The sequence below is a fragment of the Podarcis erhardii genome (genome assembly GCF_964252035.2).
Source record: "Podarcis erhardii genome assembly, chromosome: 4".
NCBI classification, from domain to species: domain Eukaryota; kingdom Metazoa; phylum Chordata; class Lepidosauria; order Squamata; family Lacertidae; genus Podarcis; species Podarcis erhardii.
This window is the reverse complement of record NC_138508.1, coordinates 91,319,616-91,391,704: the sequence shown is the minus strand read 5'-3', so window position 1 is coordinate 91,391,704 and position 72,089 is coordinate 91,319,616.

Here is a 72,089-nt window from a genome sequence, read left to right as displayed (position 1 = left end):
GGTCCACACATTCATATTTCCTTGATGGGTATTAAGCAGAGATTATTGACATGACTGAATCATCATCAGTTTTCCATTTCACCACAAACATCACTTTAAATGTACTGCTTTTCAGCTGCATATTTCTTTGATTGTCCATAAGTTCATGTATGCTACAAATCTCTTGCAGCAAACAGTACAATTATTAAATTGAATTCTTACCTGGGAGTAAGCTCAGTTGAACTTACTTGGACTTCTAAATGGATATGCATAGGGTTGTGATGTAAAACACCTAGTCATAAAGTTTGGTGAGAAGATCAGGGTTAACATCTTACTTAGGCATCGAGACACCTTTGCTCAGTTCATCATTAAACTATTCCAATTGCCCAGTTAAAAATCTGATGCTACTTACTTTTTGCATTGCAAAGTATAGTTAAGAACACACTTGGTGTCTTCTTAATAGTAGCTTAACGGAATAACATTGGCATTTGTGTCTTAAACACTGCAAAGAAGCACTGAATGTTCCCATCAAAGAACTAAAGGCATAAAGCTTGATGAATAGGCGATATTTCTAAAATAAATGATCAATTTAGAGAAGCAAGTGGATTAAAAAGTACATGATTTTTCACTGCATCATTTTCAAAATAAAGCCTTCGATCATGTCTAAGCTGACAGTGCTATTAGGATGCTAAGGGAGATAATGGTTGGGACTGAATCGGGAAGGTGCAGCCTATCTATTTATAGCCTTGTTTTTGTCATTTACTGAGCCCAGTGTATTTTCTTTCAGATGTTGTCCAATCCTGACAAAAGGTCAAATCCTGGTAAAGTGCTGTGGTTTTACCCACTCTCTGATGGACATTTCATATATACATGCATATCATTTGATTTCTCATCCCTTTGATTAGAATCATAGAATCATAGAATCATAGAGTTGGAAGAGACCACAAGGGCCATCGAGTCCAACCCCCTGCCAAGCAGGAAACACCATCAGAGCACTCCTGACATATGGTTGTCAAGCCTCTGCTTAAAGACCTCCAAAGAAGGAGACTCCACCACACTCCTTGGCAGCAAATTCCACTGTCGGACAGCTCTTACTGTCAGGAAGTTCTTCCTAATGTTTAGGTGGAATCTTTTTTCTTGTAGTTTGGAACCATTGCTCCGTGTCCACTTCTCTGGAGCAGCAGAAAACAACCTTTCTCCCTCCTCTATGTGACATCCTTTTATATATTTGAACATGGCTATCATATCACCCCTTAACCTCCTCTTCTCCAGGCTAAACATGCCCAGCTCTCTTAGCCGTTCCTCATAAGGCATATCATGGTTTGATGTTCTGCCATGAATTGACTATACATAGCTCTGTGTTTGAAGCACTGTGAGCTGGTATCAAAAATCTGCCCATGACATTTGCTTTTTAATGGGTCACTGATGCAAGAAAACCACCACTAGAGGTTACGCAGTTTAAGGTTGTCAAGCAAACATGTTTTAGAGCTGGGCTGAAATTTCTTATAAAGAACTGTTTTGAAGTTGTTTGAAGTGAGAGGGAGATTTCCAGCAAACAACAGGAAAATTCCAGCTCGTTCCCCCGTATATTTGTCCCCTCCCCAACATTTCTACCTACGAATAGGTTGGTGGATTTTGTGTGCAAATGTGGATCCAAGCCAATATATTATAATATTATAGAACGAAGTGGTGGTCTTGGCTTCTTCTTCTTCCAGTCCTCCTCTCATGTCCCATTGCCTTCTTGATCCACTGGCATGAACTAACAACATAGTTTCATTCAATATTAAGCAAGCTGAAATATCTCTGTAGAAAATTGCTAGTCTTCCTTTCGGACTGTTGGAGAATTCAGCCCCTGAAATTATCTGGCAAAATGGAGTGGAGCATTTAGTGGAATTATTTTCATTCAGCCCTAGTTGTAACTCCCACAAGACCATATATAGTTGCCAAAATTGCTTCGAAAGTTTAACAAGGCTGGAGAGTTTGAAGAAATGGATGCACTACTACAAAAACAGTGCAATTGTGGGACAACTGAAAATAACCAAAAACACATGTTTGAAGAGTCAAATAAACCTGTCTAATACCAGCTCAACTGAATATTTTTTGAGGACAGCCTAGAGTCCATGTTAGCCACAAGACTGGAATTGTCTCGCATTGATAGTGTCACCATATGGCATATATTCAACAATGAAATCAAAGGCTCTAGAAATTAGCTTTAATGGAAAAACTCATGAAACAAATTCATGTTTCCACTGGTCAAGTACATACTAACAGCCTTTTTGATTATGCTGTCAATGTGCTTCTATGTGCTTGAGCAGTGGAGACATGCGCAATTTTGGGGCGAGTGTTGATCAAGGAAGCGATCCAGAAGAAAGCTCTCTGGCTCGTGCCTCAGTTTAAATAGCCCCCTCCCCAGCCAGCGGATTGGCTTGCTGGAGCTTTGACGTGGCCGGGACCTCTGGTGCTGCTTGCTGCCATGGCACCTGCCATGTTGCTTCGTCGGAAGTCCCCAGGCATAAATCCGGGGACATTAATTAAAATCCGGGGACATTCCAGGGACAGATTTTGTCCGGGGACAGACTGGTGAATCCAGGGACTGTCCCCGGGAACCAGGGATGTCTGGTAACCCTATACTATTCTGGAAGCATCTCCCATCCTCAAGAAGGAACTTTTTAGGGTTGTGGGGAATAGCCACTTGAAGAGAAAGGTGGGTGATAAAAGTCTTCATACATGTGATCCAGCCCCTGTTGTGGAACCTAGTCTTTCCTCAATGCTTCATATACATAATTTTGGCATTAAAAAAAAATCAACCACCCAAACTATATCAGGATTATGCCCATACTACTGATGGAGAGGAGGCACTGAGACCATAGTGGCTTCCAAAGAGATATCAAGAGCAAGCAGTTTCTGGCTCAGGGCCAATGTTAATAACCACTGCACTGTATCAGTTCTAATATTAAGCTCCATTGGTAGTGTTTGAGATTGGTGATGCCTCTCTCCCCCATCCTATTACTTAGCAATGAAAACGTAGATATGAAACCTAGCCTTGCAGCACAGGAGTCGTCAATAGGACTCGTCAGTAACCTGGTGATTTATTACATAAATAGCAAGACATTAAGTATCTCCACGTTTGGCTCTTCAAGTTGGATATGTGCACACATATTTTTGTTGGTAAATACTGTTAGGAAGACTCAGCGCACAGGATGTGAAGGACAAAGCTGTTAGAAGACAATAGTGCAGGGAAGGCGTATTCTGAAATAGATGTATGTGACCTCGTAGTCATTTGTCTCAGCAGGAGCTATTACTGAAGGAACCCAAAAGAAGCACGGCAGGTCGCTGGCTTCTAAACCATTACTGTTATATAAAATACACACTTCCAGAGAGAAAAGTTTCAGATGCTATCAAGAGGAAGCAACAACTGGTGCAGCTAGCATAAGAGTTGTTAACACACTTTTTTAAAAAGAAAAGATAAGCTCTGCTTGAACACTTGGCAGGATGGTAAAGACCAAGGAGTATCTAGCAGAGGATTCCTCTAAGGCGGCAAAGGCAAAACTATCAAATAAAATGTCACACATTTACAATGAACAGCAGGTGATTTTTTTTTAAAAAAGGATCAAAAACTTGAGATGGAAAAAAACAGATTTCTAAAGAAAGGTGTGTGACCTGTCATTACAATTGAACTGACAGGCAGTTGTGTGTCCAGCACAGAGCATTTCTGAATTTATTTCTGTCCAAATTCACCCCCCCCCCACCCTGTGTCTTCCCTACAGTGAATTATTAACACCCATGCACACAGAAACCATGGAAGCAAGACGTGGGTGAAGCTAGCTGAATATGGTCCAGATCAGAAAAAATAATTATACAACCTACTGCATTCCAGAAGGGAGAACTGTACTACCAGCAGAAATAATTTTATCTTATCAGTCATAATAATTTTATTTACCAATTCCTGGCATTTTATAATATATAAGTATATAAGGATGGTAACTTTGACTCTATATGAATCACACAAATCTCTCAAACCTGCCAAAAGAGAGAGCAAACAAAGTAGAAATCTTGAAGGTTTTCCTCCAATTTTTGTGCATGCAGTTGAAATAACGCTTCAGATATTTTGACCATTCTGCTTTTACAGCCAATATTGATCACAGATAAGCCAGAGATCATCCAGATCTCTCAGAAAGATAAAGTTCAATATATTTTTAGACAAATTAATCAGTGCTTAGTCTTTGCTGTATAAAAGTGAGAACATGGTCTAAAAACTGGCAGAGGATTAGTAAGATGTGCTTCTTAACTAAACTGTGAAAAGATCCCAGCTATTTTCATGCATTCGTATTTCTCTTGCTGTCACACTGCAAAATGGGATATGTAGTCTTAAAAATGTGTGCGTACACACACCCAGTCATTCCATCAATGTTTGTTTCATTTCTTTGCAAATTGACACAAAATATGTCAAGGTTACAGTACAGATGGTTCGGTGCAGAAAAGTTAAAAATGAGAAGGTAGAAGGTTATAAAAGCAAGAATTTTGTTATTGCAGAAACAAGCTGTGCTTCTTCACTTCAGGTGAAGAACAATTCACTGAAAAAGTGTATGGTGTTGGTTTCTATTTCCCTCACTGAGCAGCAACTGCAGTCACAAGGCATTGTTTTGCATTCCACAGTCAGAGTTACTGTTGGGTTCCCATGGGAATGGGAGACTGGATGTGACGTTCACTGGTTTTCCTGTTTTTCATTGTTCTCTCGGTGTTCTTTGTTTCCGTGAGGAGTTGCTTCTCTGCTCTCACAGAGGCAAGATGCATGTTTGTATTCTCTCAGCATAGAGTGTAAATAAAATTAAGAATGTAGCACATACTGCTTATCCTTCTGCTGTGTGACGACGCTCTGCTTGGGCTCAAGATAAGACGAGCCTGTATCAGCTTCAGTTTCAGATGGGCTGAAGCTGGTCAAAATCTCACAGCTACCAATATGTTCATGTCAAGGTTTGAAAGTGCTGGCATTACAATGCCAACTTTATTTTTTCATTTAATTAAATTTAGGAATGCTTCTAAAATTTCAGCTCCATCAAATTTCTACCACCTACCTAGCAAAGAAATGCTTTCCATGCACTAATTATTCTCAAAGAATTAACTGTTTCTCTCTCTCTCTCTCTCTCTCTCTGACAATCCATATAATATTTCTAGTTTTCTCTAACACAGAATGTGTATATGTGTGTGTCCAGTTCCTTCAGAAACTGCATATTCTCTCTCTCTTCCTCTCTTTCCCTCTCTCACACACATTGCAAGAGCAATGTACAGGCCTTCATCCGTGATGTGCAAGTCTCACTGCTCTGAGCTCCTTCAGGATGAAGGGTAGCGTATAAACGGAATAAATAAATAACCAATAAATAATCATATGAGCAAACAAGCACATCAAACTCCCATAGTCCCTCTTATTAATTCAACTAGCTACCTTTAGCTGAATGTGTCCCTGAGCCCTGCAGTACATTTTCCCCCTTGAGCTATTAAATTAGCAACTCAGTATTGCTACAGGAAATGCTGAATGAGCTTATCCAATCTCTGGGTAGAAACTCAAGCAGACTTTTGGAGGTCGCACAATCATGCACATCATATCGGTAGTACAAGGAAGATGTCCCACCTCTCACATTCTCTCTCACACACTTGCAAACAAAATGAAGCAGGTTGATTATTAAAGTCAGGGCCGTCTTTACCTGGGGGTGCAAAGGGTGCGGTACACCCAGATACCAAATTCTGGGGGGCCTCAGCCGCTGAAGCCGCCTAAGCTCTTAACCATGATCTCTGGGTGATTGCGGTCAATGGGTCATTTCTGATCTCTTTTGCAGAAGAGCTGCAGAATCAACGTATCTGGCGGTGCCCCCTAGTGGTGTCTTTCATTATCGTATGATCTCAAAAACGGAAAGACAGAGATATCGCTGCCTAAACAACTTTGACCTCCCCCCCCCCAAGAAACAAACATTAGGGGTGCTGGGCGGATCTTTGCACCCCTGTGCTGCATATGCTAAAGATAGCCCTGATTAAAGTGTAAAGGAGACTGAAACTTCATATTTTTAACCAAAGTTGTCCTGATTACTCTTTCATTTGGATATGGCTGGGCATTCATCATTCTGAATCTTTTAAAATTATGTGGATGACCAGAGCCTAGTTCTAGCAACCACAGCTGTATGGGGAAAGCTTTAGCCTCTGTGGTGCAAACAATTGTGTGTGCCCCTCCCCATAGCAATGAAGATGGTGATTTGTGAATAGCAAATCTGGAAGAGTCACACACCACAAATTCAGTTTGAAGTTCCTTTCCCACCAGCTCTAAGTCTGAAAAACAGCACACAAGACTGAGTGCCAGGAATTTTTGTTCAATAGCTCTGCTTTCATGCTGGTACACAAGATCAATTCCGGCATACATGCCACGCATTTGATTTCCTATCACTTCATTACATTGTATTTGAGTTGATGATATGAATGCTCCAACTAGTAATGTTAACCTGTGATGGATGAACACACATTTGCTGTACGCTATAGTCATATGGGACGCGGGTGGCACTGTGGGTAAAACCTCAGTGCCTAGGGCTTGCCGATCGCATGATCGGCAGTTTGAATCCCCGCGGCGGGGTGAGCTCCCGTCTTTCGGTCCCAGCTCCTGCCCACCTAGCAGTTCGAAAGCACCCTTAAGTGCAAGTAGATAAATAGGTACCGCTTTATAGCGGGAAGGTAAACGGCGTTTCCGTGTGCTGCGCTGGTTCAGGCTCGCCAGAGCAGCTTCGTCACGCTGGCCACGTGACCCGGAAGTGTCTCCGGACAGCGCTGGCCCCCGGCCTCTTAAGTGAGATGGGCGCACAACCCTAGAGTTGGACACGACTGGCCCGTACGGGCAGGGGTACCTTTACCTTTACTATAGTCAATAAGTGAAGAACTGCATTTGTAATCAAATCTGTAGATGCAACTCTATGAACTGATGTGAAGAATACTTTCAATCCTCTGCTAGAATTCCAATGAAGGACAAAGACTGTCCAGATTTCAAGGCAAAACAGCAATCAGGTGACAGTGAGAGGATCTCAGCCATCCTATCATTCTGTCCAAGAATCAAAGATTGTTGGATTCCTATATCTGGAGTCTGCTATAACCTGAGGACGAGCTTACATCATTATGGAAATCCCCAAATGGAAAGTTCACCTTTTTGGTATTTCAATGGGCTTTGAAGACATAGATGTTTACACCTACAGTGGTACCTCAGGTTCAGAACTGTTCCAGAGGTCCGTTCTTAACCTGAAACGATTCTTAACCTGAAGCACCACTTTAGCTAATGGGGCCTCCCGCTGCCGCTGCGCTGCCACTATGCAATTTCTGTTCTCATCCTGAAGAAAAGTTCCTAACCCGAGGTACTATTTCTGGGTTAGCGGAGACTTCAACCTGAAGCGTCTGTAACCTGAAGCATCTGTAACACGAGGTACCACTGTACTTTTAACTGAATAATATGAAGTTGGCTCAGGCTTTCAAGTCATAATTAAGTTGCTATTTTACTACTTTACTGTCCAGGGCAGCTGTTTATCAGCTCCATCTGGTATGCAGGCTGAGACCCTATCTGCCCGCGGACTGTCTCGCCAGAGTGGTGCATGCTCTAGTTATCTCTCACTTGGATTACTGCAATGCGCTCTATGTGGGGCTACCTTTGAAGGTGACCCGGAAACTACAACTAATCTAGAATGCGGCAGCTAGACTGGTGACTGGGAGCAGCCGCCAAGACCACATAACACTGGTCTTGAAAAACCTACATTGGCTCCCAGTACATTTCCAAGCACAATTCAAAGTGTTGGTGCTGACCTTTAAAGCCCTAAACGGTCTCGGTCCAGTATAGCTGAAGGAGCGCATCCACCCCCATCGTTCTGCCTGGACACTGAGGTCCAGCGCCAAGGGCCTTCTGGCGGTTCCCTCGCTGCGAGAAGCCAAGTTACAGGGAACTAGGTAGAAGGCCTTTTCGGTAGTGGCGCCCGTCCTGTGGAACGCCCTCCCACCAGATGTCAAAGAGAAAAACAACTACCAGACTTTTAGAAAGAATCTGAAGGCAGCCCTGTTTTGGGAAGCTTTTAATGTTTAATAAACTATTGTATTTTAATATTTTGTTGTAAGCCGCCCAGAGTGGCTGGGGAAACCCAGCCAGATGGGCGGGGCTTAAATAAATTGTTGTTGTTGTTGTTGTTGTTGCTTTTTATTGGATTATTTGATGCTGCTGCAATTGTGGACTTCTATGTTATCTTCTTTAAAATCTGGGTTACTCTCTTCCTCTGAGGATGAACCACTTTGCCAGAGAGGTATAGTCCTGAAAGCTGATGTACAAATAATTAACTAATTAAGAGTACATGGCCCTGAAAGTCAGCTGAAATCTGGAAAGTGTGGTTTCCCCTACACCCAGAAAGAAACGCAAGACACCTTTTTAAGTGGTAATATTTATTGAGTAATGTTTATATTTATTGAAATATGACAAACTAGTGGATCAGCTAGATTAGCCTAAGTGTGGACAAGAAAAAACAACAACAGTTTTTATATAAGAGGGAAACATTCCTCACCCCTGGGCATGTTGCTTCACAGGTTAAGTCCTCCTCAGTCAAGGGGTCATTTCATTCTAAAGATAAGATCTTCACAGTGCATTGCCAGCACAGAGCTTGCATGTGAACTTCAGTTGGCACGAGTGGTCCTTATGTTTGAATTCAAGGTTTCATAAATGCACGCAAACACATATACATGTACACACGTAAGTCCCAAAGTTATCACTTTCCCCCCAAAATGTCTCTTTTACTATTCTCCCAGTTAAAAAACAAATATACACAAATACAAGTCCTTAGTTTGGGGCTGGATAATGCCCCCAAAACTTTTTTTTCTGCTGATAATTCCCATCCCACGTAACTGTGACCCTAATAACTCTCTCTGTGACTCTCTCTCTCTCCCTCTCTCTCTCTCTCTCTGTGTGTGTGTGTTTTAAAAATAATATTGTTATAGTTTTTGAATGTTACAAATAATCAAAGAAAAGTAAAACAGACAAAACTACCCCTCTGCCCTCTCCAGGAGATGATATTATGGATTAGTGTGAGGCCAGCCACAATAATAATAATAATAATAATAATAATAATAATAATAATAGTAATAGTAATAATAATAATAATGTTGTTGTTGTTGTTGTTGTTATTATTATTATTATTATTATTATTATTATTATTATTATTATTATTATCACCTTGCCCATCTGGCTGGGTTTCCCCAGCCACTCTGGACGGCTCCCAACATAATATTAAAAACACGATAACGCATCAAACATTAAAAACTTCCCTAAACAGGGCTGCCTTCAGATGTCTTCTAAAAGTCAGTTGTTTATTTCCTTGATATCTGATAGGAGGGAGTTCCACAGGGCTGGCGCCACTACCAAGAAGGGACAATTCCAGTCATGTATAAGCTACAATTTTGTTATTCATTTGGATTATTATACTAGCCAGAAAATGTTGTAGTACGAGGTGACTTTGTTAAGGTTGTGTAGGAGATGAGGAAATAAAATATTTTATGCTGGTGTCTAAAATGTCTGCCCAGTGTGCTAAGTATAAGGCCTTTATCCATTCCTGCAACACACACACACCCTGTTGGAATTATGGAGACATTTATTTCAGCTACAGGACAGGGAAAGAAAGGAGGAATGAATGGCTGACCTTTAAAAGGTTATACATCCTTTTAAATACCAATTTTGCTGCCAGCTTTCCTTTGAATGAACATGCCTCACTATCCTTGGCATGCTACATACTTCATAAAACCTTGTTAAGTTCTCCAGTCCTTCCTGGTACTAAAGGTATTGATTCTCAATTGCCTAAGCATCACTCAGAAGTTATATGTCACAGAATAAAATGGTGACTTGAGGTATTACACAATGCATCTAAGCAGATCCAGTATCTCTCTGAATAAGAGCCAGATTTCCATTGCAGCCCCAATCTCATGACTGCCCTGCCCCAGACCAGACCAGTCTAGGTAAGCTGAAGCTACATCAGTGTCAGGAGAGCAGCTCCACTCCAACCCATTGGTGGCTGCTACTGATTAACACCATCTAAAGGCCAGGCTACTGGTGACATGGCCTGATCAGGCTACATATGATCTTATTGAAACATCATTGTCTTCCTATTGAACAAAATGCAAATTGGAGCCTTGGAGTTCCCTAACCTATTGGTATTGGGGGACTTCAACATCCATGCTGATGCCACTCCCTCCTCACAGGCTCTGGACCTGGTGTCTTCCATGGCGACACTAGGGCTCTCCCAGTTTGTTTCGGGCCCCACACATCAAGCAGGCCACACGCTGGATTTGATCTTTGGCATCGGTATAGATGTGATCATGTTTCCTTCAATGAAGGTGCCATGGTCTGATCACTATGCTCTGAAAGCCAGGATTGACGTTCCACCCCCACCCTGCTTGGGTGGCGAGCCAATTTGGGCTCGCCCGCAGAGGCTGATGGACCCTGATAGATTCCGTCAAGCCTTGCGGGACCTTTCTCCCCCTGGCGACTCATTGACTGAGCTTGTTGAGGCCTGGAATACCCAGCTCCTGGCAGCCATCGATGAGATCGCACCTAAGCGCCCTCTGCGACCCCGCAGAAACCGGGCTCCCTGGTTTACCGAGGAGCTCCGGAAAATGAAGCGGGACCTCAGACGGCTAGAGCGAGTATGGCGGGGTGCCCGTGACGGAGCTTCAAGAACATCTTATAGGGTTTTTATGAAAACCTATGAGATGGCAGTGAAGGCCGCTAAGAAGTCCTACTTCTCGGCCTCCATTGCATCCGCTAGCTCTCGCCCGGCGCAATTATTTAGTATAATTCGGTCTTTAACGTCCCTTGAAGGACAGCCAAATTTAAATAACAATTCGACACACAGCTGTGAGGCATTCGCGAGCTTTTTTGCGGAGAAGGTCTTGTTGCTCCGCCATGACCTCCCTGCCAATTTGGATACAATAAAGGAACTGGAGGCCCCTCGACTGTCCTCGGGTTCAGTATTAGACCACTTTGACTGGATATCCCCAGCTGATGTGGACAGACTCCTCCGAGCTGGAAAGCCCACCACCTGTCCTCTCGACCCGTGCCCGTCCTGGCTGATTAGAGCGTGTCCAGACGAGGTGCGGGGCCCCCTGGGGGATATCATCAATCTGTCTCTTGGCGCTGGGACATTCCCAGGGGAACTGAAGGAGGCAGTGGTGCGCCCGCTCTTAAAGAAAACATCATTAGATCCTTTAGATCTATCCAATTACCGCCCGGTTTCGAATCTTCCATTCCTGGGTAAGGTGATTGAGAGAGCGGTTGCTGAACAGCTTGGTAGGTTTCTGGATGAAACATCAGCTCTGGATCCATTCCAGTCCGGCTTCCGCGCTGGTCATGGGACCGAGACGGCTCTGGTCGCCCTAACAGATGATCTCCGCAGGCAGCTGGATCGAGGCGGGTCGGGGCTGCTGATTCTTCTAGACCTGTCAGCAGCCTTCGACATGGTCGATCACGAACTCCTAGACCACCGCCTTGCCGACGTGGGGATCCAGGGCACAGTCCTTCAATGGCTGCGCTCGTTTCTCTCTGGTCGGGGACAGAGGGTGGCGCTTGGGGGGGAATTGTCATCCCGCCACTCCTTGGTGTGTGGTGTGCCCCAGGGTGCAATACTCTCCCCGATGCTTTTTAACATCTTTATGCGCCCCCTCGCCCAGCTTGTCCGGAGTTTTGGGCTGGGCTGCCATCAGTATGCTGATGACACCCAACTCTATCTGTTGATGGACGGCCACCCGGACTCGGCCCCAGACACACTGATCAGATGCTTGGAGGCTGTGGCTGGATGGTTTCGTGGGAGCCGGTTGAAGTTAAATCCTTCGAAGACAGAGGTCCTCTGGCTGGGACGGGACGACTTGGGACTGAGGGGGCAACTCCCATCTCTTGCGGGGGTGCAATTAGTGCCAGCACCATCCGTTAAGAGTTTGGGTGTAATCTTCGATACCTCCCTCTCTATGGAGGCGCAGATTGCAGCTATAACAAAGGCGGCATTTTTTCATCTCCGCCAAGCTAAGCAGTTGGCTCCTTACCTCTCTCGCCCTGACCTAGCCACTGTGATCCACGCGACGGTCACCTCCAGACTGGATTATTGTAACTCGCTCTACGTGGGGCTGCCCTTGAGACTGACCCAGAAACTCCAACGGGTGCAGAATGCCGCAGCGAGACTCCTTACGGGGTCTTCGCTTAGAGATCACATTCATCCGGTGCTATACAAGCTGCACTGGCTCCCGGTGGAGTACAGGATCAGGTTTAAGGTGCTGGTTTTAACCTTCAAAGCCCTATACGGCCTAGGGCCCTCGTACCTACGGGACCGCCTCTCCTGGTATGCCCCACAGAGGAACTTACGGTCTTCAAATAAAAACACCTTGAAGGTCCCAAGCCACAGAGAGGTTAGGCTGGCCTCAACCAGAGCCAGGGCTTTTTCGGCTGCGGCTCCAACCTGGTGGAACGCTCTGTCACAAGAGACAAGGGCCCTGCAGGACTTGACATCTTTCCGCAGGGCCTGCAAGACAGAGCTGTTCCACCTGGCCTTTTGTTAGGGCGCAGCCTGACTCCCTCCTTTGGCAATCTTTTCAAGACTTTAGCTTATGGTTGCCATTAATTTTGTTTTTAACTCATTTTTATAATGTTTTATAATGTTGTATTGTTTTAGTGTTGTTAGCCGCCCTGAGCCCGGCTTCGGCTGGGGAGGGCGGGATATAAATAAAATTTATTATTATTATTATTATTAAATGTGTGAGGTCCTGATTTGAACCGGTTCAGTAGCATGAGTGGAGGATGGGGTTATAAAATTAGAGCGGCATATAAAATTAGAGCGGCATGAAGGCCATCTAACCAACTTCCTGTTCAGTGTAGGAAATTCTGAGATGGAGCATGTCCAAAAGATGGCTGTGCAGGGTCTGCATTAAGATCTCAAGTGAAGGAGAACCCACAACACCTCTAGGTTAAAAGGTAAAGGTAAAGGTACCCCTGCCCGTACAGGCCAGTCTTGCCAGACTCTAGGGTTGTGCGCTCATCTCACTCTATAGGCCGGGAGCCAGCGCTGTCCGCAGACACTTCCAGGTCACGTGGCCAGCATGACAAGCTGCATCTGGCGAGCCAGTGCAGCACACGGAACGCGGTTTACCTTCCCGCTAGTAAGTGGTCCCTATTTATCTACTTGCACCCAGGGGTGCTTTCGAACTGCTAGGTTGGCAGGCGCTGGGACTGAACGACGGGAGCACACCCCGACGCGGGGATTCAAACCACCGACCTTGCGATCAGCAAGTCCTAGGCGCAGAGGCTTTTACCCACAGTGCCACCCGCGTCCCTACCTCTAAGTTAAGCATCTATAAATATATAGATGTATAATTTGAAGCCCCACAATGGGGTGAGCTCCCGTTGCTCAGTCCCAGCTCCTGTCAACCTAGCAGTTCAAAAGCATGTCAAGGTGTGAGTAGATAAATAAGTACCACTCCAGTTGGAACGTAAATGGCATTTCCGTGTGCTGCTCTGGTTTCACCAGAAGTGGCTTGGTCATGCTGGCCACATGACCTGGAAAAACTGCCTGCGGACAAATGTCGGCTCCCTCGGCCAGTAAAGTGAGATGAGTGCCAGAACCCCAGACTGGACTTAACTGTCAGGGGTCCTTTACCTTTACCTTTATATATTTCAATAACAAAGTAGTTTACATCTCAAAAAAAGTCAATATATATTACCTAAAAAAACAATCTACATTCAATGCAGCTGCTACTAACAGTAATAAAGGTAAAGGATGTGGGTGGCGCTGTGGTCTAAATCTCTGAGTGTAATGGTTGTAAGTGGGTTACTTGTGCGTAAATTGCCTTCGGTTTAGTTAGATTGCTATCCCAACCATGCTTAGGCTCAGAGCTCGCCCTCTGTGACCTGTTAGTCACTTGCAGAATCCGTCAGTGGGCGTTTCTTGAACCTCTTCCAGCATAAAAGCTGTTTGACGCCAAGTCTCCTCCTATGTTCCCTGCGCGGAACTCATCTGCGCAAGTAAGGGGAAGGCAGGGGCGTGCCAGCGCTCTCTCCACTAGTCTCTGTTGAAGGGTCTTGGAGCCCTGTCCCCAATTCCTCCATCTCCCTCTCTCCTCCACTGGTGCTATGCTGAATTCCTTCCCCCCTGCTGGTCCCCTCTCCTGCATCGCTCTGGAGCCCTGCCTCCACCTCGCTCTGATGTCAGTTCCCTGACACTGAGCTTCTTGGGCTTGCTGATCAGAAGGTTGGAGGTTCAAATCCCCATGACGGGGTGAGCTCCCATTGCTCTGTCCAAGCTCCTGCCAACCTAGGTGCTCGAAAGCACACTGGTCCAAGCAGATAAATATGTACCGCTGCAGTGGGAAGGTAAATGGCATTTCCGTGCACTCTGGTTTCCGTCACGGTGTTCCGTTGCACCAGCAGTGGTTTAGTCATGCTGTCCACATGACCTAGAAAGCGGTCTGTGGATAAACGCTGGCTCCCTCAGCCTGAAAGTGAGATTAGCGCCGCAACCTTTTTTTTACCTTACTACTACTACTACTACTATTAAACCCCACATTTTAAGTAACATAATTAAGCAATAAAACTTTAAACAATGTACATAAATGTGTGTGTGTGTATCTCCAATAATACATCAACATAATGCAACATAACAATAATATCTATGCATATAATAAAAATGTAAGGTTGTGTTCATGCAGAAATTTAATTGATCACTCACAGGTGGCACTGTGAACTACAGAATGATGAGAATCAACTTCCTCCTCTGTGGCCGGCCTCAGAATGTGCTGCCACCACTGCAAATTACCATGATCAGCTGTAGGAGGAGCGATGGCAGTGGGGAAGAAGATGATGATGAGGAGGAGGAGTTTGGATTTGATATCCCACTTTATCACTACCCTAAGGAGTCTCAAAGTGGCTAACAATCTCCTTTCCCTTCCTCCCCCACAACAAACACTCTGTGAAGTGAGTGGGGCTGAGAGACTTCAGAGAAGTGTGACTAGCCCAAGGTCACTCAGCAGCTGCATGTGGAGGAGCGGAGGCGCGAACCCAGTTCACCAGATTACTAGTCCACCGCTCTTAACCACTACACCACACTGGCTTCCCAGTTTGAGTATTAGGTGGTAAAGAAGTCGTCAGTCTTGGGCTCTGCAGCAGTGGCAGCATGAAGTGGAAAGAGACAAGCAATGAGCCCAGAAATGGTGGCAGGCCAGCTTCCAAATCTACCCACTGCTGGAGTAAGAGTGGAGAAAGCCCCTCATATTGCAGGCATGAGAGAGGGGAAAGCCAAAATGATTGCCAAAGTGGCTGTCAACTGAAGAAATGAGATATAATGAAACAGTTAAAACCAGAAGCAATAGCTTCTGCTATGTGAATTAATAATTTGTTCACTCTTCAATATTTATAGTACTTTTGAAGTAGAGAATTAACTACCAGACTATGTTAGGATTTGCATGATGATCAGATAGTACCACACCTTGGGTGAATTGTAAAGCATCAACTCTTCTGAATTATCCATCCTGACTTCAAAAGAGACATAAAGTTACTTCATCTGCATGGCATCCAGGTTCATTAACATAGAGAGATAACTGTCTCCATCATGGCTCAGTTTTAAACGATGGTATAGAATAAAGTATGAGTGGCATAATATAGAAAATTAGGTTTAAACTATTGTGTTTATTTAATGGTGCTACCGCATAATAGGAATCCTGTATTGTAATAATTGCAGGCCTATTCAGTTTGTAGCTTGGAGCTGTGGGCAATTATTCTTTTAACATGCAAAAGTTCAGTGTGCTATTACGTTTCTTAGCTTTTTGATGTTCAAATTTGGAAAATAATCTCCGGGCTAAAAGTGTCAGTGTCATTAATTTAGTGAAACAGCTCTAGGTAATAACTTATGAGGACTTGAAAGAATTGCTGCGCACTGCTACCTCAGTGTCCATAAAATTTATTTCAATCTCCATCCTCCTTGTTTGTGCCAGTTGTGCTACTGGAGAGATGGCAGTCTGAGATGCATTTCTGAAGATACTTTTTAAAAAGAGGATTTATTGAACCACATTGCTATTTCACTTTGCATCTGCTTTGAATGCTGCTATTTGGAAATGATTAGATAGAAGAATAAATGAAGATAATACAGCAGATGCAATATCAAGTTTTAAGTGAAATAATCACTTCCCTGCTCATAGAATACACTTGCAAAAAAGGAAGAAAATTTCTAAGAGAGCTCAAAATATGGATGAGCAGATCGTCCTATTTCCATTGTGTGCTAGTTTTTCATGAATTCAGTCATAAATTTTTTCTTCCCTGTTTTCTGTGGAATCCTAAAAAATGCTCAGAAATTGCATATGAATTGCTCATAATTATCTCTTTTTCTTTTCTCTCCTTTTCTCTCAAACTTGACCAGTTCTGGAAGTTTCCCAAGGAACTCTAAATAGGATAAATCATTTATAGAAAGCTTATACTGAGTTGGTCTTTAAGGTGCTACTGGAACATCTTTCAATATTTTTTTAAAACTTTCATCACTGTTATTTATTGGGATAAATCATATTATTTCAGTTGATTTTTCCCAACTTATTTATTTCACAATCTAGCCTATTCTACAAGAAACTCTTGTATTGTTACAATTTAATTAGTGCTAAGCCAAAGCCTGTTTTTCAGTTTCTCATACGTTTTCTCCCCTTATGAAAAAGCCAACTCATCACCTGTACTTGATCAACATTTTAGCCAATCTCTCAACTAAATGGCATCTTCCAGGCTAAGATTAACTCTTTTAGTGATCTCTTTTCTTACAGCTATAAAATCACAGGATTGGAAGGCCCTCCCAAACTCGATTCAGTCTAATTACGATAATTAATACCAAAGACTAAGATAACTTATGTGACAATTGTAAATAACAAAAAGCCGCTCTGATAATTCCCACTACAGTACAGAGGAGGAGACTATTAACAAGAATATAAAAAGGAGTATTTAAAAAGTTAAGGAAATGAAGAGAAAACAAAAGTGTGAAAACATATTATGAAAGAGAGAACAGTATTAAGCTGGATAAGAACTGGTGCTTTCCTTTGAACAGAAAGAAGTGGTTAATTAAACAATTTCTGTTGAATGATGGGCTAAAACCAACTAGTAAAGAAAAAAATGATAAAGCAAACATCATTTTTAATCAAGATTAAATACCACACCCATGAAATTTAGAAACAAATGGTGGGGGAAGAGAAGGAGACAATTACCACCACCCCGCCGTCAAAATGAAGAGCATTGCTTTGGTTTAAATAGAGACATACAAGCTGATTTAAAGTTGAATGGAGAAGAAAGATGCAAACGTAGAAAAGATGAGAGAACTGTATAAATCTGTTCTTAAAAGAAACACAAAATGAGTTCATGAGCACAAGTCATAGTTTTGGATGACGGCAGATATACAAAAAGCTTTCAAAAAAAAAGCAGGAAAAGAAACAAGAAGAAAAGCAAGTAATATAAATGTAGGAATAAAAAAACGTTGGTAAATAAAAATGACATCAAGGTGAAGGGGTCTGCAAAAGGAGGGATAGATAAGCAAAGTGCAGCTGATTTATCATGCTAAATCTTAGAAAAACTCTTAGAATTAAAGAACTGAGGGAAGAGAATGAGAAAAATGGTGAAGGGTAAAGCAAAAAATTAACAGCTGGGAAAGGATGATGGGCAGAAGAAAAATGTGGAAGAGATCATTGCCCAAAATGAGATGGTTTATCAGAGAAAAGAGTTAAACGGGAAAGATTGTTACAAGATGAAAGAAATATCAATTTCCTGAAATAACAAAATGTCTCCTCTCTCCCTCTCTCTTTCATTTTCGTAACTTGTTTCACTTTAAGATTATTCACTAAAACCTATCAAAGTGCATGATAAAAATAGATGTTTTAATTCAAAGTAGGGCATAACTGTGATTTTTCATTCTGCTCTAAAGTTAAGGTATTACGTGTAGTATAAAGGTGACTTAGGAAAGTCCTTCGAAAAGTAGAAACCCGTGTACAGATGAAAACCAATCCATCGTCATCTCTACAGGACTACATAAGCACAGCAGTGACCTTCCTGGAGTTCTCACGCTAACAATTTTAGGTGCAATCAACTAAGTATTTCTCCTGTGCAATCCATACACAACTGAAATCAGCAGTACATCACAAAGCACAAGAGAAGCTGTTATAAGCACTTTGGCTGTAAGCTGATCTGCTGTGGAAGTGGCTCATAGTGCCCTCAGGAATTAATTGGGGGTGGCCATGTTCCAAATTTACTTACATTAGTGGCTAAATTATTGGACTTGGGTTTGGAAAACAAATTCAAATTCCTACTCAGCCATTATTTTCAGTGGGCTGTCCAGGGCTGGACACTATTGCCTCAGGCCAGTGAAATGTGTAATACCCCCTCCTCTCTCACACACAATTTTTATTTGATTTTAAATAATATAAACTACAAACTAAAAAAACAACAATTCAAAGTCCAAATATCAGCATTGCTCTGAATCTCCAGACTTCCTCCCATCCCTTCCATGGGTCCTAATGATAATATTTACAACTGCATATCAAGATTTATCCAATTTTTTTCCTTCTAAATTATCCATTCTTTCTGTTACTTTACAAGTGTGGTTAAAATCCTGCCAATGTTTTAACTTGCTTGCAGTGGTCTCGTAAGTAAATCATAAACTTTTCCCCATTCTTTTTTTTAAAGTTCTTGTCTTCTTGATTTCTGAGCTTTCCAGTTAATTTTGCCATTTCGGCATAATCCATCAACTTGGTTTGCCATCCTTCTCAATTTGGGGTTGTTCCTTCCTTCCATCTCTGGGCTAATAGCATCCGAGCAGCTGTTGTTCCAAACATAAAAATTCATTTCTGATCCTTTGAGATGTCTGTACCTATATTTCTAAATAAAAAAGCTGCTTCTTTTTTAACGAAAGTTATTTTAAACATTTCCCCCCCAATTCATTATATATCATCTCCCAATTTTTTTTTTTTTTATTACTTTACACGTCCACCACATATGATAAAAGGTACCGTCTTTTTCTTTACATTTCCAGCAGGTATTTCAACTCATTCTATACATTTTTGCTAACTTAACTGGAGACAAATACCACCGGTACATCATTTTCATGTAATTTTCTTTCAGTGTACAACATGCCATAAATTTCAAATATGCTTTCCATAACTTCTCCCAGTCTATCATTTGTATATTATGTCCCAAGTCTTTTACCCAGTGTATCATCACTGATTTGACCTGTTCGTCTTTTGTATGTGAAATGTGTAACCTGAATCCAACACATGTCTTGCTACTGAATTCAATGGGACTAACAATGAAGTGACTTAAGCACACTTCGGTCACAGTGAAATTAAAATGATTTAAGATAATCATTACTAACTTGCTCTTTTGATTCCAATGAGGCTGAAATGTTCCTATGCATGGTAGTCATCCCCACTGAATAAGAGGGGCTTACTTCCAAGTATAGTGATGTATGGAAGTGAGAGCTGGAACATAAAGAAGGCTGATCGCTGAAGAATTGATGCTTTTGAATTATGGTGCTGGAGGAGACTCTTGAGAGTCCCATGGACTGCAAGAAGATCAAACCTCTCCATTCTGAAGGAAATCAGCCCTGAGTGCTCACTGGAAGAACAGATCCTGAAGCTGAGGCTCCAATATTTTGGCCACCTCATGAGAAGAGAAGACTCCCTGGAAAAGACCCTGATGTTGGGAAAGATGGAGGGCACAAGGAGAAGGGGAAGACAGAGGACAAGATGGTTGGACAGTGTTCTCAAAGCTATTAACATGAGTTTGACCAAACTGTGGGAGGCAGTGGAAGACAGGAGTGCCTGGCATGCTCTGGTCCATGGGGTCATGGCTAAACGACTAAACAATAACAACAACTTCCAAGTAAACATGTTTAAGATCAGTCTACAACTTTATTGGATTGGGTGCTATATCTCAGACTAATCTGTGTTTACAAAACTGCTGTGAGAGGAAGATAGCATTCTGAAGGCCAAACGAGATGATACATTAAAACCGTGCAGACATTTAATGTCTCTCTGATTTTTACTTTAAATGAACAGCTACAGGGTTATGCATAGGGAATTGATTAAGCCCTTAGCTCATGAAAACCCCTCCACTGAAAACTTCAATGGACCCTTCCCTCCAAGGAAAAATAGTTTCATGGGCTCAATTTTCAGTGCAACTAGGTTATAGTCAGAAATGATTACCGTAACTTCCCATGCTTTTGTGTCATGGTTCCCATCCTTATTAGAGCTATCCAGCTATCCTATACAGTGGTACCTCGGGTTACCTACGCTTCAGGTTACAGATGCTTCAGATTACAGACCCCGGCAATAGTTTACAACCCCAGAAATAGTGCTTCAGGTAAAGAACATTGCTTCAGGATGAGAACAGAAATTGTGCTCCGGTGGCACGGTGGCAGCGGGAGGCCCCATTAGCTAAAGTGGTGCTTCAGGTTAAGAACAGTTTCAGGTTAAGAACAGACCTCTGGAATGAATTAAGTACTTAACCCGAGGTACCACTGTATTAGAAGTAAAACCCAGACACGTTAATTGCATACAAAAAATTAGCATAACTTCCAATTTGACACTGATCTTATACTGAACAGGATCTGGGAAACACAGAAACTTTTCCTATTACAATGTTGAGACAGGAAGAACAAAATGTGGTGGAATTTTAAAAAACAGGGATCTCTCCATTGTAGTCTCTGCTCACTAGAGAAAATAAACCCGCCTTTCTGAATATTAATTTCTTTAAAAACTCCTGCACATTTTCTGGTCTGAACAGGACCCTCCAAATTCTGTGAAAACTGCTACTAATAAGCCCTATCATATTGCAATCTTCATGAATATTGCCAATTCCTTTTTAAAATCTAACAAGGTTTCTTGCTTCCACAACTCCTGAAGGCAGACATCCCTAGAATGTCATTATCTGATCATTAGGATGCAGCTTAACTTCCAAGCACCTTCCTACTTTCACTTTAATTTCTGTTTTATTCTTCAGTGTGACAAGACAGATCTAAATATCCATATTCATATATGCTACCTCCTTCCAGTAGGCAGATTTCAGCCTTTTTATTTTGCTAAAAGCAAGCCAAAGTGTTGCAGTTATCTCCATGGACGCCTGAATAAATTCCATAGTATGAAAGACTAGTCCAATACGTTTTGCTGACTGCAGTAAAGGACACCACATTTCATTTAAATGAACTGGCAGCTGATTCTTACAACACTGGTGGTGGCAGGTTGTTCAGAAGCCACAGGCTAGTTTAGGAGATGCAAGGTGGGCCATGTGTAGCATGCAAAGCTCTGTCCTCCAACAGAGAGCAACAGCTGGGGCAAGGGGTTAGAAAGAACAGCCAACGTCTTTTGCCGGTGTCCTCTGGCATCTACTGCATTTGGCACTCATCATCTCATTCTGCCTAATGATAGAGCTGGCCCTGAATGTGTGACATGTTCATTTAACCATTACATGGCCTTGCAATAAAAACCCAATGTCCTCATCTAATGGGTCAACTGTCAGGCTTCAGGGAATTGGCTTCCTCCCCCGTGGCAGTAGATACTGTAAGCAGAATAAAGGAAAAGGAGTCTTCTTGCCAGTTAGAAACTTTAATAATCACAGTGAGAGAACAAAGAACACATCTCCTAGAATGGCAGCGCTCCAATTAAGGGTCCCATAGCCTTCTGTCCCAATTAATCTATGTCACTTCTACATTTTGTAATCTGAGCTTGTACCCTCTGTGCTTTCTGTTCTGTCACTTTTGGAGCTCTCTGTGACTTTGGAGAAGGGGTGTGTGTGAATGCTGTCTAGAGACTGTGGATCTGTGAACCCTCTCTCTTCCAGTGTTCCTTCTCCTAGCTGTTCCCCATCCAGTATTTCCCAGCTGCTGTCTTCTGAACTATGTCCCTCTGCAAACCACTGTTCCAAATCTATACTGCCCTCCTGCTCCTGGGAAGATTCAGGATCCGGAGCAGGGGGAGTGGGAAGCTCCCACCATTCCTCAGCCCTCCTCAGCACGGTCCCTGACATCAACATTCTCCAACCTGGTCCCTCCACAATCATCAGTCTCCACCATCCCTGACTAGTTGTAGTCCAAAACATCAGGAATGCTCCAAGTTGAAGAAGGCCATAACAGACAAATGTGATTTGGTGGGAAAGGGTATTCAGAGTAGAGAAGTTGAAAATGATGCTTTTCTGCTAGTTGTATCTTACAGCCACACTCTTTTCTCTCTTCATCAGCCAGCAGTTTTTACTCTATAAATATAATTTACCCCAATTTTTTTTTAAAAAAGACTTCATATAACATATTCGTTTTGTGGCTTAGGTCCCATTATTCCAAGTAACAATCTGGTTAAGCTAGAAACAAGGCTAGTTACTTCCAAAATATAAGCAAATAAGAAACTGGATTTCATGCCATTACTCACAAGGGGAATTTATTGACAAGCAGACTCAGGTCTGATTTGCATTAATAAAAGTATGGGAACAGGACAAGGTAAAAACAAAACAGTAAATGGTGAAAACAAGCGATTTTTATTGTTAATCTATAGACCTTTAAAATACTATAAATTACCCTGCTTTTCAATGGTTGTTGCTTAAAATCTTCCTTACTCAGCAACAGAGAGTTTAATTATTTTAATATGCATATATTATGTATACCATCATATGTTATTTGGTTCATTAATCATAGTCTATATTATATTATGCTTGTGATGAAACCTCTGATATGGATTGGCTGATCTGGTGGGGGAAAAAACACTAAACAGTTTAGAAATCAGCTTCTGTGAGGGAAGGGGGAATTGTTATTTTGAGTGGGCTTTCACAGCAGCACACTCTCACATTGCTGACTGAGTTAATCTCTGCCTCCCTGAATTCTCCTCAGAAACATGCACAGAGCTATGCAAGTCCCCCAAACCAGCTGAGCACTTCACAAGTCCCAATATTCAGCCAAACAGCTGTGTGGACAAAACCAGATCACCAGGCATCATTGTGACATCAGGTGAATGATCCTTGTGAAATTTGCCCTGTGGGGGAAGATAAGGATCCACGCCACCCACTGGAGACTGCAAAATGGTAATGGCAGATGTCAAATATATGCATTTATTGATATATTTATATGCTGCTCATGAAATAAGTCCTCTGGTTGTCTTCCAGTAAATTTAATACAAATGATAGTAATACCACAAAAATAATGCAGCATGAAGGCAAATGGGGAACATGCAGCTCAAGAAGAAGAGGAGGAAGAAGAAGAGTTTGGATTTGATATCCCGCTTTATCACTACCCGAAGGAGTCTCAAAGTGGCTAACAATCTCCTTTCCCTTCCTCTCCCACAACAAACACTCTGTGAGGTGAGTGGGGCTGAGAGACTTCAAAGAAGTGTGACTAGCCCAAGGTCACCCAGCAGCTGCATGTGGAGGAGCAGGGAATCGAACCCAGTTCACCAGATTATGAGTCTACCGCTCTTAACCACTACACCACACTGGCTCAAAGCAAACAGAAGAAAAATAAATAAATACAACAAAGTACAAAAGAGCACAAAAATGTCATAGATCTGAAAATGCCAATAAATGAACATATCTTTAAAAATGCTAACTTAATATCTTTACAAATATTAGTTCACCTTGCACTGAAATAATACTATATAGGCAGTAGGCAAGTCTCTCTAGAGAGTACATCTCATATCTACCATATCATCACTGAAAAGTCCCTCTCCAAACTGCATCCCATTTGGTTAGAGTAATCAGAGAAGGACTTCAGGAGATAATTTCAAGGTTTCAAATAGATATATGGGAGGAGGTAATCCTTAACCTAGTCCCAAGCCAGTTTAGGTTTCTTCCAGTGTGGTCTCATCAAGTAGTGGCTGCTGTGGTTGGGCAGAGACATCGTCTCCACACAAGCATTTCTCCCAGTTACCTTGACATAGTGGGAACAGGACCTGTGTAGTCACTCTGCTGGGAGTGCTAGATTGGCTTTGCTGGTGAATCTGCACAATCCCGACTTCGCAACTGCCTAGCCCCATCCAGTTTTGCCACAGCAATGCAGCCTTTGAGAGAGCATTTATATGGCTTCTCCCGTCTGCTATTGGTCTAATCTATTCAATAATATTAAATACAGTGGTGCCTCGCAAGACGAAATTAATTCGTTCCGCGAGTTGCTTCGCCTTGCGATTTTTTCGTCTTGCGGAGCGTGGATTCCCCAGGTATTAACGGCTTTAAGAAAAAGGAAGCAAACCCACAAGACGTTTTCGTCTTGCGAAGCAAGCCCATAGGGAAATTCGTCTTGCGAAACAACTCAAGAAACGAAAAACCCTTTCGTCTTGTGCGTTTTTCGTCTAGCGAGGCATTCATCTTGCGGGGCACCACTGTATAAATAATATAATATTAAATAATATTTGCCGTTCTGTCAGCAAGTGATCTGATCTGCATCTCTGAAACTAATGTGCAATCAGAATTTAGTAGGGAGGTCATTGGGTTGTTGTTTTTATTTTGATTATGTATTTGTGGTTGTATATCTTGATTTTATTCTGTGAAATGCCCTGAAACCTCTGGGTATAGGGCAGTATATTAATCATCATCATCATCATCATCATCATCATCATCATCTATGCCTCTTTTAAAGAGACTAGATCTCTCAAAGGCTGCATTCCCACAGCATTCCATTCAATTTTCCTGACATCCCTCTGTTGATTTCTCCATTATAGTTGAACTTTTGCATGATGCAAAAACCACTTCAGGAAACATAGCACAAGTTTAGTACTCATTTCCATGTTATTTGCAAACTCGCCCCCACCCCCGCCCCAGAAGCAAACAACACAGAAATGAGTGCTAAACTTCTGCTACATTCTGCTATATTTCTGGAAGTGCCTTTTACATTGTATGGAAGCTCAAATATAATGTGGAAATTAATGGTTAGGGGAATGCAACATAATAAACTGCTGTGTGACAACAGCTGAAGAGGCATCTTCAACCCCCTGGGTCCAGGTGAACATCTCCTTTCTGTTAGATGTAACCAAGAGAAGGTAAACACTTCAGGCTCCCTATTAACATTGAGTAAAGGAAACAAAAAGAGAACTTTTATGGTGGGGAATATATTCTGATAGTTGCAAGATACTTGTCCGTTAGCTGATGGATTTGTGGTTGTCTACCATTTCAACTTCAACATATTTTTAGATAGCATGCTATCTTTATTGTCATTTTCTGTTGAGCGTCGGAGGAAACAATGCACTGACAGGTGAACGGGCCAACAGTGGACATTTAATGTAGCTCAAACATCTGGAAATGTTTGTTAACCACATGCAAATATTATGTGCATCACTCTTTGACTACAATCAGGAATGGAGAAACCTGGGTCCACTAGATGTGTCCCATCAGCCACAGCCAGCATAACCAATGGCCAGGGGTCATGGAAGTTGTAGTCCAACAACACCAGTGGGCCATAGCTCCTCAGGTCCCTGCCTCTGATTGGCTAAGTGGGCCCTGTCCGCCCTTACCTGAAGGCCTGATGTGGCTAGAAGTGTGTAGAGCCAGGTGACTATCACTTCCGTGCCGGAAGATGGCAGCCTCCCTGGTCCCGCCATGCAGAAACAGTTGTCGACCTGGAATCCCAGGTGGGCAGATATTTCTGACTTCAATGGAAAAGCTCCCTTTTCGTAGTAGAATTCCCTTCCCACTAACTAAAGAGCTATTTCTGACCCAGCAGAAGATCATTCCATGAAAAAAGTGAGCCCAGATCCATAAAAGCACTTCCACTTACTTGGGTGCGTGTGTGAGAAATTTGCAGGTGCTCTTTCTCAAAACTCCTTTTCAAAAAGCCGTATCATATACTGTATATGCTACATCCTGAAACCTCTGTGTTTGTCATATGTGAACATAACCCCTTTACATTGTGGCAGTGCATTCTGAATAAGTAAATAGATCTGTTTTACTTATATGTTTTTTAAAAGTCCAGCTATTTCATATACTTTAAATTAGGTCTGAAATATGACACCACAAACGCAGTCTGAGCCCTGTCCCAATCAGGATGGGAACTGTGAAAAAATATATTAGTATTTTCCTGATAAAAACATTTAATAGTAAACACTAGGAAATATAAAATATCAACATTAATTTTGAATAAGACATGAAACCAAAACCAAAATGACACATTCATTTGGTTGTATTTTAAAAAACCCTTTTTAATTAGTTAACAAAACAAACCTTAAACAATTGAATTATATATTTGTGTTTCATGCAAGAATATACCGCAGCTGGAGTCATATGTAGGCAGTTAATGGAATTCCTCTTAAAGATGAAGGGGTTTAGTTATTATAATTATGGTAAATGCCAGCCTCAGATGACAATTTTATGAGCCATTAAAACATGGTAACAACAAGCACATATTTTTCTCCTTTGATAATATTCAGTGCTTCTGTTTCACATTATTGGTTGGTGACTTACTTGCAAAATTTATTTAAAGGTTGTGCCCTTTCATCATTTTGAAATGATCAGTGTCAGGACCTCAGATGGGAGCTGTGCATCACATCACCACTAGCAATTTATGCAACATATCCTCATAGACAGAGGCATGGACTTGGCCTTACCAGCTGAATCACAAGTGGCTATCATTCTAGAAGAAGCATGAAAAGTCAAAGAGATGTATGAGTTCCCCTTTCCCCTTGGAATTGCAGAAAGCAACTTTCACAACAACCTCACTGAAGAGCGCCCAGTTGCTCTGAGACTGCAGGACATCATAACTCTGCCTTCTACCATGAGCCAGAATAACAGGCATTACTTTGAGAGCTTCTCCCCTCACCTCAGGGACGCGGGTGGTGCTGTGGGTTAAACCACAGAGCCTAGGACTTGCCAATCAGAAGGTCGGCAGCTCGAATCCCTGCGATGGGATGAGCTCCCGTTGTTTGGTCCCTGCTCCTGCCAACTTAGCAGTTCGAAAGCACATCAAAGTGCAAGTAGATAAATAGGTACCGCTCCGGCGGGAAGGTAAATGGCGTTTCCGTGCGCTGCTCTGGTTCACCAGAAGCGGCTTAGTCATGCTGGCCACATGACCCGGAAGCTGTACACCGGCTCCCTTGGCCAATAAAGCGAGATGAGCGCTGCAACCCCAGAGTCGGTCACGACTGGACCTAATGGTCAGGGGTCCCTTTACCCCTTTACCTTTACCTTACCCCTCACCTCACAGAAAGGGAGAGACGAAACTAGCCCTGTTCTTCAGGTGAAGAAGGAAACTTGCTTCCCTCCTCCCTATTAGATAGAACATTTACAAAAATATTTGTAATTAAAAACCAGGGTCTGAGAGCTTTTTGTATCTCAATCCCCATCCCTTTGCCTTCTCTGTTCTGCCTTTTAGATTGAAATCTTGGGGCAAATGCTATATTATTACTCATCCCTGAAAGCCTCTTTTTGAGGTTGAAGAATGGAACAAAGATGTTATAGATCAGTTTGCATTCAAGCTGCTGCGCACTCTCAGTGGTCAGACTACTTTCTTTTTTTGGGGGGGGGGCTCCAGACTGTTATTATTTTCAGGTGGGATTCAGTCACATACTGGCAAATTCAGGATGTACAATAGTTGATCAGAAGGTCCTGTGCCAAAACCCGCCCACCCCCAATTTGTTGGCTTTTTGCAATAAGGAAAGTGATGGTCAAATATGTTAGAAAGTGTGGGATAACACTTGCTTTGATGCAATGTCATCGAATCTCCCCACTGACAAATCAGAACGAATGCTCAATAAGTAGGTCTATTTTCCTCCCATAGACCTCTCCATTTTTCTTCCCTTAGTCTCTGCCCAAGGCTCTATAAAGAGAAGGCCACATGAACGTAATAAAGCATATCAAAGTTTGGATTTCAATAGAGAAGACTGGATACCGTAAATAAACAGAAATGAGATCCAGTCAGCAAAAAGAAGTTTTATTTGCACACAAAGAAAATCGCAATGGCAGGAACATACTATAATAGACATGGTCCACCGAGACTTGTTCAATTAACCTTGGGGTATTTCTCTTGTCTTCATTACATAAACCTAACATAATTCACGCTCGTGATCCTGCCGGTACATTTTCCTTAACATTTTACCCTCCTCTGAGAATGGGAACAGCTTGTCTTCGGAGGTGTTTTAATACCACATGTTTTAGTTGATTGCCTTTGTTTCCAGTATTGTGGGATTTCAGCAGTGGGTGGCAGCGGGGTGAGGAGGCGAGGGGAAAAGCCGAACGGGAACGTTTACAAGCCAGAGTACACTGCTTACATTCAAGCCATGATCCCTTGTTAGCAAAAGGTGAACCTGCAGCCTCTTGCAGTTAGAGAAATGTCTGCAAAGGTGGTATGGAAATAAGGCAATGATGAGGGAGATGGTGTAAGCGTAACATTATGTCTGTGTTTCTCGGTGGTTGGTAGAGGTTAATGAGGAAAGAAGAGAAGATAAATGTGTTTTGCAAGCAGGGCAGGAAAAGGGGGATTAATAAGAATGGCTGGCATTGAACTAATGAGGGAAACACACCTCGGCGCATGGCTAAAACCTTTGATATTGCTGTTAAGAGCATATAGAGCAAACCCCGTATTTTCCAAGGAAGCAGAAAACACTTTTTATGTATGTGACAACTGTTGCGCGGATGTTCTTAGCTCAGAGGTGGAAAGAAGATAAAGTCCCTACCAGAGAAAAATGGCAAATGAAGCTGTTGGACTATGCCAAAATGGCAAGTCTGACCGGAAAGCTCAGGAACCAGGCAGACCAAAACTTTAATAAAGCTGCCCAGCCAGGAAGAAAACCTAGCCAAATGGGCGGGGTAGAAATAATAATATTAACGGGATTGCAATAACACTTTAATGTAACAAGAACTATGGATACAATGGAGTTACAAAAAACAAAACAAAAAAAAACTTATTTTTTGCTCTATAAGACTCACTTTTTCCCTCCTAAAAAGTAAGGGGAAATGTGTGTGCGTCTTATGGAGCGAATGCAGGCTGCGCAGCTATCCCAGAAGCCAGAACACCAAGAGGGATTGCTGCTTTCACTGCGCAGTGATCCCTCTTGCTGTTCTGGCTTCTGAGATTCAGAATATATATTTTTTCTTGTTTTCCTCCTCCAAAAACTAGGTGCATCTTGTGGTCTGGTGTATCTTATAGAGTGAAAAATACGGTAGTTTGTTTTAAAAAGACGCAGTAGAAAAGTTTTAGATAGAACTCATCGAGGGGAAGGTGGGAAGTCCAGAGGTTTGGGAGAATTTTGTAACTTTGGGTGTGTGGTGGTATGATTATAAATATATAATATGCAAAACCAAATAAAACATATTATTAAAAAAAACCCCCATATTTTCCATTAAATAGATCTTACATCATTTGGCTATAGACTGCCCACTACAGAGGCATATGTTGTAAATCCAATGACACCAGCTCAGTTACTACTGCTTCTTCTCCTTCCAACATACTTTTAGATTGTTTTATCTACAGGAGAAAGTTTCCTCACATAGGATTGAACTTGAGCCCTAGTGAATTAAGTTCATCTGAAAACAGAAGTGCATTACACTTACATGCACAATGGGTGCACAGCAGACACTGTTCCAATTGTATCTGGTAAGACACATAGTCTTTTCTAAAATGTGCATCTATAATCTAAACACTAGATTCAGCAGAGGGAAGTAATTTAATTAGATCTATGGGGAGCACATTGACTGTGAACAAAAGTAGCAGCTAACTTGCGGCCATGTGGTGAAAGAGTTAGGTTTACAGGTATATGCAGAAAAAGAGCATTATAAGTTAAGCAACAGGGTGGTCAAAACTTGAAACTTTCCATTGAGAGATGCCGGTAATATGCATGCCAAGTATAAAGGAGTCAGCAGGCCATATTTTCGTCTCTCAGAGGTGTAAATCCAGTGTGAATATTGCAGACGGTGCTTGGCTGAAGTCAATCAATTTACACAGGAGTAAAACCAGTACAAGAGTGAGCTTTAGCCAAGCTGGCTTTATGCATGGTGAATGATCAACTACAGAAATCACACATTTGCTTATGTATTTCATTGTCCTTTCTTAGCCCAGGTTTCTAAAAGGGGTTTTGCAGGGAAATTGATCACTTCTATTAGTCTGGTTTCCCAATTAAGATCAACAGCATGCTTTCTTTTAAAATGCAACTTTCTACCTTTAACAGGAGATGGATTTTAGTTCTTTGTTTGTATAAGATGCTGTAAAGAGGGGAGAACCTTTAAAGCTTTTCTCTTTTTTAACTCCCCTCCTCCCCCCAACCCCCCCCCCCAAAAAAAAATTACAATGGTGCAAGTGATGCTGAATGGAGATTATTATTATATGTGTAGCACTGAAATTGATGGCAAGAATAAAGGTGGATTCCCCCCCCCCCCTTTAGCCACATGCTGTTCATGGAGGTATGTGTAAATTCTAAAAAGAAAAACAGAAATAACTAAACGTTGTTATATCATTATTTATTTCTTACATTTATATTCCATGTTTCCTCCAAAAAGCTCAAGGTGCCAAATGTGAGTCTCTCCCCCCCCCATCCCCATTTTATCCTAACAGGAACCCAGTGAGGTAGTTTTGGCTGAGAGACTGTGAGTGGCCAAAGAACATCTAATGGGCTTCATGACAGGATCTGTCAATCTCAGTCCTCCCAGTTCCTCATTTTTAAATCTTAAATTTAGTTCTCCACATTTTGCATCGGGGGACATTAACCCTCATTCGAAGCACCTCCAAAGAATTCTGGGTACTATTGCTTTTAAGGTTTGCTGGGAATTGTATCTGGTGAGGGGGGAAAACAGCACCCATAATTCTTTGAGGAAAAGAAGGGGTTTCAAATGTGCTTTAAAAAGTATGGTGTGTATACAGCCCTAGTTCAACTGTATAACAACTGCATCAGGCTGGCTTTCTGGCTTAGAAAAATCATTTAGGCCACAGACTTCTAAAGTTTCCTGCTTACTGTGCTTCCATATCTTGTATTGCGAACTGCCCAGATATCTGCAGATGAAGGGTGGAATACAAATAAAATAAACTAATTAATAAGAAAAGTATATTATTTCCCTGACTTCCTGTTTCCTCCACTATGTTATTGGACCTCCTGCATCCCTAACATTGTAATGTCCTTTCGTGTGCATGCACACTTCTTCAGATACCTCGAAAGCTCATACCAAGAACTGACTTAGTTAGTCTTTAAGGTGCTACTGGAAGGAATTTGTTTTGTTTTGACTATGGCAGACCAACACGGCTACCTATCTGTAATTGTGATGTCCTGCAAAGCCTCTCACTTCTCACCCTCCCATCTATCAGAATAAGACCCGCCCCTAATTCTTAAGAGCATATTTTATGAGCTGCTTTCCATCAGCCTATCCACCCCCTCCTAGGATTCAGTGACATCACAACAGCTCCACCAATGGCTGGAGAAGGCTCACAAACATCGAGGAAACATCAGTTTTGCTAGTTTTCAAATTCCTCGGGCAAATTAAAACAAAAACAAAAACCTATCATTTTTCAGCAAATCTACAGGGTGTTTTTTTTTTTAAATGGCACCTCGATCATTGTTCAGGTTTACTGATGTCATCTGCACAGCACCTCTATATTTTGCTTTGTATTTTGAGGTAAATATTTCTGGATATGACTTTGGCTGTGGCTTAAACTTCTCAAACTGCTACCTTACATAGTGACCAGATTTCTAAGTGGGGAAAAGTAACATTGTGAATTATGCACCCTTATATAAGTATGCTCCAAAATTTGATGGATGCCAATATTCACATCTGGATGCTGCCAATCGCAGATTAATATTGTGACAACCAAACCCATATCATTTCTCTCTCTCTCTCTCTCTCCAGGTACTGACAATCACATTTTAAAGTGACTCTTGGGCTCATGTGTTCATCTACCTAAGGTAATCTGCACCTATTTTAGTCAACAAAACTGTATTCACTGTTTGCAGCTAGACTTGAATGAGATTAGTTTATAAATGAAGTCAGACACCCAACTCCCATTGACTCTAAAGGGGCTGGGGTTAGGAGGCAGATCTTTTGTGTGCCACTGAAGACATTTTATGAATCGTTGATGTTAATAGGAGTTAAGGGCATTCAGTCAAAGTTGCAAGCACTTATCTCTTCCCATGGATTTGGCTTTAAATGACTAAACATCTTGAGTAATTGGATTACAGTGATGCAAGCTTAAAGTAATTGTGCTTAATTGCATTCAATTCTCTGTGATTCCCAAACAAGGGTGCTAAGGATGTGAAATGCTGGCTGAGGAGGTTACTAATTAAATGAGACTAATAGTAATAGTGTAAGTAGTGTATTACCCTAGGATGAAAAGATGCAATCTGAGCACTTGGATTTGTGCCAAGTGACAAAATGTTTTCCAGTTGTTCATTACTACTTTGAATTGCACCATTATTTCTACAGGAGCTACTCTCCTTTACAACTGTGTCTCAACTGCCTTTCAGCAGTGGAAAGAACTAGCAAGACAACGGGGAGAAAGAAAAAGGGAACAGGATCCCAGAGAGGGGTGTAGCCAGGACTGGGACACACCAGGGCAAGTGGGGGATATGGAAGGAGAGGTTGGTGTAGGAAGTACTCATGGGGTGATGGAAGATGATGACAGGGTGGGGGTCAGTGCACAGGAACCAGAGCAGCAGGACCCAGAGTCAGAGGGGCCCCTGTCTCCACAAACACGGTGGGCTGGGTATAAATAATAAATTATTATTGTAGTGGGCAAGGCACTCCAGGAGGCAGAGGCAGGCAACGGCCCAAACCCCAGCTCCCTAGCTGGTCAGGTGGGGCTCGCTAGCTCTGGGAGGAGATGTGTGATTCCTCAGCTGGAGTAGGCTTGGAACAGGTGAGGGTCACCTGCCTCCTCAAGCCCAGATTCTGCAATCAGCATGCCAAGTACCATATGTAAGGGCAGCAGAGGTGAGGTGCTATGTCAGCTCAACTGTCCATGTTGATGGACCTCAGCTTGAAGGCTCCTGAAGCTCTGTGGGACTGTGTTTCGGTTTAGACTTTGGACACTTGGATTGACCTTGGGCTAGGGACTTGACTTTCTGCAAGGTAGGCCAGGGGTTCAGGACACACCATCATCTTTAAATGAGGATCACACAACGTGCATGCTGGTGTCTGAACATGGGTTAGAACAGCCTTATGGTGACCTCCATATTTTGTGAACTCCAACTACCATCATCTCCCATGGTCAGAGATCATGGGAACTGTAGTCTAAAACATCTGGAAGGCACCACTTTGGGAGATGCACCAAGCTCCAGAAACCAACAGTTAGAGCCAATTCAGTTCTACTCAGTGCAGACGCATTGCAATTAATTAAGTTAATCATGTCTATTAACTTCAATATGTCTACTCTGAGTAGGACTGGCACTGGAGTAGACTCCAAGGTCTTTCTGTGTCAGGCACTTTCTGACTCAGGATCTGGTTTTGGGAACTGAAGGGTCAGATTAACACGTGAACTCAACAAGTCTCCTGGTTTCCCCCCTAAACCCCGGGCTGCATATGCAATGTGTGTGAGAGGGCAGAAAGGAGAGAAGGGGGTATCTTTAGGCAACAGCAACTATGACAAATGTGCAGTGGACCCCATTTGACTTTGTCGGTTATGGGCTGTACAACCATGTGTTAGAATGTTTGGATATGTATACTCAGGTTTAAATCCTGTTCAACCATGAAACGCATGGTTTCATGCAGGGGGTTGGACTAGATGATCCCTGTGGTCCCTTCCAGCTCTGATTCTAGCTTTCTATGGAGCCTGTTGGGTTAACCTAGCTCTGTCTGTGACCTTGGGTTTCCTAGCTTGCTCTGATTCTTCTGTGTTGAAAAGGCGAAGATGTACAGTTGCATTCACTGGTTTCAAGGTTTATTCAGTGGCATCATACAAAACTCCATACAAGCAAATGTACCCTAATAATTATTTTCCTAGCTAAAGTACACATAATTTGCCACATGCGCAAAAATGCTCTGTGCGTAACAGCTTTCCCTTTAAAATTAGAAATGGAAATAATAAACATCCCACAATGCTTCTAACTCTTGAATGACAGGCATGTTTGTTACACAGCAGGGATCATTAGTGGATTGAAAAGGTGGAAACATAATTTGATAACGGCCTTTTCCCAGGCAAGCAAAGCACTTCCTTGTGTACTTTGCAAAGGCAAATGAAATGTCATTACAAGAATGATCAAATTAGTATCACAAGCCTTTGATTTGGAATCCTTCACCAAAGAAATAACTGTGCAAAGTATGATGAATAGAACTGAAGGAGCGGCAGATGACCAGCTGTCAATGGACCCTGCAATTCCGAGTAGATGTTCCAGATGTACAATTATTCCATGAATCGGTTAAGCTGGAGTACTTGGGAGCGAGCCAGTTTCATATTGGATGCTTCATTTGCTTCAAATATATGAAAGCAAAGCTGGCTTTGCATGTTGCAACACGGGGTGGGGGTGGGGTGTGCAGAAGGAAGTGGTCGTGACTCACACTTCCGATTTCTGAGCATCTGCTCTTATGTACCAAGTGAGAGATTGCATACCTCTTCCATAGGAGATATGAGTACTCTCTTCAGAGATTCAGGATTGTCTGCCTGTTTGTGACTTGGGTAGCTTAAAAGAGGGTCCTCTATATGGAGGACAAATTCTATTTGTTTTGCATTTTTATACGAACCTTCCTCATTTGCACTTTCTGAACCTAAAAGACAAACTGGGTGAAGAGGTCTGGGCAGGCCCTCTATTTATTCCCTGGGTGCATCTGCTGATGTGGTTGCCCCCTCCTCTGGGAAGGTCCTGCACAGTAGCCTGCCTGTGATTGGCCAATTTTCAGGCAGGCTATGATATGAGCAGGCCCCACACCCAGCACCCCCATGGGGTTGCACAGGGGGGACAGTGCCAGTCCACATTGCTTCTGCAACATGGGCAAGTGGACTTTCTGTACCAAAATCCATTCTCCAATTAAAATAATTTGTACCAAAATGAGTATAAGGGGAAAGTAGGAATAAAAATGCATGTGTTTATGAAAACAAGCTATAGAAATGCATTATATTTGGGGGAATTGCTTAAATAAATGTGTATATACACAAGGGGAAATCAAATATGTGTATATTAGGAGGAATGCACCCCAAAATGATGAATTTTCATGAGAACTTTGTGTGGAGAAACACTCTCAAACTGATACAGAGATTGTATCCACCAAATTTAAGGTGATAACATTGAGAAACGGGGAAATCAGAACTGGCAGATTTGTGCCTCTCCAGTTATTAAAGGTCAATTGATTCCACAACTTACCAAGACAAATAACCCTTTATTCATTATAGCTCTGTGACTGTCAGTCTCTGCTTCCAAGCCCCACTTCCTTGCCCCTTGAACCAAGATGTTCTCCCACAGATGTGCCAATGGACTTGCCTAAGGGACTTCTTAGTTCACAGTTAGCCACCACTAGCTACATTAGTTCTCAACACCTAGTTGACATTGATACAGAGGATGAACCACATCATTGATCTCAACCATTGCCAACCCCTAACCATGGTTTAGGTCATTAATGGGAAAGCTGTGGCCCTCTGGTTGTTGAGGGACTACAACCTTAATCACCCGTATCTGGGGATGGGGACGGGGTTAATAGGAAATGTAGTTCAAAAGCATTTGGAGCACTGCAGGTTCCCTAGTTCTGGTTTAGATTTTGAGATGTAATGCTAACCATGGTTAAGGAAGACAAATCATGGTTATGCATTACATTTGCATAGGGTCAACATCTTCTATGAAAGCAGAAGCAATTGAGTGCCACATATGAATAAATACGCATGTTGAAAAACCAACCATCTCTAGCACAATTTCAATCAGGCTAATTGTTCATTAGCATCTCCTCCCATCCTCCCCTTTCACTTCTGTCAACAAACAAATTATACTTCGTTTAGCAGAAATTTGTACAAAGAGAATTTTTTGCACAGATTTATTCACTTTCATTCTCCTTCTGCTAAGTGCTATAAATTAAAGATGATCCCTGTCTCTTTTGCACTGAGTGAAAGCGTTTCAAGCAGTGACAGAAAGCCATGTGAATAGGATGATAAAGGCGGTGGTTTTCAAGTCACCAAGAAACCCCCCTCTCTTTAAACCTTCCTTTATTGCTTGATTCCTCAAATGCCAGTTCAGGTGGCTATTGAAAATTCTTCCTTCTCCTCTTTTATGGTCAGGATTGTCAATGTCACTCAAACTGAACAAACACTGGACCACTAAAGAACTGTAGACCTCCCACTTCTGCTATCCATCTCTCATGCCCTCGGGCAATCTTTTTGTAAGTTCTTGGAACAGCCCTAAGCTAGTTTAGTCTGCTACAGTACACTTTTTATGACTTTGAGTGATTTTCCAGTTGGCAAAATGAAGAGCAAAAATATTGCTACCTTTTAAAAAAAAAGAAAAATAGTGCTGTGCCATGCACAGAACAGATTCTATCTTAATTCTGATTCAGTAACAGCAGCTTGTGATTTTTATAAACAAAACAAAACAAAAATATCCCCTAGGTTCTCTTCTTGTAGTGGATGTGATAGATCCCTAGAGAACAGTTTTCCAGAGTACAGTGGTACCTCGGGTTACATACGCTTCAGGTTACAGATTCCGCTAACCCAAGGTCGGAGCCAAACAATATAAACTGAAAGCTTTTGCAGATGATTTGGTTTTGACATTACAGGAGCCAGAGTCTAGTACAAAAAGGGTATTAGAATTGATTCAAGAGTTTGGTCATGTGGCAGGATTTAAATTGAACAAGTCAAAAACTAAGGTATTAGAGAAAAACTTAACACTGACTGAAAAAGAAAGGTTTCAGAATGAGACAGGGTTGACCGTGGTCAAGAAAGTGAAATATCTGGGGATTAACATGGCAGCAAAAAATTTGAACCTATTTAAAGATAATTATGAGAAATGCTGGTCAGAAGTTTAAAAAGATTTAGAAATATGGTCAAAATTGAAGCTTTCCTTGTTGGGTCGAATTGCAGCTATAAAGATGAATGTGTTGCCAAAAATGTTATTTTTGTTCCAAACATTGCAGATTGTGGATAAGATGGATTGTTTCAAGAAGTGGCAGAGAGATGTTTCTAGATTTGTCTGGCAGGGCAAAAAAACCAGAATAAAATTTAAAATATTAACTGACGCAAAGGAAAGAGGTGGGTTTGCCCTGCCAGACTTCAAACTTTACTACGAATCAGCAGCATTCTGCTGGTTGAAAGACTGGCTGCTTCTTGAGAACACTGACATTTTAGACTTAAAAGGTTTTAACAATGTTTTTGGGTGGCATGCATATCTGTGGTACGACAAGGTTAAAGCGCATAAAGCATTTAAAAACCATATTGTCAGGAAAGCATTGTTTAATGTCTGGATAAGATACAAAGATCTACTGGAAAATAAGACCCCAAGGTGGTTGTCACCCATGGAAGCAAAGGCTTTGAAAAGACTCAATATGGAGGCCAAATGGCCGAAATACTGGGAGATATTAGAACAAGAAGGAGACAAATTGAAATTGCAGAGTTTTGAGAAACTAAAAGATAAAGTGCGAGACTGGTTGCATTATTATCAAATAAGAGAGGCCTATAATTTGGACAAAAAAATGGGCTTCCAGGTGGAGAAATCAAAATTGGAAACAGAACCTAAAACTAAGATATTATCAAGAATGTATAACTTGCTGTTAAAATGGAATACACAGGATGAAACGGTTAAATCAGCTATGATTAAATGGGCACAATACATTGGTCATAATATTATGTTTGCTGACTGGGAACAGTTGTGGACCACCGGTATGAAATTCACGGCATGTAATGCCTTAAGAGAGAATGTTATGAAAATGATTTACAGGTGGTACATGACCCCAGTCAAGCTTGCAAAAATTTATCACTTGCCTGATAACAAATGTTGGAAATGTAAAGAAACTGAGGGTACATTCTTTCACCTTTGGTGGACGTGCCCAAAGATTAAGGCTTTCTGGGAAATGATCTATAATGAACTGAAAAAGGTATTTAAATATACCTTCCTTAAGAAATCAGAGGCCTTTCTCTTGGGTATGGTCGGCCAATTGGTGCCAAAGAAAGATAGAACATTTTTTATGTATGCAACAACAGCAGCAAGAATACTCATCGCAAAACATTGGAAGACACAAGATTTACCCACTTTGGAAGAATGGCAGATGCAAGTAATAGACTATATGGAGATGGCAGAAATGACTGGCAGAATCCGAGACCTGGGAGAAGAGTCGGTGGAAGAGGACTGGAAGAAGTTTAAAGACTATTTGCAGAAACACTGCAAAATTTATGAATGTTAAAATGATGCTGGATTTTAAAATAATACGGCATTAGTGACAAAGTTAAAGGAGCATGCATAGATGAATTTAAAAAAAGGGTGAAAGACTAGTTATATTATGTCAAATTTAAATAATATGATATAAGTGACTAAGTTATAAGGAATAGGTAAGAATGAACTAAAAAGAGAAGAAGGATTGGAGACATAATAGGTTGAACTATATATTTGACAATGAGATTTGAAAGAGGGTAAGGATTTGCTGAATCTGATTGGGTAAATGGGAACACAAAAAAGGGAGATGTGAGGAAGTCAAGAAACAGAGTTAAAATAAGTATAAAGTTAAAAGTTGGATTTTTTCTTTTTTATGTGTTTTATTATTATTTTTTGATGATTTTTGGTTGACCTCTTTTGTGTATCTTTTTTGTATTTCTGGTCATGTTTGTTTCTTCTGTTTTGTGGTATGTATTTATGTGTTTTTCTTGGTAAAACTATAATAAATATTTTATTTTAAAAAAAAAAAAATTCCGCTAACCCAGAAATAGTGCTTCAGGTTAAGAACTTTGCTTCAGGATGAGAACAGAAATTGTGCTCCTGCGGCGTGGCGGCAGCAGGAGGCCCCATTAGCAGAAGTGGTGCTTCAGGTTAAGAACAGTTTCAGGTTAAGAACGAACCTCCAGAATGAATTAAGTACTTAACCCGAGGTACCACTGTATTGATTTGGTTCTGAGTCAGTACTGCTTATCTTGCTTCTACGTATTCCCTCCTATTTGATTGATTTCATGCTTCTATGGTGTTATAGGGGGTGTAACTATTCCATGAGCAAATAGCCTCTCAGTATCACCAGGCCTATTATCAGCATGTAAAGAATGAATTGAATTCTGGGACTGCTGATGATTCAGTTCAGTTTGAGGATCTCAGGGATTAAATGAGTTAGAGCTGGAGTAAGTTAGCTGTCCCATGGGTTGGATCCAGCCTTAGTCATGTGTGGAGTAGACCCACTGAAATAACTGAGACCTGTGTTAGTCGGGAAAGAAAGATGGGATACAAGCCCTGAACAACACAGGTCCAGAATACCTCAGGAATTGCCTGAACCCTCATATCCCAGCTCAGTCACTGAGATTATCTGCAGGAACGTTATTGACCATTCCCCAAGTTGGCGAGGCTCACTTTATAGCACGGATGTCAAACACAAGGCCCGCGGGCCAAATCCGGCCCGCCAGACCTCGTCATGTGGCCCGTAGCCGCCAACCCAGCCTGCCCGCTTCCCCCTGCGGGGCGGCGCGCTGTGGGCGGGGATGGGGGGCTGGAAGGCGGGTGGTGGAGAAAGCGAAGGTGCTCCCTTCCTGCGCCGTTACTCGGCCAGCCTGAGAGAAAATTTCTGAGTCGGCGGCGGCCTTCATCCAGGGTCGGGGGGCCATGGCGGGACTTTGCCCTCCCGGCGGCCTGGAGCATCTGGAGCTGGGGCGGCTGCGGAACCCGCTGGGCTGCAGTGGCAGCGGAGTCGTTGTCGGCGCTTCTTCTCCTTCTCCTCCTCCTTCGTCTTGCTTGCCGCCGCAGCCGCTCTTGTCTTGCTTGAGGCAGGCCTGGAGCCGGGACAACCTGGAGCCGGCTTTGAGCCCAAGGAGGAGGCGGGCGAAGCGGCCAGGGCGGCTGGCGGGGCCCGTGCTGCAGATGGGCATGGTGGAGTGGGGCCGAGGAGGGGCGCCTTCGCCCTCGGAGCCCGACATCCGGGAGGGCCCGCCGAGAGCAGGAGGCAGCCTCGCCTGGGCCAAAGGGATGGCGCACCATCTGCAAGGTGAGTAGCCGCCCGGCCGGGCCCTTCCATCGCCCTTCCCGGCTCGCATCTCTCCTGTTTCACCTTATTACTTTTATGTTACTCGCGAGTCTTCTGCTCTGAAGAGAGATGCAAACAATCCATTCAGCTCCTCTGCAATCTCCTTTCCCACCTTTAGCACACCTTTGATTCCCTTGTTGGCCAAAGGCTCTACCACAGACATGTCCAAAGTCCGTTTCGGGGGCCTAATTCAGCCCCTTCGGCAGTTTATGGGGTAAAATCCTCAAAAAACCCTTCAACAACTTCAACCCTTAAAAAAAAAAAAGCTCAACAATTTCAATCCTAAAAAAAAAAACAACTTTGGTTGGCCCTCATGGCCCTTCACTTCATCAAATCTGGCCCTCCTTGAAAAAAGTTTGGGCACCACTGCTTTATAGAAAGAAGAAATAGACCCCTTAATGCCATCAGCCCTGTTCTGTGCAATACTCTGCCAAAGGAGATTAAGCAGGCACCTAGTCCAGTGCTGAGGGCCTTCTGGTGGTTCCCTCACTGCGAGAAGTGTGGTTACAGGGAACCAGGCAGAGAGCCTTCTCGGTAGTGGCGCCCGCCCTGTGGAATGCCCTCCCATCAGATGTCAAGGAAATAAACAACTATCTGACTTTTAGAAATGTTTAGGGAACTTATTAAAGTTTGATGTTTTATCGTGTTTTTAATATTCTGTTGGGAGCCACCCAGAGTGGCTGGGGAAACCAAGCCAGATGGGCTGGGTATAAATAATAAGTTTTTGTTTTGTTGTTGTTGTTGTTGTTGTTGTTGTTGTTGTTAATTACAGCCCTACCTGACCCCTACCTAAGTCCCATATCAAGTCCTATTTAACATCTATTAACTATCAGGTTCTATCTTTGAACTCTATAATCCTTCCTGATTGGTTGACATTCCTCACAACACTGCTTGGTTTCTGGGTTTCCAGGAGGATGACCCACCTGGTAGTATTCAATTAAGTTTTCCTCAGAGTAGAACACCGAAATTATTGGCCATTAGAAAGTTAGGTCCATTAATTTCAGTGGATGTACTCTGAGGAAAACTTAGTTGCATATCTCCCACTGCCTCTTTCTCCTCTTCTTTTCAAAGTGGCAGCCATATTGTGTTACGCCACATGCCCATGACAGTTATCTTGGGATTGGTGTCAATGACAACTTTTCAACATTTCAAATGTGCCCGCTGGCCCAAAAGCTTGGGGACGCTGAATTGTGAGGGCTCAGCAAACCCTCAGGGTGATCCACAGAATGGCTTCCACTACTGAAACAGCCCTATTCCTTATTGAAGTCTGCAAGGCCTCAGACAGCCAAGAAATTTGGAGCAGGACCTCAGTTGATGAATGAAACACACACAAAGGTTAATGCTACAGAGAGAAAGATCTATTTTCCTGATCCAGGTCACTTCCATGTGTTTACTCTTGTGCCCATTCCATCCCACTTCAATATTAAATTGCATTGAAAAGAACCATAGTACAGTACATAATTTATATTTACACTGAACACTGTTTTTCTTAAAGGAAATAGTTCTAAAAGCATTTCATTCCCAAATGCTCATTTTAAAAAAGAGATCTTTGTGCCTGGAATTGTATTGCATCATTCACCATAGGATAAAATCCCATGGACAATTGCATTCAAAACTGCACATTAGGTTCAGGTCAGGTCAGTTCCTATTGGAGTTCATGAAGACTGAATTCCTTAAGCATCCCTAGTTAATACAAACACAAAATTTAAACCGCACAATCTAAAACAACTGACAACAAATCTAAAGCAGCAGTATTGGCAAAGTAAAACCTCGCTTCTCAAGTTTAATGCTGCATCCCATTTTTTTATTGTTACAATTAATAATTTCCTTCTTTTTATGTTGCAAGCTGCTTTGATTCAACTGAAAAATAATCTGCTGAGGTTCCATTTTGCTGTCACCGATGGCAGTTCAGACAACTGGAGGTCCTTCCCTATGCTGACCAATGACCCTGAGGAATGCAGTGAATGTCACCATGAACAAATTTCTTACTGTGGAGACATAGCAAGGAACCAAACATCTGCAATATGAGCTGCTACACATTAAACCTCTCAGTATGGAACGTTCCCAGTGCAACTGGTTTTAGGAAGTCCTGTGGTTTGTTGTTTCAATCTCTCCTTTGCTTCATCCCAGCAATCTCTAATTACCAGCAGGCTTTGGACATGAAATGTCAACATTTCCATGCACATGTCTCTATTTGTGATTGCCATTTTTGTATATGTACTTATTGAAAAGATCTCCTGTCTTTCCTTACCGCGGGTTCAACTAGATTTGGGTTGGAATATTGTGGCACTTCAGAAATTGTTAGGCTCCAATTCCCATCATCCCAGTCCATTGACATTGCTAGCTTAGGTTGATGGAAGTTGGAGTACAACAACATCCCCACTCATGACCTTGACTAACAAACAGAAGTGATGATGATGGTGGTGGTGGTGATTTATATATACCCCGTTCATCTGGCTGAGTTTCCCTAGCCACTCTGGGCAGCTCCCAACAGAATATTAAAAACACACAAAAAAATCAAACATTAAAACTTCCCTAAATAGTGTTGCCTTCAGATATCTTCTAAAAGCCAGATAGTTGTTTATTTCCTTGACAACTGATGGGAGGGCGTTCCACAGGATAGGTGCCACTACTGAGAAGGCCCTCTGCCTGGTTCCCTGTAACCACACTTCTCACAGTGAGGGAACTGCCAGAAGGCCCTCGGATCTGGACTTCAGTGTCTGGGCAGAACGATGGGGGTAGAGATGCTCCTTCAGGTATACTGGGCCGAGGCTGTTTAGGGCTTTAAAGGTCGGCACCAACACTTTGAATTGTGTTCGGAAACATACCGAGAGCCAATATAGGTCTTTCAGGACCAATGTTATATGGTCTCGGCTGCCACGCCCAGTCACCAGTCTAGCTGGAAATAAGAAAAACCTATCTTCACATTGACCAACTATGTGATGTGAAGGGTCTTTCAAATGTGAGCTTCTGAAATTGCATTAGAACATAGGAGCTGCCTTGTCCGAAGTCAAGTCATTGGTTGACCTACCTCAGCTTTGTCTAAAATGATTGGCAGAGGCTCTCTGATTTTTCAGACAATGGCTTTCCCAAGCCTATCTGAAGATGCCAGGGATTGAACCTTGGTCTTTAGCACACTCAAGTGTGTGCTGTTCCACACAGTTGTGGCATTTTAATGAAAAACTGCATGCTGCATACTCAGAAGGTATGATACACAATTAAACCCTTTCTGGCAGCAGAAAGCAATTGTCTGTGCACCATTGCCCCATTAAACTGCAACACAGAGAAATAGTCAAGTTGTGAATTTAGCCTCTTCTCCTTCTGATGCATGAATTCAGATCTGGCTTGTAAACCCCTCCCCACTTCATTGGAGCCTTCCAATTTTCTTGATTAATTGGGATGTAATTGGACCCAGAAAGCACAATTAAAAATTCTAGTGCCCATTAGGCAATTCTATTAACTCGATCGCTTATTTCACCTCAGCTGTGTTGAGGTTGCAATGACTTGAATTAATAAGAATTTGAAAAGGTGCCCATGTTAATGTATACTATTCCACAGAAAGAAATGACAAAGGTACTTGCTAGACTAGTTCTTTGTTTGTTTATTTATCGGCTACAAGATATTTTCATAAGAATACTGTCATACCTCGGGTTGAAGTAGCTTCAGGATAAGTATTTTTGGGTTGCGCACTGCGGCGACCCAGAGTAACGGAGCGCGTTACTTCTGGGTTTCGCCGCTTGCGCGTGTGCAGATGGTCAAAATGATGTCACGCACATTTCACAGAAGTGGCAAATCGTGAAGCACGGACGCGGGTTGCGTTCGCTTCTGGATGTGAACGGGGCTCCGGAACAGATCCCGTTCGCATCCAGAGGTACCACTGTAGTCAATTATTATGATTATTTTCCATTGAAAATCAAACCATCCAGTATTGTTTAACTGTGTTTGTGTTCATTCACACACACACATAAATACACACTAGCATACAATCCTAAGGCCCTGTTGAAAAATACATGAAACTCAGACTAATAACATGCCTTTTTGGGGGGGTGGGGAACCCATTGATCAAACACCAAAGATAAAATGTTTTGTACTAAATACTTTTTAGTGAGAATTCTTTGTACCTTCAGCTATGAGTCTTCAATAACCAGCTCAGAGTCTTATTTTCTTGTTATGGGTTCAGGGGGCTGCATGTCATAGATTCTTCATGTATCCCTATTTTTCAGGAACGGTCCCGGTTTCACAGAAGCCATCCCGGCTTCTGATTTGATCCCAGAATGTCCCACTTTGCCTTAGGATGTCCCTATTTTCATCAGAGAAACGTTGAAGGGTATGGAGTCATGTGACATCCAAGCCAAGGAGATAAGTAACTATACAGCCTTTAAAAGACATCTGAAGGCAGCCCTGTATAAGGAAGTTTTGAATGTAATAATGGGCAGGGTATCAATAAAATTATTATTAGTAGTATTAGTAGTATTATTAGTATTAAACAGGACGTCCCTATTTTCATCGGAGAAATGTTGGAGGGCATGGTGTCAGCTACACGCATGCCTTGAGTGTCCCCAGTATAAATGAAGACAAAGAGGTGCATTTTCTATTCCATAGGTGATCAAGCTTAGGGGGCTCCTTTGTTCATTCATTCTTTTTCTTTTTTTAGCAATGAGAGTAAACACACCCTCTTGCATTGTTCTTTTTAGCTTTTTATGAAACAGGATGATGAGATAAAACAGAACAAATAGAACTGCTTGTCTCTGAGATGCATGCAAAAAAGCTATAATACAGAACATAACTTCAGACCAGAGCCTTTTTTTGCCACACTAGAATGATATACCTTCATTATTAATCTATAATCAAGATATTTATGGTAAATTTTTGATACCATTTCATTTGTAGTCATAAACTTCCATTAGTTATTACTTTAGTGATCCAGACACATAAATAATGCTACATCACTTGTAATTTTGTTCAATTTGTTCTACTTTTCTGGGAAACAAAATTTAAGACCACATCTTGTTTTCATTTTCCTCCTACTGTCAAATTTAATTTTATTCTCCTGTCAGGATTCAGACCATCCGCATCTTACAAGGAAACCAGAATAGCACATTTAGAAAACATTACGTCAAGTAACTTATCATGAAAAAGCTTTAAAAATGTATATATATTTTCAGAGAGTCAAAATTGCATCCTTCGTTTTAATTTATTTTATTTTTATAAAGACTTTTAGCATGATCTGTTTTTGCATTCATACCTTTAAAATAATGGCCACTGTTTCAAGACCTTCATATCTGAGATTCATACAGACTTTGTCATATTCTGGCTTAATTTCTCTCAGCTTGTATAGAAAGCTTTCTCTTTCGTTACCTGCATGGTAAAAGTATAGGTGGGCTGTCTTTAAACATACTTTGAACATCTTCCCTTTCTGATGAAAATTCTCTTTAGATTTAAAAATTGAGCTAAAGACAGAGTTCCATTGAGAATGTGCAGTAGGCAAGCTGATCTTTTCCTGTCCTTCAAGTCCCAAACTGGAAATGGAATGTGGAAGAAACAGATACAGGATGTTCCCTAAATGAGAAAACATCTACAGTGGTACCTCAGGTTAAGTACTTAATTCGTTCCGGAGGTCCGTACTTAACCTGAATCTGTTCTTAACCTGAAGCACCACTTTAACTAATGGGGCTCCTGCTGCCGCCGCGCTGCTGGAGCACGATTTCTGTTCTCACACTGAAGCAAGGTTTGTAACCCGAGGTAATATTTCTGGGTTAGCGGAATCTGTAACCTGAAGCGTATGTAACCTGAAGCGTATGTAACCCGAGGTACCACTGTATATGAATTTCAACTTTCAATAGCCCCTGATCTCATTGAAACTGCTAAGCACATGACAAACTATTCCTCTTTAAAATCTATGGGGCATAAACTCACTTCGCTTTGGTTCAGTCATGTCCACTCTTTTTGTGAAGCAGAAAAATGTGGGAAAGAGTGAAATATGGGTTTCATCCAATGGTGCCTCTTTCACTTACAAGAGATTATTTAATGTCATACTGTATTCCCTAGCCAGCTGGGAGTGGAATTTGCTGGATCACATCTAACTGTTGAACTAACACCCAAACTCATGCTGTCAACTTTCCCCCTTTTTTAAGGAAAATTCCCTTATTCTGAATAGGATTCTTCGCAAGAAAAGGGAAAAGTTGACAGCTATGCCCAAACTTGGGCCTCCAGGTGTTGTTGGACTACAATTCCCTTCATCCCTGACCTGTTGCTGCTACTAGCTAGGGATGATGGGAGTTGTAGTGCAAAACAGCTGGAGACCCAAGTTTGGAAAATCCTGCTCTAGATGTTAAGTGCCCATTTAAAGAGTGAGGAAAAGAAGATAGGTCCCTGTTCTCGGAATATGTATTCTCCAATTCCAAAACTGAGAGAGACAACCGGACAGGACTAGAGACAATGGGTGGTATTCAACTAAATGTGACTCAGAGTAGACTATGTTAGGTTCATTCATTTCAAAGGCTCTACCCTGCATAAAACTTAGTTGATTTCCCCCTGGAGATTTTTACTTCTAGACTGTGCCGTGGGTCCTTATAGGAGTTTGTGTGTTCTGGCTGCTAAGAGATCATTATGGTTATCTCATGAACAATGTGATTCATCCTTCTAAGTTCATCTCCATTGGGTGGGCATCAAAACTCCTTGTCCAATATGCCAGCACCTGATCGGACACCCAAATTATTTCAGTGTTGTCTCAAATGCACCACCCCTTTACATTTTCAAATTTCTCACTTGAAGCATACAGATAGTTTATCTTCACATGTGCATGCAACTGTCTGATCCCAAAAGCAGAAAAAGGTGCCCATCATTTGGAGTTAAGGTGAGGTGGGAAGGGCGAGGCTAGAGTATTGCTGCAAACTTGGTTGCAAATGGTATAGTCAAGTTTGTTGCATGCATGAATCAGTGCATGGCACTCCAGGACAGAACCAGGTGTCTGATGTGACATATATCACTGCAGTAAGCAGAAGTATCACTGATAGTGTAAGCTGAGGAATATGCTCTCGTATTATCCCAGTCATTTGATGACAATGGACTTGCACAATAGCTATATTTATTGAGCTGGGGCCATCCGTTTTACTGTGGCATACGGATTTGTTGCTGAGCTTGCAAGGCACGGTGAGTAAAGATTTGTTTGTCGTTATCATCATCTATAAATAAACAACCTGCTAAATCCTATCCGAACTGCAATTTCTCTGATGGATATAAAGGCTATGGGGCTGAGCAGAACAAAGTGTGGTCTTAAATAGGTTGCAGTGTTTCTCAGTGATACATTTTAGGAATGCCAAACCAAGTGCATATATGATTTCAACATAGTGAGGTGTGGGGTTTGGGGGGTTTGTGTGTGTGTGTGTGTGTGTGTGTGTGTGTCCCAATATTCATAAGTCACTTCTGCTACATATCTGTATAATCTTGTCTTATCTTTTCCATTGGGTTATATTGAATCTGGAATTTATTGCCCATTTTCTTTTCCAAAAGCTTCGGGGATCAAGGACAGCATAATGTAAGCCGGTTGGGATTTTACTAGATAGTTTGAGTACAAAGAACTGGTGATGGGATAATAATAGGAAGGTGCCATTAAGCATATCATTAAAATTCACACGAATTTATGGCCCAGGCCCAAGATTTGCTGTGCAAGCAAATATGTGCTTAAAACTGAGCACATTAGCTGCCGTATTGCTGCATAAGCTATTGGCATCATCCAGCCAAAGTGAGGCCCTTTAAGGCTGCAATTATATGCACACTTGCTAGGAAGTAAGCCTCGACAAACTCACTTCTGAGTAATCGTATACAGACTTGGTCTGTACATCTTATTAATTTCAATCAGAGGGCTAAGCGTGATCATTTCAACTATTGTTGCAAGGATTTTACTCCGGCATTACAGGTAGTAAGCTGAGGGAAATGCTGAGCCCTTGGATAACAGTCAGTGGAGCCGTTTATTCATTGCAACGATTTCGATTCTAGACCATTTCATTAAAAGTCTTAATGCACTGGCTGTGGTAGTGAGCACCCAGGAAGGGAATCACATTCCATTCATACCTGAGAATGTTATAGAAAGATCATAAATGTACCATCCTTAGTAACCATAAATAACCTCAGAATAATTTCCTTACGGGTTTTATCTTGCCACCCAATCAACAATATTTCTCTGGAAAGCCTGGGGACCGAACTAGATGATACATGAAATGTGTGCTGTGCTTCCCTGTTCTTAAAAATGAAATAGAAGCCAATGGAGGAGAGGGGTGTTGAATCAAGATCATAAGGACCATGGGGAAGGTGGAAGGTGGTTAACCTCCCCATCACTCCATGTTCCAAATCCTGATGGGACCTTCCACTCCACCTTATGTCTGCTATTTTACCAAAAGTGAAGCAAACCCACGAAATACAATCATACTTTTTTTGCATTTTCTCCCCATGTGACCAAAAGGGGGCATAGATGCTAGTTTGGTGTGTACATCGTATGAGAATATGTAGAACCTCAGGGCTCTCCATAGCTAATGGAAGCATTGCATACCCTCAAATACTTCTCCAATGAAAATAGGGACACCCTATTCCGTAATAATAATTTTATTATTTATACCTCACCCATCTAACTGGGTTGCCCCAGCTACTCTGGTTGCCTTTCAACATATGCAAAAACATTAAATAAATAAATAAAAACCCTTTGCTATACAGGGCTGCCTTCAGAAGTCTTCCAAAAGTTGTATAGTTACTTATCTCCTTGGCTCAGGGGTCACATAACTCCATACCCTCCAATGAAAATAGGGACGTTCTACCATACCCTTCAACATTTCTCCATTGAAAATAAGGACGTCCCAAGGAAAAGTGGGACATTCTGGAATCAAATCAGAAACCGGAACAGCTTCTGTAAATCCAGGACTGTCCCTGGAAAATAGGGACACTTTGAGGGTTTGGCATTGTACAATCCCTCACACACAAAGGGGATTTTAGACAGCTATACTTAATGTACAGAGGAGATTGGAGGGCAGAGCAGGTATTGAAATGCAACACTTGGAGTGGGGCCAGTCGAAGCCCTATTCCTGTTTCACAATTTGATGGCATTCTATGCAAGCAGCACTACAACTGAGCACTACAGTGTTACCTTGAGTGAATTAGGAATCAAAGGAGGACTAAGCATTAGTGGGACCAAGAGACCCTAAGCCAATGCAAGGATTAAAAATGGAGGCAGACTAGAATATCAAACCCTGACCCAGAGAACCAAAGTTGTTTGTCCTGTTCTGCAGAAATAGCCTCTTTCCTCATCATTTCCAAGGATCTGCATTCCAGGGCCTGCCATTTCTTGAAGGCTCCCCACCCAGAAAAGCCTTTGTATTCTGACAACAGAATATGTCAAAAAGACAAATGTTTTGTGCCACTTTTTCTTTAAATCACTAGGTCCAAAATGTGCCGTATGTGGGAATAAATCTCGTGTAGGTCATAAGTTAAAATATGTTTGGGTTGTCATCTGTCAGACTGATTGCTGGGGGGCGGGGAACGATGGGGTGATTTTCAAAAGGCTTCTGCAATGCAGGCAGGAAGCCTATGTGAGAGACAGAAAGCCATGTGTTAAAGATTGCTGAGCACCAGTTCAAACATACTGGGAGAAAAGGTACAGCAGAGAGCCTATATATGGTTGCACCCAGCACCCTTATTTTGTACTTCAGTTTTCCTTTAACATAAATGAGAGATGGGGAACTTCTGCCCTCCAGGATTCTCTAGGAATGGGAGGAGGTGTGTGTGTGTGTGCTAGATTCAGTTTACATTTAAAGGTGATGCTATCTAATTCACACTTTCCAAAGCAACATGTGACCTGAAATATAGCCATCTTCAAAAGTCATAGTTCTGTTCATGCTTCTGTCAAATAATGTGTACAAGAATGCCTGCAAACTGTCTCGCCAGAGTGGTGCATGCTCTAGTTAACTCCCACTTGGACTACTGCAATGCGCTCTAAGTGGGGCTACCTTTGAAGGAGACCCGGAAACGACAATTAATCCAGAATGTGACAGCTAGATGGTGAGTGGGAGTGGCCGCCAAGACCATGTAACACTGGTCCTGAAAGATCTACATTGGCTCCCAGTATGTTTCCGAGAACAATTCAAAGTGTTGGTGTTAACCTTTAAAGCCCTAAACAACCTCGGCCCAGTATGCTTGAAGGAACGTCTCCACTCCCATTGTTCAGCCCAGACGCTGAGGTCCAGCTCTGAGGGCCTTCTGGTGGTTCCAGGCAGAGGGCCTTCTCAGTAGTGGTAACCACCCTGTGGAACGCCCTCCCATCAGATGTCAAGGAAATAAACAACTGACTTTTAGAAGACATCTGAAGGCAGCCCTGTTTAGGGAGGTTTTTAATGTTTGATGTTTTATTGTGTTTTTCATATTCTGTTGGGAGCTACCCAGAGTGGCTGGGGAAACCCAGCCAGAGGAGTGGGATATAAATATAAGCAACAACTTCTTCTTCTTCTTCTTCTTCTTCTTCTTCTTCTTCTTCTTCTTCTTCTTCTTCATCATCATCATCATCATCATTATTGGGTTAGTAAAGATGCATAAATAATATCCAAAAATGCATTACATGAAGGGTTGGGCAATGGCTTTCTGAATGAGCAATTCATGTGTAAAGAAAGGGGTCTCAGACTACTGCTTATGTTGTATGGGAGAGAGAGGGGGAGAGAGGGAGAGGGAGAGGGAGAGAGAGGGGGGGCAGCCCCCTTGATCGTTCCTCTGTCTTCAGAAGCTTCGGTGGTGGGCAGCCTGAGAGAGGGCATTTTCTGTGGCAACCTCTAATGAGGAAGTAAAGCCCACTGAACTCAGTGAGACTTACTTCAGAATTGACATGCACTGGACAGGCTGAAAACTTGTCAATCTTAGCATCCTTCCAATGACTTGATTGAAATGAGTCTCGCTCCTAAGTAAGCATAAAAAAGTTTTATGAGAGCACCGATTTCTTTAAGAAGAGCCACAGCTGCCTGGATTCATGTTTCCATCTAGGCAACCTTCTTCTGGAAGCCAGATGCCAACAAGTAGAGGGCAAAGATTTGAAGCAGGAAGCCTCCTATACTCATAGAAGTTTCCTGTGTGATGTAGAATGTGGCAGAATTGGGTTTCCCCATATTTGCAGTGAATATCCACAAGTATAGGAGATCTCCCTTTACTTGGAGGGAGCAGAGAGTGTGTTCACCTCCATGCACATGTAAGCATAACATCCAACAGAATGCCTGCACTGAGTTTGTGTGGCTAGCATATCTGCAACTGCAGCAATTCCTGTATTGCTAGCAGCTCCTATTCGAGCTACTGCAGTTGCTGATATTATCTGGATGATTATGCTGGTCTGACCATGATGAGCCTGGCAGCAGCTCTTTGTACTCCCAGATGTTTGTCCCTTGTATGAGCTGAAGTCCTTAGCAAAGCTCTTCCTGAACCAAGCCTCCTTCTCATTGCCTGCTTTCCCACTGCCATCCAATTATCCACTGCCTATTGTCAGTCCCAGAGCTCTATCTTCCTCATTCCTGTCTGGCTCTGTCCATCTAATGTAGATAGTAAGACATTCTGTCAGGAACTGTGTCATTTTTATGTTCTGCATGGTGCCTCCGCAGACTAAATGAATGTTGAATGAGAATAGTCAAGTTAATAGTATGTCAGAATCACGCATCATACATTGCTCTTCTAGGCTTTTGGGGCCTGTTCTGTCCAGACCACCATTAATGTTCTCGTCATCTGTTCTCATCACAATTCTTTCTTCTTGGCTCAAGGAACGCATTAATTCCATCTAAAGCTGAGAAGTCCTTTGAGTCATAAAAAACAGACATTTATTATGCTGAAGTATATTCAGTATTAAATCCCAGAATATAAATTACTGCAGTCTCTCCCTCCCCCCATTTCTTTCTATGTAACCAAGTGTCCTCTCTTTCTAGCATTGGAAAACATTTCACTTTGTTGTTTTGGATGGCGTTACCAAATTCCCCCACTTAAGAAATCTAATGCTCCATTCAATTGAATTTTGGACTGGTAGTCTTCTACTGGCCTGGCCCTGACTTTGGGCATTATATGATAGTCGTGGGATAGCATCACAGGGTGGGTGCCTTCAGACTCTTCATCATGACCTACATAAGGGACTAAGATGAATTGCCATCCTCACATGTACGCTCTCCCCACCCTGTCTGGCATATTAATCTTGCCTAATGCTTAGTGGCATCATTCTACATGAGCTCACCCAAGGCTTCGTGATAAAAGTCACAAAATCTCTTGATCATTGCACATGTTGGGGGAAAGGAAGCAAGGCAACGAAGAGAATGAATGGAAGGAAGGAAGTTCTCTTGGGTATTTTCATGAGTTTGGAATTAATATTTTCTTTTCTGGGCCACAGCAAATTTTGCTCTTGTTGCTTCTAAACATTCCTGCTACCACTCATGGAACAGATAAGTAACATAGCACAACTTTGTGCTTAGTAGAATGGAGTCAGAAAGAATTTCCAGTTTCTGAAACTAAGGCTGTGATGAACCATTGGGTGGTCTCTATTTTGACAATTTGAGGGGTGGTTGTGGAAAATGGCAGGAGAGGTAGAAATTCACATGCATATACCCTTCCAAAAAAAAAACCTGTTATGTGACCACCTGAGGATGCTCCTAAATTTGCTGTTGTATGGGGGTGATTCAAGTGCATACCATAAATTCAGGTTTGTGCAATTAAAGTGGAATAAAGAAATCTGTTGCCATATCACAACAAATCGACTTTTAAAAAATCAGAAAGTGACAGGAAAATGCATTGAAAAGTGACAGGAAAATGCATTGAAAAGTGTGGGATAAACAATAAATGGGAAGATATATAAATATCACATTAGCAAATATGGATGAATGCTCAGTGAAGGCAGGATATAATCTAACCTCTGTGCAGGCTTTGTGCAATCAAATTGGGATAAATACTTGATAAACAGTTCAGCCCTTAGTAAGCATGCAAACTATGAACCTTCATCATCTTCTTCTTCTTCTTTGAAAACTTTGAGGTAACCATGTAGGGAACATTTTTTACAGGGAAAAGTATGTGGGAACTCCCACCCCACACAATAATTTTCATCTGCCACATCCATATGTAAAACAATTGAATGAAATCTCCTTCTTCTTTTGGTAAGAACTGATATTTACAGACTTTCAGAATTTCAGGAATTGAAACAAGACAATGCCACCCACTTTCAGCTTTATTGTTAGCTCTTGGCAGTGGTGAACTGGATCAGGCCGAATAACCAACAAAAAGGGTTCCCGGGCAGATTAATTAAAATATCCAACCAGCCAGGAGAATGTCCCAAGTATTTAGCTTTTTTTTTTTTTTTTGGAATTAAAGGAACCAGCAGATCTTTATTACAACATGAGCAATAAAAATGATTTAAATTAAGTGTTGAGATAAGAAGTTCAGTTCTCTTTAAATTTGCACAGCTCAGAGCTTAAAGCACCACCTGCTGTGCCAAGGAGTATTTCACTGTAAAAAGAGACCCAGGGGGAAAAAAATGGTACCATTCCTATCTCTGTTTGTTCCTCAAATTATTTGACACCATTCTTTTTGTACCCAAAGAGCTTCATTACTTCCTACCACATTATCCTGGCTTAGCCAGTAGATACGTGAACAGTGTACAAATGCAAAGAAAGCCATACCTTCTTTAAAACAGGATTATAACCTTCACTCCCCCCCCCAAATGAATTTTATAGTCTTTGACATTTGCATTTTAATTTAGGGAAAACGCTGCTATGATAAGCTTACTCATAGCTACAGAAGCAATTTCATCTTTTGTGAAGATGATATGGACTGGTGCTTAGATACCCAAAGTGTAGGACTGGGCTAAAAGAGGGGAAAGATGGGGGGGGGGAGCATGTGAACCATGGTTGGTGGGAGTGGCTGAACCACAGCTGGTGGGGGCAGGTGAACCATGGTTGGTGTGTGTGATGCCCTTTTACAACAGAGGAGGTTTGTGGAGCAGGGGTTTTAGGGAAGAAGGAGCAGGAAGTGGCCAAAACTCCATGCAGGATTGACAGGCAGCAGCCATGCAGGCTGGCTGGAGCTGGGCTGTTACAGCGAGAAATGGGAACGGCAGTGAGGAAGTCTCTGAATCAAACACTGCACTTCTGGGAAGGACAAATCCTTCTTAGGCTGTAAATGCTGTGAATTCTCACTCCCTAAAACTCAGGTGTAAATAAACTGTATTGAAAGTAGTCTCTGCTGTGCCTTGATTTCCCAACAAAAAACACAACTCTGATTTACTGCTGGGACCCCTGGAATCTTCTACTGCTCAGCAGAGATTTGGGTGGCCTGTAACACAATCAAATTCCACCCGTCACCCACCGTCAAAGTTACCATCACTTCAACATGGGACTCTCCTCAACAGCTGAGGGGAGGTTAGCTCAGTCGGTTAGAGCATAGTGCTGATCATGACAAGTTGCAGGTTCGATCCTCATACGGGACAGCTGCATATTCCTACATTGTAGGGGATTTGGCTAAATACTCTGCAGGTCCCTTCCAATTCTACAAGGGGAAGAAATGGAGGCAGTGAGAGATATCACTTTCCTGGGCTCCATGATGACTGCAGATGGTGAAAGCAGCCACAAAATTAAAAGACGCATGCTTCTTGGGAGAAAAGCAATGACAAACCTAGACAGCATCTTAAAAAGCAGAGACATCACCTTGCCGACAAAGGTCCATATAGTTAAAGCTATGGTTTTCCCAGTTGTGATGTATGGAAGTGAGAGCTGGACCATAAAGAAGGCTGATCACCGGAGAATTGATGCTTTTGAATTATGGTGCCGGAGGAGACCCTTGAGAGTCCCATGGACTGCAAGAAGATCAAGCTTATCCATTCTGAAGGAAATCAGCCCTGAGTGCTCCCTGGAAGGACAGATCGTGAAGCTGAGGCTCCAATACTTTGGCCACCTCATGAGAAGAGAAGACTCCCTGGAAAAGACCCTGATGTTGGGAAAGATGGAGGGCACAAGGAGAAGGGGACGACAGAGGACGAGGCGGTTGTACAGTGTTCTTGAAGCTACGAACATGAGTTTGACCAAACTGCAGGAGGCAGTAGAAGACAGGAGTGCCTGGCGTGCTCTGGTCCATGGGGACACGAAGAGTCGAACATGGCTAAACGACTAAACAACATGATTCTGATTTTGGGGGGGGGAGTGTTGTGTAATGTTCAGCACCACTAAACATGATTCAATTCAATAGTGCTTCCTCGTGTGAAACCATGCAAGGGATTGTAGTCATGCTGATCATAACAACTTGGGCATCATGCTATTTACTGCTTATCTGTGTGGCATGTGCATAAAATCATGTATCAGCATAGCTGCCTGCATTTTTCAACTGTCCTTGGGGAAATGCTTATGGGGCTGCCATAATGAGCTCTTTCTGTACTTCCTAGGCTACTGCAGATAATGATACAGATCTAGGAGATTTATATAAAGCAGTCATACAGGACTGGCCCTCAAGTATCACCTGGCCAGGCTGGGGGGGGGCTGGGGTGTTGAGTGAGTGCCTTTCATTGAACTGCCTCCAGCTTACTTTATCTGAGGAGTCTAGGAATCAATGCATGATTTTCATGATTCTCAGTTTGGGCTTAGGAAGACTTTGTGTTTTCCAAGATTCATTTGTGCACCAAGATTACTAATAGCCATGTTGTATGCTCAATAATTTAGTGTCCCAAGTCTGCAGTACAGAAAATAGGAAAACATTGAGAACTCGATTATTATTTTTACATTTTTCTTCTGAATTCTTGCATGGTGACCCAGCTGCAAAACAACAATTGTTTTGTTGTTACTCTCTCATTAGCATTTGGTTTTTTTAAAAAAAACTAACAGCCAAAACAAACAGGAGTTCAAAAAGAAGGTATGGTTAACAATTAGCATAATTAGACTAAACTGGACAGGCAAAGCTTTTCTTTTCTTTTTGAAGTTGCAAATTGTCGTTCCAGTCACCAGAGGATACATCGCTGTCTTGATGGTTAAAAAAAGGAAAGAAAATAACAACACACCATATTAAGTTAGAAGGGAAACATCCTAATTTCTCTAGTTGTTTCCAGCAGTGTTTTAATCAATTGGCACAATAATTTAACACCTTTTTAATCTGTTATTTGAAACCTCCTTACCTTTGGGAAAGTCAGTCTCTATCCCATCATTCAGGAGGGGGAGAAATTTGACTCAGTTCACATTTAGAGCCTTATTTATCAAATGTGTACCTTCTGAAGGAATATGATAACCAAAAGATAGCCATCCTTCAAAACTCACACTTATCTGAATTTTGTGGTACAACTCTCCAACCAGTTCTTCTTCTGTCCAATAAGCAAAGTGACACTTGTGACTTGGCAGCCAAATACAGAGACAGGAACAGAGGCTGTGTTAAAATTGGGCCACTTTATTTAAGAATAAGACCCATAAAAACCCTGCACAGATAAAACACTACTGGAGAAGGAGCAAACCTGAAGAAACTACAGCCTCTGAGGGACCCAAACCCTGTTTGCAGGAAGTATAGGAATGGCTACCGAGTCTGCCACCCATTCCCAGGGGGTCACACCATGAAGGTGAGTAGAAATGTCTATGCTATACCCATCACCCAGAAAGGTGGTGCTGTGGCCTAAACCACTGAGCCTCTTGGGCTTGCCGATCAGAAGGTTGGCAGTTCGAATCCCCACAACGGAGTTAGCTCTGATTGCTCTGTCCCAACTCCTGCCAACCTAGCAGGTTGAAAGCACACCAGTGCAAGTAGATAAATAGGAACTGCTGTGGCAGGAAGGTAAATGGCATTTCCATGTGATCTGGCACTCATCATGGTCCTTGGTGCACCAGTAGTGGTTTAGTCATGCTGGCCACATGACCCAGAAAACTGTCTGTGGACAAACGCTGGCTCTCTTGGCCTGAAAGCGAGATGAGTGCCACAACCCCATAGTCGCCTTTGACTGGACTTAACTGTCCAAGGGTCCTTTATCTTTAGCTTTTACCTAAAGAGTTACACAATTACTCCCCTTCCCACCCCTGAACTGCCAAAACTGACCAAATCAACAATCAGATTAACCTAATTAACAGTACAGCACCCAAATTTTCAGTATGGGAAAAAATAAAAATAAAAAATCCAACACACTAAAAGATGGATCAGCCAAAAATTCCTACATGGCCTTAAAGCGACTAATAAGTCACATTGAGACCGGGGGTGGCAGCTAATGGGGGTGGAAAGGACTATAGCCCCCTCAATATTTGTGGGCAGGGGGCTGAGTCCCCACAATATTTTGGGTGGTGCCACCACTGAGCGAGTGCTTGAGCGAAAGGCAGGGGCAGGACATGTCATGTGACATTGGGCCTCCTCAATGTGGGGGGCAAGTCAGAACGCCCGATTGAGACACAGGGAAAGAGGGCCAGTGCTGCTGTGAAAAGAAGTGGAAGGGAGGCAGCCGCCCAGCCCTTAAAAGAGGGCCAAAATCACACAAACACCCCAACCGACTTTCACCTTTCGTTCTGCTCGATTCAATACGTCATAGTTGTGGTGCCCTGTGATGCACCCTTGCATCAGTGCCCAGCATGGCGGAACTGGCCGTGCTGCCCTAAAGCTGCTTCCTTGTCAGCCTAGAACTGTAATTCATATATTCCTGCCATGTGCAATAATTCTTGCTTGTTTCTTCACAAACTGCAATTCATTCAGTTCTGATATGGTGAGCATTTCTTTTGAACGTATCCATCAGCTTGGTAAAACCTGAGACTTTCCATATCTTGTTTAATAATTTTGATTGGACTCCCAAGATTTAAAGCCCTAAATGGCCTCGGTCCTGTATACCTGAAGGAGCGTCTCCACCCCCATCATTCAGCCCAGACACTGAGATCCAGCGCCGAGGGCCTTCTGGCGGTTCCCTCATTGCAAGAAGTTGAGGTTACAGGGAACCAGACAGAGGGCCTTCTCAGTAGTGGCGCCCACCCTGTGGAACGCCCACCCATCAGATGTCAAGAAAATCAGCAGCTAACCTGTCTTTAAAAGACATCTGAAGGCAGCCCTATTCAGGGAAGTTTTTAATATTTAATGCTGTACTTTTTAAACACTTGATTGGGAGCCGCTCAGAGTGGCTGGGGAAACTCAGCCAGATGGGTGGGGTATAAATAATAAATTATTATTATTATTATTATTATTATTATTATTATTATTATTATTATTTGTTTGGGATGGGGGTGGGGAGATATATCATACCTTACGAAATAGAATCACCATCAGAGGACATCCTCAGTCAATGGAAATGATAGGTAAGTTACCATAAGACCCTTTTTTGTCTAGAATGAGCATGAGAATCTAGAGAGAAGCTGTTTCTTTGAAGCCCTTAGCCTCACCCTCTGGTCTCTGACAATATACAGAATTTTAGCTCCATTCTCTTGCTGCTAAGCTGCCATGGGAGAAAGAGTCGGATCCTTGGAAGAGGAGCAGCTGCTACATCTCCAGCACAGTCTGCTTCAGAATCACATTCTTTCCCAAGGGCTGGCCATAACCTGAGCCAGCACTTGTTTAAAATATTCCTTCTCCATGTGGAGATGCAAAGAAACAGCAACAGCAGGCAAGCATCCTTTTGTTGTAGTTGTTGTTGACATAGTAACTGCATGCTGGGAGAAAGGAAGGCATAAAGCAGAGCAATATTCCTTTCTATCCAGTACCCTATTTTTCTGTGTATAAGACTAGGTTTTTCCCCTAAAAAATAATGTCCAAAATTTAGGGGGGTCTTATACACAGATAGATCTTCCCCCATTTTCTTAAATCAGAGTCCCCCCAAATAGGGGGCGTCCTATACATGGGGGCGTCTTATAGAAGGAAAAATACAGTATGTTGAAGAAATACAGGGGCTACTAATACATGGCCCTAAGGCACACATAGGTAGGCCGGCAACTGGCATGTTAGGTCCCATTCCCAGGAGCTTCCTATCCAACCAACAGTGTAGCCCTATCCGAAATCATGGACCCCCTCCCAGTGTGCATCAGAGTTACTTTTCCAGGCATGAGGTAGGGGGAAAACATCAAAACTCTGTGACAGAGCATGTCCGTATGCAAAAGACCTCAAGTGCAATCCCCACCATTGGGGAAAAAAATTCCCTTTTTCATTTTTGAAATCGTTTTTATTTGATTTTACAAATATAAATTTATAACCATACCAAACACACATCCATATAAAGAGATTACTCTGAATCTCAAGACTTCCCCCCATCCCCTCCATGGGTCCTATGGTCAACATTTTCAATTGCATATTATTTCGTAATCTATATCTATCCATATTGTCCATAGTATTTGTTACATTACAAGTGCTAATGTTTTAATCTGCATACAGAGGTCTCCTAAATAAATTATAAACTTTTCCCATTCTTTCTTGAATTTCTCGTTTTCTTCATCCCTAAGCTTTCTGGTCAGTTTTGCCATTTCAGCGTAGTCTAACAGCTCAGTTTGCCATTCCTCTCTGGTAGGGACTCTTTCTTCTTTCCATCTCTGGGCTAGTAGCATCTGCATGGCTGTTGTCGCATACATAAAGAGTCTTTTTCTGTTCCTTTGGGATGTCGGTAGCTATAATTCCTAATAAAAAGGCTTCCGGTTGTTGTTGTTTTTACAAAAGTTACTTTAAACATTTTTTCCAGTTCATTATATATCATTTCCCAGAAAGCCTTTATTACTTTACATGACCACCACATATGATAAAAGGTGCCTTCTTTTCCTTTACATTTCCAGCATGTGTTTGTACTTGTTTTATACATTTTTGCTAGCTTGCTAGGAGTTAAATACCACCGGTACATCATTTTCACACAATTTTCTTTCAGCGCACAACATGCCATGAATTTCAAATCTGTTTTCCACATTGGGGTAAATTTCCTACCTGAAACTCCGGCTCGTCAGAGAAGGCAATACTGAACTAAATGCTCTGATGTGGTAACAGGCTGCCCCAATGCTCTGATGTGGTAACAGGCTGCTTCCTATGTTCCAAAAGACACCAGTGTGAACAGAAAAAGAGACCTTCAGTGGAGTATCTAGAGCTGGACCTTGGGTTGCTGTTCAGAGGCCCCAGCCTAGTCACTCCCAAAATGACCATCCAAAGGGAAGGAGATGACCATTAGATGCTGCATCTATGACCATCCTATACTTGTTTACCTAGAGCAAATTCCATTGAATTCAATGACATGGACTTCTGAGTTGATATGGTCTCATACTGTAATGCTTTTCAAAGTATAATAAGTTTGCTCCTTGTCCCTTCCTAAGCACCGGGCAGATAGAGGTTCTTCACCCCTTTAGAGTCCCTGAGATGAGGTACACCTGCTTCTAAAGCCCAGGACTTTTTTTTCCAGTTGGAAATCACCAGAACTCAGTTCCAGCACCTCTCAGATGGGTGTCATTACAATTCTAAGAGAACCAGGGAGGTTTCCATGGACCTATTTTGTAACACTGCTAAAGCCAATACAAAAAATGAGGTGCCAACTGATAATTATGTAAATACCTGCAAGAAGTCAAATTGTGGGTTGTTATGCAGAATGAAAGGGCAACAAAATGGGAGAAAGTCCCTTTTATAAAAAGGAACACACATTGGGATGGAAATTGACAACAAGTTGCATTCCTAGTCACCTCAGTTCAGTTTTCTTCCACCATGTTAAGACAAGCTCGCATGGGCATCTTAGGCAATCAGATCTTGTTTTAATAAGGTGGGTCTGTGTTTGCCAAAAGGGATAGGCCTAGATTTTCTGAGAAATAAAAAAAGATGGTACTGTTTCAATCAAGGCTGTTTATGTTTAGTGCAGGAAATCTATTTACTTGCAAGGGGAAATTAATGGCCAACTTATAGGCACTGTCTGCATTAGACATGTTACTGGATTCTGGGGCCATGTGTTACTGATCCCTGTTCTTACAAGCAGTGATTCCGACATAGGAGGTGTATTTCTGTTTGCTAAAATGGCTCCTGTACTCATTGTTCTGAGCCGAGCCACATTACATACATAGTTTCAGGGCATTTACAGAGATCCAAGTGCACTGAGGTTCTCGGTCCCACACTGTGCTCTGAAGACTTCTGAGCAAACTCAATGACTGTGTTGCTGAATTGGGGGACTGGTTTTTTTGGAAGAACAACAATGACAAAAACAACACCCCCTTGAATTCAGACTTTCCATGGACAGTAGTGGAGTCAAGCATCCTTGTAACTTTCACAGAAGTCAGCTGGAGACTTAGGCTCTTGCAAGTTATCTCATTTTTCTCCTTCCTCCTCCTCAGCTGTAAGCTTGAGAAGCAACAATGAAGTATTAGAAGAATATATATCTTCTAATACAATATATTAGATATATATCTAATTCAAACTAGGTCTTCTTGAGCGTAACTCCTTTCTGCAATGCCTCGAAAGGCTCTGAACCATCTAGTTCGGAATCAAGATAGGTGATCCAGCTACTCACCTTGTGGCTTTCTGGATCATAAAGATGCTTTCTGTGTTAACTTAGGTGCCTGGCTGAGCTGATAACAGATATTCGACTACAATTGTTACTTAACATATGTCCTCTTGGTTAAATACTCCCCATAGTAGAAAACAGACTGTGGCTTCAAGTACCCTGAGAATTAGTTGTGCAACGCTCATCCTTTTTCCGTTCCAGTCTTTAAGCCTTTTAGCATATGTCCAATATAACTGATTTCCTTTTACATTTTGTTTGAATCTAAACAATTACTCTATTGCTGTTCTCTCATTGTTCTCTAAAATTATCCTTTTCGGTTGTTCTATTTGTATAATCATGCAATCATTAAGTAATGCAAGAGTTGTTAATGAATTTGTGAAATGTCATTAATTTGTCAGGTGCACCTTTCTTGTATGCTTTGTATTTGGATGCAGCCAACACTGATGGATGGGAAACAGCTTTTGTATGCAGATTCCAATGCACACACATGCTTAGTATACTTGAAGGAGCGTCTGCACCCCCATCACTCAGCCTGGACACTGAGGTCCAGTGCCGAAGACCTTCTGGCAGTTCCCTCACTGTGAGAAGTGAGGTTACAGGGAACCAGGTAGAGGGCCTTCTCGATAGTGGTGCCCACCCTGTGGAATGCCCTCCCATCAGATGTCAAGGAAATAAACAACTATCTGACTTTTAGAAGATATCTGAAGGCAGCCCTGTTTAGGGAAGTTTTTAATGTTTGATGTTTTACTGATTTTAGGTAAAGTTTCATTTTTTCTTTTCCCCAAATCTATTACATTTTACTATTATATTTTAAAAATTATTTTTCTTTAACTGTTTTCCTTATGCAGAAATTTCTGTAACTCTTCACTAAAAGCCTAATAGTCTTTTGCGTATGATTGGTTACATTACTTCCAAGTGAACGCGATGTTTAAAAAAGAGATGCTGGAAAGAGGTTTTCAAGATGAAAAATCTAGATTTCAAAAAGAAATTGTGAATAATGATGCCAAAATTTTATCTAAAATGTATAAATTATTACTTGAGTGGCATACTAAGGATGAAGAGGTTAAATTTGCAATGATTCAGTGGGCCAAAGATTTTGGTTATAATATTCAATTTGATGATTGGATAAGACTGTGGAAAGAAGGAATGAAATTTACTGCATGTACTACAATAAAAGAAAATGTTATGAAAATGTTATATAGATGGTACGTTACACAAGTAAAACTTGGAAAGATGTATAAAGTTAGTAATAAATGTTGGAAATATCAGGAGAAAGAAGGAACATTCTATCATATGTGGTGGGAATGTAAAAAAATGAAAGGTTTCTGGGAAGTGATTTATAATGAATTGAAAAAAATGTTGAAATATACTTTTGTTAAGAAACCAGAAACTTTTCTGTTAGGAATACTAAAAAATGACATAAAAAAAGAAGGATGAGAAGTTGTTTTTATATGCAGTAACAGCGGCAAGAATTTTGGTGGCACAAAAATGGAAACAGGAAGAAATCCCAACCAAAGAAGAATGAAGAATGAAGTTGATGGAATACGCAGAATTAGACAAACTAATGGGAAGAATTCGGAACCGGCAAGACCAAAGATTTACCGAAGACTGGAATAAATTTACAGAGTACTGTATATTAAAAATATATGTGAAGGAGAATTAACGTTTGTAGGTTTTCAAGAAGCTCTGTGATAATAATGGAAAGAAATATTGTTTTATAATAATAGTTAAGATTAATTTGGCTAAAAAAAACAAACCAATACAGATGGAAGAAATGTGAATAATTGTGATAACATGAACAATTTCCAGATAGACTGAAGGAAGTCTGAAAGTGGAAAGATTAGAATTGGATGTATATTTTGAATGGAATGTTTTTCCTTTATTGTTATATTTGAAAATTATATATATATATATATATATATATATATAAAAGTCTTTTGCAGAACAATCAGCATAAATGAAATGGTCCATGGATAGACTAGGGGATTGGTCAAACTCAAATAGTTTTTCTTCTCCTAGGAAGACTAGGAAAGTGTTATTTTCTTCAAGCTCTGATCTCATTCAAAAGCTCAGATGGATTACCATTCACCAGGAGATCCTATGTTAACCATTAGACCTCCATCCATCCATTCTGGTCTATTAACCAGTAAATTAAAAAAGAAATATTCAACCAGAAGATATCACTGGGAGGGAGATATGCAGCATATATTCGACACATGCTTGAATAGTAATTAAAAATCAATTACAGGATTCAGCTTTACAAAACATTATTTAGATTTCCTATTCAAAAACTCATATATTAAAATTCACACAATTTAGAGTTATTTTTTGCGCCCAGCATAACATTATGATTCATGATGGATGGATCTTTCCTGTACTTCAGTTTCAAACTGTGCTTTCCCAAAACTTAGCCACCTGTTATTTAAAACTAAAGAAATTATTGGACACTTTGTTATCTGGGTCATGAAATGTGAATAATCTGACAAAAATATCAAGGTCCTTGTGAGTGATCTTGACAGGTTTATTAGTCACAGGGTAGTCCAATTTGTCACGGCTTCCCCAAAATTGAGAAATGCCTTCGTAAAGGATAGCATGGCAAAAAGCTGGGAGGCTGGCTTGATTTGATGAAACACACTTTTTATTGGAATTTATGACGTGATTCCCGACTTTTCCTGTTAAGCACTGTGTTGCATTTTATTTTATCTATTTTATTATTGCAGTAACCTTTGGCTAAACAATAAACAGCAGATTGACTATAAGAGTTCTGGTACATTTTCTGAATACAGCACAAAGCAGGTATATACTGTATTTTTTGCAACTCCTGCATTTGCAGCCTGAAATATATTCTCTTTCAGGAACTACTCATAGTGAAAGTGCCTCCAGGAAATATTGTATTTTAGCCATTGAGCGCTTACCACAACAATTCCTTTGCTTCCATCCATTCTGCCACCACCATCAACCCCATTAGCTTTTTCTACTGAACGGTTCCCATGCATATTGTATTTAATGCCCTCTAAGTCTTCTTTGGGACGTGGGTGGCGTTGTGGTCTAAACCACAGAGCCTAGGGCTTGCTGATCAGAAGATTGGCGGTTCAAATCCCTGTGACAGGGTGAGCTCCCGTTGTTTGGTCCCAGCTCCTGCCCACCTAGCAGTTCGAAAGCATGTCAAAGTGAAAGTAGAGAAATAGGTACCGCTCCGGTGGAAAGGTAAATAGTGTTTCCGTGCACTGCTCTGGTTCGCCAGAAGTGGCTTAGTCATGCTGGCCACATGACCCGGAAGCTGTACGCTGGCTCCCTAGGCCAATAAAGTGAGATGAGCACGCAACCCCAGAGTCATCCACGACTGGACCTAACGGTCAGGGGTACCTTTACCCTTTACCTTTAAGTCTTCTTTAGTAGGGTGCCCCTCAAAGGCCTGTAAGCTTTACTTGTTATTTCTTTGTCTTCCTCAGTACATAAACTGCAAACATAACTCCCTTATGATTCTGAAGTTATAGCAATCCGTCTCTCTCAATCTCTTTGAGGGAATACACATTCTTCAAGAGATCATCTCCCATCTATTTTACGAAGTGTTATATCCACAAAGTACTCAGGACTCATTCACATCAACAGCTGCTGGCACTAAGATCTTTCAGGTTTCTCTTGTAACTATAGCAGAATATCATAGTTGGAGTATCGTACCACATTGGAGAGTCTAGGCAACTTTTCTCTCCAAATCAGAGCCTCTGTTTGTTTTTCTGATATACCTGTATTTATCCCTTAATTACTGTATGGTACAAACAAGAGTGAAGTTGTGCTAGTCAACTAAGATTGTAATGAACTTCCTGAAAAAGAAACAAGAAGATTAGCCATGTTTAGTCCTTTTGTGGCAAAAGCAGCAGGGGTATGAACGATGTTCTACTCAAAGAAGACCCATGAAGTGGTGTGGTGGTGGTGGGACCACAGAGGCAGTTGCCCTAGGCACCAAAATTTGTTAGAGGTGCAAAATTTCAGCACCTGGCACTGCCTCAATGTCTCCATGCAAACTAGGAAGTGATCTGTCGAGACACGTAATGGCTCTTCTTCTCTTATCTCTGTGGATGCCATCAGACAGTTGAATGTGCATGCCTTTACTGTCTGTTTCCAAACCCCAGCCTCCGGCATGGCCCCAGGGGCTGGTAACCCACGCTATGCCACTGGACCCATGGAAACTAATGAACCTAGATTAGCTCGGTACATTAACTTCAGTGGGTCTATGTTGAACAGGAAGAGCACAGGAAATGACATAAAGTAGCTTAAAGACTAACAGATTTATAACTGCATAAACTTCCATGGACTGGAGCCCACTTCAGATTTTTTTTGTCATAGAAATATCCCAGATAAATACAATAAATAAGTTGCTTTGCACTAAGTCAGGGCACTGGTGTATCTAAGTGTTGTGTGTACTGTCTGTCTCTGTGGCCTTCAGACAAGCGTCTTTCCCAGCCACACCTGAAGATTCCAAGGATTAATAATAATAATAATAATAATAATAATAATAATATTTATACCCTGCCCATCTGGCTGGGTTTCCTTAGCCGATCTGGGTGGCTTCCCAGAATATTAAAATACAATAGTGTATTAAACATTAAAAGCTTCCCTAAACAGGGCTGCCATCAGATGTCTTCTAAAAGTCTAATAGTTGTTTTTCTCTTTGATATCTGGTGGGAGGGTGTTCCACAGGGCGGGTGCCACTAGCAAGAAGGCCCTCTGCCTGGTTCCCTGTAACTTGGCTTCTTGCAGCAAGGGAACTGCCAGAAGGCCCTCGGAGCTGGACCTCAGTGTCCGGGCAGAATGATGGGGGTGGAGATGCTCCTTCAGGCCATCATGTCAGACCATCTACATGTCAAGTGCGTGATCCATCAGTGAGCTCTTGTCTTTCCCAATAGACAGAGGGTGCAGCTTCCCCTGTAAGTAGGTACTTCAGTTCACAGGGCACTTCAATTGCTTGCTTCCTTAGGGCAAACCATCAGGTCTTGTCATGGTATACTAGCACTTCCCTGAGTTAGAGTTTGGGGAATTACAGAGATGGAATTGTTTTGGGTGGTTTTAATCTCACTTCTGAAGAATGAGATATGTTTTGTTAACTTTCTGTTTTGTTTTGCTGAGCCTATTTAAATAACTGTGCCGGTTCAATTATTTATTGATGGTTGCTGGAAAAAGAGATTGCTGAAAGGTTAAAATGGCCCCTTGGCGAGAATAAAATAAAATATGTTTACCGGTTAAATGGAGTGATTTCCTGAAATTTGCCCTTGGCATTAATTTACAAGGGTTTTATTCTCCAGTGTAAAGGGGAAGGTTGTGCCAAGTTTGGAGACAGATATCTGTTGTTGTTAATGTTGTTGTTGTTGTTGTTGATGATGATATCGTAATAATAATATCATAATCCTTGGACCATATCCACTCGTGCAAGGGACTTCCATGTGCAAAATAAAACTTCCTCTCCCTTTCTTCTGGCCCAGAATTACAGTGGTACCTTGGGTTACATATGCTTCAGGTTACATACGCTTCAGGTTACAGACTCTGCTAACCCAGAAATAGTACCTCGGGTTAAGAACTTTGCTTCAGGATGAGAACAAAAATTGTGCAGCAGCGGCGCAGCAGCAGCAGGAAGCCCCATTAGCTAAAGTGGTGCTTCAGGTTAAGAAGAGTTTCAGGTTAAGAACGGACCTCCGGAATGAATTAAGTTCTTAACCTGAGGTACCACTGTAGATACATCCCCATGTTTTAACCCAATTCATATATGCCAAGATAAGTTATACAGATAGTGATATAGAGCTATAAGGAGCTATAAGGGTTTGAATTTGCAGCATTGGAGGACTTCCGGGTCGGCGCCATCGCCGAATGGCGGACTCCCTCCGAGCTCCGGAGGGAGCCTGCACGGCAGGGGCTGGGTCCTACCGCATCGGCGATGCGGGGACCCTTAAAAACCACGGCCACGGGGGCCGTGGACATGGAGACTCGGCTGACACCGTTAGCGCCCTCCCGACTCGTGAAGGAGCCTTTTTAAAGGCTACGGATCGGGTGCCGGGGAGAAGCGTGGTGTTTTGAGTCCTCTGCTATCCCTGCCGTGCGAAGCCGCATGCCATTCGGCGGAGAGCGCTGGCTTTTTCCTTTGAAAATTCGGACCTAAAAGAACAACCCGTAAGTAATTGGAACTTGGACTAAAAAGAGGGACAAAAATTTTAAAAATTTCGGAGCGAGCGGGGGAGGCGCAAAAAAGGAAGTCAGCCACCCCCTCCATTGTAGAAGGGTCAAAGCAAAGGATCTGATAACTAAGATCGGAGTAACATCATTTCGGCAAGTTTTTAACCTCACGAGTGAAGAATATGAGATTGAGCTGGAGGAGGAAAGTAGAATTCGGACTTAAAAATAACCCCCCCTGGAACCCCGGGAGCGATCGATGACGGAGTTTGGAGAGGAGAAAGGCAAGTTTTGACAGCTGTCAAAGAGCTGTCAAAGCGGAAAATAAGATAGAGACTATGTTACAAGGACTTTGCTGGTTATATTTGTTATAAATTGGATACAAATTGTTTTAAATAAGGATTATAAAGTTACTAGGGCTAATGGACGCGATCTGGAAGAGAACTCAGTTTTTGCAATCCACCTAGAGGAGCCGAGGGATATTACAAGTGGTTTTAGCTGGAAATTGGAACTGAACTGTTTATCTCCTGGGAAACTGCAGAAATGGAACATTATTATGACTACAGAGGCCACTACACCGAAGAAGACAATGGAATCATCTGTTGTGGAATGAAAGGAACTTGACGTAATGTTTTGTTTCTGAATAACAAGCCTCTGTAAAGGAACTAACTTTTGGAATTAGGACATTTGTGCAGGAAAACAGGGACAGAAAGAAATAGATAGAGGAGTGTGATCAATAAGAACAACAAAATAACAAGAATTGGACCAAGTCAAAAGTGGGGACATTTGGGACATCCAGATTTGACAAGTTTAAGGATTATAATTTGGAGTTTTTCACTCCTGGATATAAAAATCTGGATGGAAAAAATGGGCCTTTCTTTGAGACAGAATTCTTCCATGATTGGACATTCTAAACTAAAGAGGACTGGCAAAGGACTATGACTTAGAGAGACGTGGAAATATCGGACATTGAGGAACATTGGGAAAGCAACCGGGAAAAGGGGGGGTGGGAAATGTGGAATCCAAAGGGCGTAAACTATGTTTTATTTAGGCTATATACATTTACATGGTATTCTAAAGTGGGGAACTCGTGGTGGGAATAAGCCATTTTAGGGGAATGGAAAATAATGTGTTTTTTTAAAAAAAAAAAAAAAATTGGGTTAAGGATAACAAGTCTGAATTGAGGAGAAGAACTTGTTGAGATCATTTGAGAGATTTGGAATACAAGGGGGGGAGGGAAGGGGAAGTCCTGAAAGGATGTAATTGGAAAAAGATTTGAAATTGGATGTTTTATTAATTTGTAATTAATTGGAAAACTTTAATAAATATTATTCAAAAAAAAATGAATTTGCAGCATTGGGAGAACTTATGTGTCAGGGGTTCAGAAGGAGAGACACAGGAGGGGGAGCAAATGGAGAGTGAGGAGGAGGAGTCCGAGGGGGGCGCAGGCAGTGACAGTGGAAAGAGTTATTCCACAAGCCTCTCCAGCGAATCGGAGGACTCACAGAAGGGAGCGCCGATGGCCAGAGCGAGGGGGGTTCCAGGGGGGAAGCCCCAGGAGGAAGGGGCCAGCGGAGAGTCCCTGAGCAGCAGTTGGAAATCAGGACCAGCTTCCCCACCAGAGCGCAGTGGGGAGGGGGAGTCCCAGGAATCGGGACCAGTGCTCTCACCACCAGCGGGAGGAGAGGAGTCAGGTTTGGTCACGCCCACATCAGGAAGCGGGGAAACGGTCAGGAGGAAGGTTACCGGCTGGGCGCGCGCGCCAAGTTCAAATGTACAGGCGAGCGGCACAGCAGGGAGCCCGGGTAGGGAGCCAGGTCCTAAAGCCCGCCGGAAGGAAGGGGAAGACCAAGGGGGGTCAGCGTCAGAGGAGTCCAGGAAGGAGGAAACCCCAGAGGGCAGAAGGACCCAGCGAAGGAAAGAACAGCGTAGGAGGTGGAGCCGGGCTAGGATCTTAAACTGGTGTGGGAGGAGCAGTGAGTCAGAGGGGACTTAGCCGGTCTAGCGTGGAGACGTGGGTCTGCGTGGCCAGAGCTTTGAAATGGAAACTAAACTTCAATAAAGACTTTGTATATTATATCCACCGGGCGTTGGTCCTCTGTGAGCTGGGACCTAGAGGCAGACCTGACAGGTTAAGAAGAGTTTCAGGTTAAGAACGGACCTCCGGAATGAATTAAGTTCTTAACCTGAGGTACCACTGTAGATACATCCCCATGTTTTAACCCAATTCATATATGCCAAGATTAGTTATACAGATAGTGATATAGAGCTATAAGGAGCTATAAGGGTTTGAATTTGCAGCATTGGGAGAACTTATGATTTAAATGTTTTGGTTTTCCCCCTCCCTTCATAGTGGCAATTTTAAAAAAACACCAGCACTTTGCATTAGAAGAAGCTGCCATAACAGATCTAGCTTCATTTTTTAAAAAGGAAAACAGCTCCTGATCTTAACCTAGAGTCCTGTCACTTTGCCCAGCTCTCGTGGTGGTGGTGGGGCAACTCCAAATGGAGCATGGAAGGTTGATTTGGGATTCTGGTTGACCCTTCACATGGGGCCCCTTTCCTAGGACAGCCAGGGAGATCTTCAGACACAACGGGACCACACTGTGACAGGGAGGCACTGGGAACTGAGCACTTAAACACAGTACCACCTGACCCTCTGGATCTTCATCAGATGCTCTTCTCGGAGTGTTCATATATGGCCAAAAGTGAGGGTTGGGGCAGATTTGGTCTCCAGTGAGCGCACTGCAACTGTTGTTGGCGACTCGGTGGCAGCAGAGAATGATGCATTCCTGGCCCAAAGATGGAAACAGCAAGAGCTCCCCACCCTGGATGATTGGCAGATAAAGATGGTAGAGTATGTGGAACTGGCAAAGTTGATGGAGAAAATTAGGAATAGACCTGACAAAAGATTTCAAAGGGACTGGAGCAAATTTATAAATTACTTGAAAGAAAATTGTAAACACCTAAAAACGTTTGTAGCATTAACGTGAAATGTTTTGTGATGTAGAAAGAAGGCACTAATTTACAAATGAAAGGGTGATTGTTAAATGATTATATATGGTAAAGAAGTGATTATAGAAATGTGATAAATATGTTAAAATAGTAGGAAAGTCAGAAAGAGTGACGGAAGGAAGTTGTTACTCGTCTGGAGTAGTGATGTAAGCTCGAGATATGTATGATACGCATGATAAAATGAAATGAAATATGGAAAACTCAATAAAAATCATGATTTTTTTTTTAAAAAGAGAGAATGATGCGTTCCTTGGAGGCAAGATCTGCTGCCCTGTGGATTTTGCCACTTGAGGTGGTTGCCTCGCCTTGCCTCATGGGTGAACTGGCCCTGGCACCACCACACATGAGGAGAAGAGTAAAACCTCCCCACTCCAGGTTTGTTGTGAATTAGAATATGGGCCTTTTAAAAATGTATTACCAAGACTATGTTTGCAAGAGGCACAGTTAAAATTCTTCTCTGTGTTTGGGCTGCTGACAATGAAGAATCCCATCCCTCATGGGAGTCCTGTTTTCTTGCTTCTTTTTCTTTTTAAGTGACACGATTGCTAATCATGCCATTAATATAATGTATAGTTAGGACTTCAGACTCCCTGATCTAAGTCACCCACTCATTCTACAGTTGTTGTACTCTATCCGCTGACTACTGGAGTGTCATTTAATGTCTCGGAAGCACCGGCAATAACATTAAGGTGTGTTGGCATTTCCACAGCTTTTTTTATATACTTTGCTTCTAAAATAAATGATAAATATCAGTGTGGAAATACAAGAAGTTTCAGGAACTCATGTAGTATGACCAACTGCTTCCCCAGTCCATTAAAATACCATCTGGAAACACACCATAGCCTCCTCTTTCCTACAAGTTAATGACAGTGAGAGAAACCATTCTGGTCCATTACATATTTCTACCAGATCGAGTGGCTTTCATAATGTTCTGGTCACAAGTGTAGCATACTCCCCAACACAGTTGCTGTGAGATTATGAACGTTCCCTCTTCAAGCGCTGATTGCAAAAGAAACTCCTCTTTGTAGGAGTATCAGAAGCAATTGTTTGAATGCTATTCAACTTTGCAGCACTGTTGAAAACATGGGAATGGGGAAGAGAAGGACAGTGCATCTAATAATCCAGAACAGCATTCCAATGGCATGTATTTTCCAAGTCTTATTTGTTCCAACTTATTCCAAAAAAGTTCCTTCCAATTATTTACCTAAAGTCGTCTTGCACATCTATCTGAATGGAAATAGGTGCAATCCAATATCTGCCAGAACCAGGCTGAAACCAAAATGTACACCAGATGTTGGGTCCACCTGTGGGATACCTAAAAGAAGGAAGTCAAAACCAACTGCTTCTGATTGCTAGAAAGATACACAGACAGAGGAATCTGGATCTCACAGA